Source organism: Manihot esculenta, chromosome 14, assembly GCF_001659605.2.
Source record: "Manihot esculenta cultivar AM560-2 chromosome 14, M.esculenta_v8, whole genome shotgun sequence".
NCBI classification, from domain to species: domain Eukaryota; kingdom Viridiplantae; phylum Streptophyta; class Magnoliopsida; order Malpighiales; family Euphorbiaceae; genus Manihot; species Manihot esculenta.
The window spans coordinates 11,708,599-11,779,584 of record NC_035174.2 but is presented as its reverse complement, the minus strand read 5'-3'; the positions used below and the strand labels follow the sequence as shown (position 1 = coordinate 11,779,584).

Genomic DNA, 70,986 nt, shown 5'->3' with positions numbered 1-70,986 from the left:
CAAATTCAGACAGAAGAGCTTGGATATTAATCCCCATGCCTCTATCATCATCATCCCAATCTAAATGAGATCCAATCTGCTCATTTGCAACCCCTGTGATGGCTGAATTGCCAACATCAAAAGAACCAAAATCAGACTTGTACACATCTTGCATAGAAGCATTTTTTATGGTGCCCATTTGACCAAATGACTCTGCCACCCCTGTATGAGGACGCTTAGAACCCTGCAAAAAATTAGAAAAAGTTTTTTCCTTCAAGTTAGATTCACATTGACCAACCGTATAATAACATAAACAAGTCTAACATGCTTTATAATTTAAAATAATTTCCAACTACATAAAAATTGTCCTAAAATACTTCCACCTGAAAAATAGTCCCAATGAAAATAAAAATGCATGCATTAACATTAATCAGACAATAAAACATATTTACTCCCAAACCAAACCGGTTAACTGAATTCGTTCATTCAGTTTGGTTTGGTTTAAACAGAAGCTGCTCAGCCCTACATAACATAAACATTCCTTGCAACAGTCGGCATGTTGAACACCTGTCCATGTGACATTACAAATTCCAACTGCAAATACTTTGGCAGGAACTACATAAGGCATCTTTTTGCAAAAGAAACAGCTAAAATAAGACTGAAACACATGATTTTGTTGCTGATTTCCAAACAATAATGATGTTCTTCTCTGACCTAGAAAGGGTGTGGGACACACCCACATTCCCAGATCAATACATTTTTTTAGGACATTAACTTATTTAAGAAGAACGCCATATTAGCCAAATGGCCAAATTTAAAATCAGTGTCCCGCCATTAGTCAACTATTAAAGTACCTACTTTAGTGCCCAAGACATCAGAAGAAACAACCTCACAATCAGAGCACATTAGTTCGAACATAACAATCGCTAAAACTTTAGTGCCCAAGACATCAGAAGAAACAACTTCACAATCAGAGCACATTAGTTCGAACATAACAATCGCTAAAAAAAGGTGAAAAATGAAGGGCAGGATGCTCCGTAAGATCCTTATAATGCTTCATCTGGAACATGTTCAAGATTATGGTTCTAGATTATATATCAAGTCACATGTTCAAGGCAATTTTCATGCAACCTAGCAGATCTTATTTTGTTTATATATATAGTTTGGATCCAAATACGTCTGAACTTGCACTTGTTAGACCTGCATACTTTAAAATTAGCTGTCATTTTCTAAATGTGTTCACTCAGTGATACATCAGTGTGTTATTTGATAAAGACTAACACTTCCTGTGATGGGTTCCAATTCACAACCTGTTCTAGCCCATTTGTAACAAGCGGCGGATCCAGAAATTTAAGTAATTTAAGTGAGGGAGCCCAATTTTATTTTATACTATGGTCTTTAATTTCACTAGAAAATTTTATATTTGAAAAAAAAAACATAAATTATATCAATAAATCCAAAGCAAGATCTGTAAGAAATGCAGGAGAATAATCACTCCAAGCATTCAACCTTAACATAGAAACAATTGCTCTAGCTAACAAATGAGCACATTGATCGCTTAACATCATAAAACATGATAGAAAAATTTATATCTATATAAATATTAAAGATAAAATTCTCAATTTGAGTTTCAAAGCAATTATAATAAATTCACATGCATATAATTTTACAAGTTGAATTAATTTGCCTATGTTAGAATTTTTTTTAAAAAAATGGAATAATTCAACTTATTACCCGTATAAACACTATTTGATTTTATATATATTTAAATTTTTTTAAAAAAATCTGTCTTGTAACCTATTAAACTCATTTTAACATTTCTTTTTCAAAGTTTAAAATTTATTTCTATAAATGTAAATAGTCTAACATATAATTTCCGTAGTATAAATAGAGCTACACAAAGCTACCACTTTTTAACAATAAAAAGTAATTATATAAAAATAATTAAGAGTGAGTTACTTTTGAAAATAAAAAAAAATGACTAAGATACTCGAAATTGAAATCATGAAAATTAGAAGCAAATTTTCTGCATTCAAAAATAATAAAGTAGAGTGGATGTTGTAAAAAAAATAATTTTTGGGGTTAATGGTTTTATATATTAGAGAATTATTATTAAGTTCCTACATTTTTAGAAAATTTACTTATTGATTTTTATATTAGAATCACTTGAGTAAAACATCATTATATTTTATAAACTTAAATTGTTTAGTAATTTATCAAAAAACTGTTAGTTAATTTGTTTCAATTTTAGTAAGAGACACTAATTGATATTTAAATTTATATATATTGAATAATACGTATAGTTAAATTTATATAGACTAAATAATGTAAATATTCAAGATAGGTTAATGGATTTTTTTATTAAAAGATTAAAAGATTTTGATTTTATAAAATACAAAAAGCTACTTTAATTGTATAATTTTCAAATAGTGAAATAATGAATTAATGAATTTTATACAAATTTAGAGACTTAATAATAATTTTTCTTTTATTTTTTTTAAAATTAAAGTAAAATTACTTAAGTGGTACTCAAAAATTTTAAAAAGTCCAGGGCCCCCCTTGGACCCAATGTGGCTCCGCCACTGTCTGTAATGCCAGACTCAAAATTCAAAACGATTTGGACGCTAGACAATACAAGCAATTAGGCTGTTCCTTACCAAGTCATACAACTTGCTCAAGACTTGGCATATTTCATTAAAGTATCAACATGTATTTGAGAATAGCATATATAGGATGTCCTTGCGTCTAGATTTTGTAAATATTTTGGCAGTCACACCATCTTCATCTTGATAAATGGGATACAAGCTTTGCTCCTAATGTATAAGAACTTGATATGTGAATAAATTTTCAAATATAAAATACACCTAAATAAGGTTATAAATAAGTTCTGTGACTAACCTTTACCTGCTCAAATTTTCTCATTGTCCAAGAACAAGAAACCAAAAATAGGGTGATATACAGGATCATTAAAATCATAATTGGGATAACAATTTAAAAGAAGTCAGTACTTTACAACTGATTTTGATTTGAGACCATTTTATTAACATAACAAATCATTTGAGCCTGGATAGCAAACTTATGCAATTTCATTGTATTATGTTTCTGACAACATTGGTGACACCAGAATCCAAAACGAAATGCATGAATATATTAGATAATGGAATTAGTAATATGAAATGCAATACCAATTTGGGGCCATCATTTTCCAGATGATCATTAGACGATAAACCCGATTGTCTACATGATAATGAATCAGCATCTGCCTCAAGATCACCACCTTCCATGGTCATTCTGCGATCACTATCACTAGAACTGCTGCTTATGGAGCCAATACTGCTACTATTACTATTGCTACTACTGTTATAGCCATGCTGCATGCCATTAGATTCTATCCAAGATCCTTCTATATTATCTATATCACCGCCACTGAAGAAACAAGTACAAAAAGCAGAATATGAAGATTCATGATCAAGAATGAGCTCTCAGCATTATCGTAATTACTTAAAGAAAGAAAAAGATAATAAAAATAAACAAAAAGAAAAGAGAATAAAAGAAAAAAATTGATAATAATGGCTGAATTAATTCAGTATCTAATTTATGCATTAAACAACCATATTAGATATCTATTTGGAAGCAAAACAACAACATTAATCAATTAAATAGTAATTTATATTAAAAAACTAAGAGCCAAAATAAACAGAAGAACCTGAGGTGTGACAAAAGGAAAATTGGAAGACTAAATAGTCTATTTTCAAAATTACAAGCACAAAAATATTAATACTAGAAAAACACATACGCTAAATAGTAAATTACTAATTATCAATTTTCATGTGCCAATTCAACTCTTGCTGAAACAAACTCAGAGCACCGAAAAATTGTTTTACTTATATTCTAGCAACTGAGGGGTGCACCCCTCCCACATCCTGCAGAAGCACAATTGTACCAGCAAATAGACCCGAACTAGCCATTGCGACTTTGATGCGTTTGACAAGTATGCCACTCAACCAAAATTACTATGTTGCACTTGAGTTACAGGGCAAATGGAACATGAAAGTTCAGGCACCATGGAATCAAGTTACCGAGGAATCTCAATTCCCAGCTCTCAAAATATTCATTGATTAAATCTACTTCAACCTAATAACTAACCACATGTAAGCCACCTATTTCTTACCCGACAATTTTCACATTACATGAATAGTTCAGAAGAATGAACAACTTGGATTTAAATTCAGTAGCCTCAAATGGGAATACCTGTATCTAAGCAATTGATGAATTGAAATAACGTAAAAGTTATGATAGAACAAATGAAGTTATTCAAACAATGCAAGCATACCATGTGACAGATTAACTGAACCAAACAAAATGCTGAAAATTTTTTAAGAAAAAGATCTTCTAAACACAATACTTCAACAATGACATCTTTCTTTCAGTAAGTGCCAAAACTTAAAACTATCCAAAAAAGTAGAAGAAGAAGAAGAAAAAGGAAAGCACTAACCAATGCATGAAGAAAGATGAACCAGGCAATGATGGCCCTATCCAATTTTGGAGCCAAAATCTGCAAAGTATAACAAGCATTAGTCCAAGTTACATATATAAATACACTAAAACTAATCAGAAATAACTGTCATCATCAGGTCAACCATGACAAATTCCTAAGACTATTACCCAGAAACAAAACAAAGAACAAGCAAAAAGATGGTTTTTGTTGAACAATCCAGGTTAATGCATGTGCATGTACACAGAAGTAGGGTATGTGAGAACAAATTGAGATGAGGAGAATGTCACTTCCATAGTAGATACTATTCCAGCACTACAACTAGAGAACTTATACTGCACTTGGATTCAAAATAAATTATACTTAGCAAAAAATTTAAATACACCTTTTCAGAGATGATCTAGCAAAAGATGTTTGCAAGACTGGAACAACTACTGCCTCTGCTGGATAGATAAATGCTTTCTCATGTAACGATGTTTGAACTGAAGATCCCTTATGATCACCTCTTCCAACAGCAGGAGATTCCACAACATGATTCTTAGGTAAGTTTCTGATTGAATGTGAGTTGGATTGCAATCCCTTCTCATTTTCTGATCTAGGACAACCAAGTGTCACTTCAACATAGCAATTCTTCCCCCTCAGCAAGCAGCCATGCCCTTGAGAAAAATGGTTTGGTATACCTATAAATCCATTTGATGTCCTAAACTTGCCAGAACTGCTGAAGAGAACAATAAGATGGTGGCTCATATACGCATCCAGAAAAGGAGGGAAGTGAAGAAAATGCAGATTAACAAATCAAATACAGTCAACCTGAAATATACTTGCTTGACAAGATCATTGGGACAACATCCTGTGAGCCAACCGCGCATCCCATGAGGAGCAACGATGACTGCAAGACATAAAATAAGACAATTTAAACATAGCTTTGACAATCATGGTTGCAAGGCAACCACCCGCTAATAAAGAATGAAAAAACGCAAGGGAAGAAAAGGGAGTATTAATCAAATTGGTCACATCCCAATATGTAGCAATAACAAATACAATAATATTAATAACTAAACTTTGATTCTGAACTAGTTGGGTTGACTATATGGAACCTTTTACACCATTTGGCTATATTTGAAACCAATTCCATATCAATATCAAAAAAAAAATGTAAAACTTTTCATACTACTTTCTTTCACATCATTTTAGGTCTTCTATTTCCATTCTCCCCATTCCATCACTAACTTATGATACTTCTATACAGAGGCATGGGATGCTCTATGTTTGACATTAACAAACCACCTTCATCAACCCTTTCATTCTATATCAATGTGGTGGTATGTAATCTCCAACAAATATGGTCATTAATTAATTTTATCCACCATCTTAATGTTGGAGTCTAGATACTCATCTTAACATCAGCACATGGTTCTAAATCACAGTCACGGCCATGTTCGTTGTCCCGGTCACGAGAAACAAAAACACGCCTATAACAGTTGTAAAATAATGGTCACAACTTGGCATTATACAAATTTTTTTGAAAAATTTGCAAAATTCGTGAAATGAATGGAAATTAATAGATATAAGTAAGACTAAGATACACAACGATATAATTGGCATAAATATATCAAATATAGATTATTGAAAAATTTGCTAAGTTCATGAAATGAATAGAAATTAATAGATATAAGACTAAGATACACAATGATATAATTGGCATAAATATATCAAATAAAGATTATAAATCTATCATCTTAAATATCATTACGCTTTCTTTAATTTATATCAAATAATTATGTAAATATCAAAAAGCTAAAAACTAAAAACAAGTAATGAAAACAAATGTTTAAAGTGCAACTTTTAACAAAAAATCAACAAGAGTTATATTCAACAAATAAGGGGAAAAAAACTAAAAACAATAATAATGAAAAGAAAAGCTAAAAACAAAATAATAAACTCACCTATTAGAAGAACTAGCTATGGAGTGGAGATATTGCTTGATGATTCTTAGCTTAAAGGGAGAAAATTATAGAAAGGATAAGAAATTTGTTTGAAAAATAGAGATTATGAAGGAAAAAAGCCACGTTCTTGTCTGAAGCTCGTTAGAAAGAATGAAATGGCATATGGTTGTGTTGCATGACTTTTTTGAACCAGTCAATTATCGGCAACAGTTGTTGCCATTAAGTAACTGCCGATAACAGTCATTACTATTACACCACGGCCGTGCAAGTTACAAAGAGCCTATAATACCAATGAAATGAGTAATGGCCCCTCAAAATCCCATTACATGATAGTCATTATTTGAGTCCACGCATCAGCAATTTTTCCCCTATTCATCTTGTAAAATATGTTGTATCTTAGATGTCTAAGATTTCCATAAAACATAATTGGCTTGATTACAGTTCTATAGAATTTATTATTCACTTTATCAAGGATCCTACAATCTCACAGCACATTGGTTCCACTCTTTCATTTCATCAATCATATTTTGATCCTATGAGTTACATCCTCATCTATCATTCATTCTTTTGGATGACAGAATCTCAATACTCGAATTGGTTGTAGTTTGGCACTCAAAACTCCATCGAATTAGGCATCCCTTCTGCTCCTACACAAGCTAAACTTGCAATGCATATATTTCATCTTACTTCTACTTAGTCTAATTTCTTATCATCAAGACTCTTTCTCCACAATTCCAACTTTTGGTTAACTTATGCACTAGTTTCATTCAACATATTTGAAAGTAAAATGCACCATCAAATGTCATCTTGAATATGACTACCATAAAATAGGTAAAGACTCAAAACCAATCTCTAATGTGAACATATTAATATGGGGAACTCATCCACATTCCCTCTTTTTCACATTTGTAACCACCACTCATATAACGTTTATATATTTGATGGCAACTCGCTTCTTCTCTAACACCACCAAAGAACTTCCAGTGATACTTTATCATATGCATTTTCTAGATCAATTAATACCAATTTGGAGATCCTTATTTCTGTTGCTACAAACTTTTATTGATCTTCTCAACAGAAAGATAGGATTGTTGTAGATCTACCAGGCATAAAGCTAAGTTGATTCTTTGATGCGTTAATAGCGTCCCCCATCATGAACAGGATGTGGAGCACATTGCAGGTTAACTGCTAGAAGCTTCACGTTCGCAACAGCCCAAGTCTTTTGCAATTGCTAGCTCATCTACAGCTACACTTGTCAAGCTCTTACGGAACCATCCCTCAACTGATCATGTTAACCAAGAATATTCAAGTATGCTTCCCCATAATGACGATAAGCAAACTTATAGAGGACGTATTGTGAATGGAATTAGGTTATTCAAAAGTCTAAGACAATTTGGAATATTCTCAAGTTGTTCATTTGAACTTACATTGAATGGAGAAATTACGCACTCCCAAGAGAATAAGAGTGATCCCAGCCACTAGCCCAAGTCACAATGAGGCTATACTTATTAATCTACCAACTTCCATTTTTAATAAGCTTTTGCTACTTCTCTATTCTGCTCCAAAAGCACATCTAATACCATTCACTGTCCCAACAATGTCCAATTTCTTTTCTTTTAACACACTTACAATTTCTGCTTCAATTTCCTAATCCCAAACCCCCTTCCTTGAAATCAGAACCCTACTAGTTAGTTGCTTAAGATTTTCCCACCATAAAAGCATTTGTAGATTAATTCCTTCACATGTTCTACATCAAGGACCCTCATTGAAAATCTATTGGAAAAAAAACTAAATTCAATAAATAATACTTATATGCAACAATCCCCAGGTCAAAGAGAAGCATTGAATTGAACATCCTAGGTGTGGTTTCTAGGAAGATTGTATAGTATATCATTTCTAACAAGTATGAGCATACCACAAGCGTATAAAAAACAAAGTCATGCAGCATATGCGCCAACCTGGAAGTCTGTAACCAGAATTATTAGCAGAATACTTTGAGACTCTTTCTATGTCACCAGTTGCAAGTGGACGGATATGCCTAGCAACAAATAAGACAAATCAATAAAAATCTAACAAGCTTTATACCTTACAAAACATCAGGACCACAAAACAAACTAAGGTATGAAATTCCACCAACTTTGCAGATATTCTGACATGCACAAATATTGCCTCCTCAGTAGCAGCAAAGATGAACTCAACTGTAGGTTGTCTCCTGCATGAATACCAAAGGAAAATATGCTAAACCAAAACACCCAATATGATACCAAAAAACTCAAATAACAAAACTATAATCATTGATAAGCATAACTAGTTAAGCAATAAAATTAGATAGATACACAGAATATGTATGGAGAGAGAGAAAGAGAGAGAGAAAGAGATTATAAGCAATGAAAAATATCTGTCGTTGAAACATTGATCTCACTGGAAAAACAAATGGAAAAGAATAAAAGAACAATAGAAAACAATAACCACCATTGAAAAAATCAGAGGTTAGCAACAAAATTTAAGTATAATAAATCCTCAATTATTACATGATGCAAAAGTTAGGTGCCTTTTAGAAACTTAGCATGTCAAACAAGGGTCACCAGAAATGCAAACACAACAAAGAATTCCCTCTTTAGTTTACTCAGGTTAACCTTAAACTAAGACAAAATCACAAGCTCGCTTCTTCTTTGTCAATTCACCTTTGATCACCTAACAATATTCCATCATAAAAGTGGATGAGAACTCCACCATAAATGAAGTAAATGCATGTGCATCCGAAAGGAAACGCCCTAGAATGTAAGACTACTTAGTTCTGACTAGGAGATATGAGGTTTGAATCCCATTAAGACGGGTGATGGGACCAGTGAAGGTAGTAACTACTTTATAGCAAAAAGCGCAATGGACCTCAAACTCCTATCATAGAAGTACACCCAAATAGGTGCCATGTGTCAATTACTACCATGAGAAAAACACAAAAATACCAACATATGCCATGGGTTTAACTGTGGACTGGCTTGAGAACACATATCAAGAAGAAAGCAAAAACAGCAACAACAGCAAAAGAAATGCCACAATCACAAAAATATTAGGTAACTAAAATAATAGTCATCAATAGAATTACAAAATAACTGATCAATCAAAGCATTAACTTCAATATTTATACTATAACTCGTTAACAACTAATTATATCTAACCTGAAGAGGCCTTCACTTTGAGACGGGTGATGCTTTGAAAACACATCTCCAAATCTCATGTAAGAAAGTCCAACAAGAGCTCTGCCAATTTCATCACAGAAATTTTCAAATGAAACCATGGTGGATGACATTTAGCTCCAAAAGTATAGGAAATAACAGAAGTTTACTTTTCTATACAATTCCTTAACGATTGTGAAAGGGCCACAGCAACTTCTTCATTGTCCCCAGGTGCCACCCAAATTCCAGAGGCAACAACTTGTAACAGATGCATAAAATATTAAAATATTAGAAATATGCCACATATGCAAATAATATAAGAAAAATTGCTGTAAGAGAGAGAGAGAGAGAGAGAGAGAGAGTAAAAAGAATTAAAAGGGGTAATAACTGGTTAAGGAACATAATAAACATTTCATTAGCTCCCAGACCAATGAAAATTAAGAATATAGCAAGCAAGAGAGAGAGAGAGAGAGAGAGAGACTAGGGAACAAATTTTACCTCTTAATCTAGACACAGCAGCTTGAGCCTTCTCAACAACAGTAGAATGACGCCCAGGAAGAAAAAGCCATAGTTTTATTTTCTCATCTGTCAGGCAGTAATACAACTAGACATCATCAGATACACCATAATCTATGAAACTTCATTCTCTTTCCGTTCCCCTTGTAAATGGACTTAAGGATCACCATAGATGGTAGTTGACCAGTGTTTGTTGTCCTTACCAGGATTGTGCAAACCCTGAGATGGATCCCAAGGTCCAACAAAGGAATTCGTCCATGTACTGAGAAATCCGTCTTTCTGCAACTGCAAATGAGACCAAAGCACAAGCCATGTAGCAGCATCTTTCTGCTCTAACTTTACACTGTCCAAACCCAAAGAGATCCATACTGTATCAGTGATTTTAAGCATGCAATGGCAAGCAACTTGATTTAGATTGGCTTCAGCTGTAATAGAAAGACATAGATACTGGTGTTTTACCTCTTATCCAGTAGAGAGTTCAAATCAGATTCATTAGGGAGAAACTGGAACCATGATACCTGATGAAGGCCTCCCTATAGAAATAGGCAATAGTATTTAATAAAATAGTTAAGTGAAAAGAAAAGCGGCCAGTTAATAACAATTTACTCAAGGATGATATACATAAAAAATTCAGACCACATAAGCACAATAATTCAGTCTACGTAACAAGCTAAACCAATTTTCTGCCTGAAACATTGATGAAACCAACACGAGTAGAGTTCCAACAAGCACATCCCTTGATTTCTGCAAAAATGCCTGTTACAAAAACCCTAATTCTAACAACAGCAAAAATATGCAAACAACCTAGAAATACATAAAAGACCAATCCATAAACAATAGATTAGTGCAAACAACCTAGAATCTTCATATATTTCAGTTCACAAATAAATTAGGAATTAGTATGCATTTCAGACAATGGATCCATAAAAATTTGAAGATGTAGGAAGTTGGGGGAAAAAGGAGGAGAGGAAAAGGGGGAAACTGAAACCGTCATACCCCAAAGGACACGACACTGTTGCACCTCACTAAAGACATTAGCTAAGTTTAGAAAAACTCTAGCGGTTGGAACCAACAGGCATAACATCCTTAAAATCGAAATGGCAAACCTCCAAGGCCTCCATCCCACCTTTTAAGCAGTCATAAAATAGAAACTCCAAACTCTAGCTCTCATTACATGGTGCAAAGTGCCCTTATCTTTAAGGATGAGAGTCAAGGTCTTGCAACTACTCAAAGCAAACATTACACATGATGCAGATGACAGTTTCCAATTGAGTTTCTTCCACAATCATGAGAAATCAGCCCCTAACCTATCAGGGTAAGGTTAAGCAATGGCCCATAGTAAACCCTTAGAATAAAAATTTCAGAATCAATTAAATTGACCAAAAACATTGCAAGAAAGAACGCTAGTCAAGAATCAAAATAAAAGATTCAAAATTAAATCATGTTGCAAGAAACAATCTGTGGCCAATTTTTACAAACTCACACTTGAAATTAAATAACAACGACTTATCATGTGTGACTGTGAGAGCTCAGGCAGTCATATAACAATACTTTTAGCTTACACTACAGTAAGCACATTTAAACACCAAAAATCATCAAACAAAAAGGGCAACACCTCAGTCGACCAAAAAGTGGTAACCGAGTAAATAATAATTAAAAGAGAAAAGAATTCAGAAACTCAAGGGCAAAAATAAAAACTAGGCCAGAAACATACAATTCTGAAAACATTTGTCCACATCACTTTAATCTGTTAATGCTCCCTCCCCGACAGCTTCTCGGTAACTCCAGAACCCTCCACTACAAAACTCTCTCAAAGCATATCTCCACCTGCAAATAAATCGTTGAGGCATATAAACTATAATAACCCAGAAAGGAAGGGAAAATTATTTAACTAAGTCGACACTTGCAAAATTGAACCGGTGGTGTTTACAAATTATACCTTGTAAGCTCATTCTCCATCAAAAATAATAAAATAATTTAAAATAGAAAAGCAGGCAACGTAAAGTTTATAAATTTTAATGAACCATCGAAGCCAAAATAGGGGGAAAAAAAAAAGAACTCAGAGGATGAAGAATTGAAATTTCAAACACAGAAATAAGATATCTTATTAGAAAAAAAACCCTAATTAACCATTTTCATGCTAACTTCGGAAGTGAATAGCTTAGAATTTACAGAAAAGTATTAGAATTTGATATTGAATTAGGAACTTGATAGTAAGACAATATCTCAGCTTTTCTTTCTTAGATTCCGATAATTTTCTCAAGAACAAACCAAAAGATGAAAGAATAAAAAGAGAATATCATTACCTTTAAACGCAACCAGAATTGAAAGGCTTTGTTGGTAGTTGAAGCTACTACAGTTGTTTCCTTCGTCACTCTCTGCAAGTCTTAAGGTTTTAGCGAGTTCGATCGGTATTATTACAAATTCATTGGCACTGTTAATTGATCGGTGTAATGTTAGATCCAGGCCAACCCAAGTTGGATCCGATGTTTTTATGGGCCTGAGCCAGGGATGTAAACGGGTAGATACCTGCAAAAATTTAACTATTCAAATTTAAATTTCATTTATATTACCATTATTTAAATATGTCTCAAATTAATTAAAAATTAATTTAAAATATCTAAACTCATTTTAAATCTGATTATTATTATTACTCGTTTAAAAAAAATATTTTTTATTAATAATTTTTATTTAAAAAATTTAATATTTTTAAAAATATTTAAATTTTAATTTTTTAATAAAAAAAATATAAAAATTTATAAATATTATTATAAAATATATTTTTTATATTAAATTAATTATTTAAATAAACAAATTAAAATAGTGAGTAATCTATACATAAAATTTAAATTTAATCTGAACTTATAATAAATATTATTTTTTAAATTCGAATTCACTTAAAATTTAATTATAATTAACTAAATTCATTCTATCAAAATTCGAAGAGGTTGAATATCTCAATCCGTTGGTATCCCCAGTCTGAGCTGAATAAAAGTGACCGGCTTAAACAGCTAACCACTTCATAGACAAATAGAGGTAATTTTTATTTGGAAAAAAATTATTATTTAATTGATGTAATACTCTTTAATTAATTTATTATTTTTAAAAATATATAATTTTAAAAATTTTTTATTAGTTCCTTTCATAGTTTTACTTATTAGAAATTTATTATTTAATATTTATAATATAAAATTCATAAGTAGTTTGATCCTTTAGTTTTGAGATAGATGTAAAATTTGAGATTAAAAAAAATTATATATTATTAATAATAATTAATTTAATTAAAATTTACATTAATTAATATATCACTATAATGAGTATATATTTATTGTATTATTTGCTTTATAATTGATATTATATTATATGAGTTAAATTTTCATTTTTTATCTTTTATTTTATTATATTAAATTTGAGAAAAGTTAATGAATTAATAATTATTCTTATTATTAAATCAAATATCATGAAAAGAAAAAAAAAAGTTAATTATTATTCCATAAAAGAATTTCACCATTAATTATTAATCTTATTTTCTTAACCCATAAAATAAAATTTTCTCTAAATTAAAAAAAATTAGTTGGTAGATTTTTAAGATATTAGAGATGTCTTAGAGTTTTTTTTATAAATAATTATTTTAAATTTCCCTCAATATTTAACGGTTAAATTAGTAAAATAAATTTAAAATTTTATAAATATTTTAATATATTTTTTAAAATAATGAATTAAATAATAATTTTTTTATATTATAAATATTAAATAATAATTTTTTAAAAAGAGTACGTTTTTTTTTTTTATGTATGATTTACTATGCATTGCATTGGTATTTTTATTATTAACCGAGTCTATTTTTATATTTTAAGCAACTTTTTATAATTATTTTATAATGAAAAATTAGTAGCATAGTGTAATTCGATCATTCATTCACGGCTAATCTGATCATTAAGCAGTAAACTTCGATTCAAAAAGCCCTCAAACATCTAGATAGACAATTCAACATGTAAGACTTACTCCACATGTTCTGTTTGGCCTCTTTAACTTTTTTATCTCTTACTATTATAGTCTCTTTATATATTTTATCTTTCCTTTGTCATTACATTCTTAAAAAAATAACTGAATAATTCGATTAGGTTGTAAAAAGATTGAATAATTTGATAGCTTAATTATTTTTTTCCTTGTTTTTCATAAAATACTGAATAATATAATTATAAATTAATTAATAAGGCAAAAAATCATAAATTTTATTATCTTGTAAAATAATATTTTTTATTTTTTACATTGTTACCTTAGATCACTTAAATAACCATAAGAATTTTAAAATTTCACGAAATTAGTTATAGAAAACTTAATAAAATTAAATAAGTGTAATTCCCATGTTAATACTAAAAAATATATATTTTATTCTGAAAAGACTTATAAGTATTTTTATAATAATTATTCATAGGCCTGAAAAAACTTATAAGAATCTCTTTTAAGCAGGTGAAATTATTTTGGTTAATAAAAAATTAAATTACTCATGGAGTCATTATATTAAAAATTATTCTAAATTATTTTTTATATATTGCATAAATTTTTTTATTAAAAAATTATTTTTAAAAATATAATTTTTAATGTCATATAATAATCGTCTAAAATAAAATATAAACTGAAACGATAAAATAAATCAAAAAAGAGTTTGATAATCACGATAGAAAAAATTCGAAGACCATTATATCCATTTTTTTATCAATATTTGTTCTTTGTTGAAAAAGTCCAGACTTCACATAAAAGTCACCGTTAACTACCTCATATTTAATTTTAATTTTAAATTGGAAAAATTATTTTTTAGTACCTGAGGTTTAATGTAATTAACACTTTTATCCTTTTATTTTGGCGATCCAACACTTAAGTCCCTCGCTTTCTCTTCCTTCCAAATTCGTAGTCTTTCCGTCCATTTAAACCGTTTGGTCAAAGAGTCAAATGTGAGATGTGATAATTTTTTTCAAAAATACCCTTTTTTTAATGTGAAATTCCAGAAGAAGAAGAAGAAGAAGAAGAAGAAGAAGAAGAAGAAGAAGAAGAAGAATAAGAAGTTGCAGAAAGGGAAGAAAGAAGAATAAGTTGCAGAAAGGGTAGGAAGAAGAAGATGGTTAATTTTGTCAATTCACGTGTCCCAAACGGCTATTTTGGACGGATGGACTACGAATTTGGACAGAAAATAAAGTGAGTGACTTAAGTGTTGGGTCGCCAAAATAGAGAGATAAAAGTGTTAATTACGTTAAATCTCAGGGACTACAAAATAAATTTTCCTTTTAAATTTTATACACAATTCTTATATAACTATATTTAAATTTTAAGAAATTCATTATACTCCTCAATTATCCATTTATGAATTTAAGTGTTAAAATCAATATTATAGGCGTCAATTATTTTACTTTCTCTTTCTTATAGATTTAATCAATTACATTATAACTCTATTTTTTAACCGCATCAATTTTATAATTATAATTTTTTATCAAAAACTCTATTTGATCATATTAATTTAAGTGGATCCTCAATTTCTCAGTCATCTAAATTCAAATTATTTTAAATTATGTATTTTAATAAAATCAAGTCAAAGTTTCTGAATTACAATCTCATAAAGAAAGAAAATTTATTAATTTATTTTATAGTCTTCCTGATAATTATACATTCAAAGGGAAATTAGCAAACTTTCTTCTATCAATTGAATCGAGACATAGAGTATCCTCCCAAGAGTGTGCAGAAATAAATATTTCTAAAACAAAATAATGAAGAAGTGAAAAGATTAAAAAAAATAAGGAAGGAGAGATCAGAGTTCAATTTGTAGAGTCTTAAAAAAATGAATTATTCTTGACCCACATGTCAAAATTTTATAAAGGATATGTTATATTTATCTCAGATTAATGCGAGAATTTAATATATTACTTTACATTTAGATTGTGTTAGGCAATAATATTTAATATTTAGGTTAAATTAAAATATTAATTTTATTATTTTTTATTGGTAACTATTTTTTTATACTAGTATTTAATAATAAAAAAATCGATATTAAAAAATTAATTTCCCTAACGTTTAGTGTTTGGCAACACTAGTTGCGTTTTTTTATATTTATATCCTTTAATTTTTTTTTTACAAATTTACAAGTCCAAACATCCCTATTAGTAATCAACACTAGTTATATGATCTTATTTGGTATATTAGCTATTTCAATAATTGTAACTGTTTTAATAGCCATTAGCTAATAGATATTAGCTTATAGATATTAGTTATTTATATAGTGATTCAAAAAAAGTATTTAATACCAAATAAATATTAAATTAATGGTTACATTGAAAATAATAATAAAGAATATGAATAAATATTTAATTTTATAAAAAATAAAAGGATATAACTGCAAAAAATATAACAAGTGGTTACCTAATACTAAACCTTAAGGAGATTAGTTTTTCAATGTTGCTAGTTTGACCATCAAACACTTAATAAAAAATAGTAATTATCAAATAATAAGTAATAAAAATAAATATTTTGATTTAATCCAAATACTTAATATTATCATTAAACATTGTCATTCAACACTATATGTATATTGTGTCGATATATATTGTGTCGATAGCCTATTATATTCGTAATAGTATTGTTGATTGCTTATGACTTGTTAAAATGTGCAACTAATTTATTAGTTTAAGAATAATTTATATTTTTTATTATTAATTTATTGAGAAATATTAATTTAGGTTAGTTTGCTATTTATGTCAATACTTAAGTAATATTCTTTATCATTTATTGTTATTTTGTATTTAAGAGTTAATTTAATGTTTATTTTATATCAAATACTTATATTTTATATTTCTGTATAAATAATTAACAATCAATTATTAATATTTAACCGTTAACGATCAATGAAAAAACTAACCGCTACTAAAATTACTAACATTTGATAATATATCAAATAAAGTCTTAAACTCAAATATTTAAAGTCTACGTCTTATTAAAAGTCTAGTATAATATTGAATAGAAAAATTCTGATATAATCTTAAGAAAATGGTAAGATCTAACTTATACTTAAAAGTTAAGTCAAGCAATAAGTATTCAAGATTTTATAAATGGCATATTAACATTATAAGCCCAATTCATGTCATAACAAAATAAGAGTTGCAGTTGTTTGCAGATCACATGCTAATCATTAGCACATGCACAACTTTAACAAGCCAAGCTAGCAACTAATCAGATGTAGCATAATTAGAGTGGGTCTCGAATTCGAGTTTTTCAATTTATTAGATATTTATTTTTATTATAAAATTGGTTATTTTTTGTCATATAATTCATCAATCTACTTTTTAAATATAAAAATTACAAAAAAAAAGCCGAATAAGCTAGCAGTGGTCCATGTATTGCAAGGCTATTTGAATAAGTAATCCCTCAATTTGGAAACACAACCAAACCAATAGCTAACCTTCTTATCAAAGATAGATAGATATATAAATAGAATAGATAGATACAAAGAGAAACACAAAGAGATGGGAAGAGCGTATACCTCTTCAAAGGGAGGTTTCAACAGAGTAGCATGGACTCCTCACGAAGACAAAAGGCTTACGAATTACATCTCCATACATGGTCCAGGTAAATGGGAGAGGCTTGCCAAAGAATTAGGTAACAACACCCCCTTCTCATTATGGAAAATTCTCTCTTTTACTATACTATTCTATACATGTTCTAAATGGATAATACCTTAGTGGTTTATTTTCAACTCAATGTATATTTATACTGTCATTTTGAGAAGTATGTCAGGTTATAGTTTTTTTAGTAATTCACATATGTATATAATAGTATTTTTATTTGTTCTTAAATTAATATTATTGTCATAGAGTTTAAAATGTGTATATTGCTCTAAAATTATCATTATTTTATTCCATCATATTTGAGCTATTAGCATTAGTTATTATAAACATGTTACGAGTGTATGCGGATTTTTATTATATTTATAATTTTGAATTAATTATTTCAGTAATGATATTTTAGAAGAATTTCTATTTCAATTTAATTATAAATGTATAAATTGAGGAATACCTCGCACAATTGCCATTGATTCATAATTGCAAGAAACATTTCAACATAAATTCATATGACATGCAGGTCTAAATAGATGTGGAAAAAGCTGCAGGCTTCGATGGTTGAATTACCTGAGACCTGGCATAAAGAGAGGGAACTTTTCAAAAGATGAAGAAGACCTAATTACCAGGCTCCACAAGCTCTTAGGCAACAAATGGTCTCAAATAGCAGGGAGACTTCCTGGGCGAACAGACAACAAAATAAAGAATCACTGGAATACTTATTTAGCTAAGAAGGCGAAAGAGTTGCATTTCATGACCTTACCTAGACTTCACATGGAGAAAGAATGTCCAGCTTCAAGCACAGGAGAGAAAACTGGAGAACAAGATACTCAACTAGTTAATGAGGCAATGTAAGCTGTATCAACAAATGTTACAAACTGAAAAATCATCTCCATTTAGCTGTGTCACTTTCTAATGGGGAAATTATTATACTTAATAAAGGAAATTGATATGAACAATAATAATATAAAGAAGAAATTATTACTTAATCCTACGATATACTAAAATTCACTTATTGATTCATCTGTTTTAAAAAATATATTAAAACGTATTTAATATTTTAAAATATCTATTAATTAGTCAATCTATTAATTTTAATTATTAAATATTTTATTATTTAGTCTATATAATTTTTTAAAAAATTCATTTGTTAGTCACTCAAATTTTTTAAAAAAATTTATTAATTAGTCTTTTTGTATTAGAGATTTTTTAATATTTTTTTACTGTACTTAGCGGATAAAATTAATGAATAGGCTAATTATTAAATTTTTTAAAATGTTACAAATATTTTAATATATTTTTTAAAATAAAAAAATTAACTAGTAAGTTTTATAATATTATATGGACTAAATAGCTAATTTTCTTACATAAATATCAGATGAGAAAAATGGATTGTGTTAATCTATTGAAATAACAAACAATTTCTATTTATGAAAAATTGTAGTAATTTATCATTGTACATACTGTATTTTTGACAGTGTTATTGTAATGTTATAATTTTTTAAAAATATTATCTATTGAAATAAATATTATTTTCAACATGTATAAAATTATTAATATAATATAAATTTTTAACGCAACCTATTATGAAATGTAAAAAAAAAACATTGAGACTCATTTTTGACTGAAAATCAGTTTAAGGCCGTTCACCTGTACCATAGACAATTAGAATATAGATAAATACAGCGGAGAAAGTTATATTTCCTGCGACAGTCTAATATGGCCATGGCCATAACAGTAAGATGTGCTCCCGTCTCACTATAATTTTTTGCTAATTTAATAAGATGATTTTAATTTCTTCGAATCCCAAGTTAGAGCTGTTGAATAATTTATTTAAATTAAAATTATTTTCATCCATTTTAATACATAATTTAATTAATTTTGTAACTAAACTCAATTTAATTTATATATTACCATTCAAACTCTTTAATAGTCCATATAGCTCATCAAACATTAAAATAAATTTTATTATTTAATATTATATTAATTATAAAATAAAATAAAAAATTATTCAAATTTTATCTACAAATTTACTAATGTGATATATTAAAAATATAAATTAAAAAGTATAAATATTTATTTTGTAATTATTGATATTTTTAATAATTTTTTAATTTTCAGATATTTATTTAATTAACTAATAAAATAAAAAATAATTGGGGAAAAACTTGATTAGGGGCATTTTAATTTTTAAAACATGTTGAATTCATTTTAAATTTCATCAAAATTTAAAGGAATTAGTGTTAGTTATAACCAATCCCATACAAGTAGAATTGAATTCTAATTGAATTACACAAAATTTTGGGAATTGAAATTGAATCAAACACGCTGGTGGTGGCTAAGAGTTCATCTGAATCATCTCCCTCCTCTTCAATTTCATAAGCCTTTCCGAACATCCTCTCCATTTCTTCCTCTCTCTCTCTCTCTCAAAACTGGGGATCTTATGTGCAAGCCTCTGTTTTCGGTGGATTTAAGGCTCTATCCTTTTACAAATCTCTCTACTTGTGGGAAGTGTGCTCTGTCCTTCAAATTTTCAGCTATTTTGCTTAGGACTCTCATCAACAAAACCAATATCTACCATGGCTGTTGATTATTTTCCCAAGCATTTGGTGTTCAACATCTTGTTCAAATTACCCGTTAGAAGTGTTGTTAGATTCAGGTGCGTTTGCAAATCTTGGTGTGCTCTCTTTTCTGATCTTAATTTTATATATAAAACCTACTCTCTTGTTCTGATTCTACAACCAATTCCCAAATCCTTGTCAAATATGATGATTATAGGTTTGAATATATGGCTTTTTGTTTTCTTTGCAATGATACATTTGACTTGTCTCCCCCACAAGAAATTCCATATCCTCATGATATAATGGAAAAATGCTCTTTCGTTGACATCGTGGGTTCTTGCTGTAATGGTGTAATTTGCCTCCGTGATGGATATTCCTTTGAGGATTTGCTTGGGTTATGGGATGATGTTTACGAGTACGAGAGTAATATTGTTCTATGGAACCCAACTACTTCTGATACTAAGATACTACCTCAATCCAATCTTTCACATCCTCCTCCTTCTGAGTCTTTTTCATTGGAAATTGTAGAATTTGGATTTGACTCCACAACATGTGATTACAAAGTACTCAGGATTTTTGAGTATTTGACTCATGATAACCAATGTGATTACCTGGCGGAGATCTATAGTCTGAGGGATGATACTTGGAGAAAACTTGATATCTTTCTGAATTCTTGGGAGTTGCCTCGTTATAAGTTCGAAAATGACATCTCTGATTATAGTTATGATCATAGAGCTCATACGGGTGCAAATGGTACATTTCATTGGTGCGCAAAAGAGAGAGACCATAGTCGAAACTTAATTGTTTCTTTCGACTTGAGCAATGAGGTTATCAAAACAGCAGCTCTACCAGATGCTTTCAGTTCTCGCTATTTTTGGCGGACAATTCTTTGCTTGAATGAGCATGTTGCTTTGTCTCTGTCTACTAATCATCATGTGGAGTTGTGGGTATTGCTTGAATATGGAGTTGAAGAGTCTTGGACTAAATTATTTACTGTAGCATACCCAGAATATTTGGAGATGTACCTGCCATTAGGATTTTCAAGGAAGGGCGAGCTATTTTTCTCATCGTGGAATGAACACTTGCTCGTATGGAACCCTCCTGAAGAAACAATTAGCCCTGTTCCTTTAGAAGGAGCAGTACATCCAAGAAATTACTTGCAAGCTGTCCCTTACATGGAGTCCCATACTTTATTGAAGGGTTGCAACAAATTAGAAGATGAGCAAAATTCTGGAGATGCAGCTCAATGTTGAAGCTCCTTAATTTCATCAGAGCTCTTGTGCTTCTTGTCATCAATTACAACTTATATAAAGTTATAATACTTTTATTAATATGTTGCTTATGTATTCAGTTCATGTTGTGTTTAACACAATTGGTAGAACTGAAATCAGTTAATAAAGGACATTTTTGTTATGTTTTCTTCTTTGTTTACTTTATAATAATAATAGTTCACCTCTAATTTTCTTTAATTAATATCTAGAAGTATGATCATCATTACTGGCCAAACCCAACAAATCAAAGCTTCATCTCCTCCTTCATTTGATTGGCATTTCTTTGCATTTGCCACATTTTCTTCAGTATCATCATCTTTTTTCCTTGTGTTTCAACAATAACAACCATATCAAGAACTGATAAAATTAATTTTTTTAGTCTAATAAAATTTTTTCTTTCAGGAACTGAAATTGATTTATCCTAATTTAATCTCAAGTCATTGTGATTGATATCTTTATTCTATCAAAAGATTACATGCAATTGATTTCATCGGACCGATAAAAGATTGTGAATTTGCTATTGAGATCTGTACCATCACCATTTTAATCTCCCTTTGGTAGTCATCAATCCAACATCTTTGATCTATTTCCCTTAATATTTGGGACCCCTTCGACAGATTCCCTTCCTGCTACTTTACTCATTCTCGGTGAAAAAAACATCATTCTACTTTGTTCTCTTCTTATTACATTAATAGTTTAATAAATTTCATATTTATAGAAAAAAAAAAATCTATATTCCTGGACTATAGAAAGAGGAACTCAAAGTGCAAATCAAAATGCTAACAAAAATGGGAGATTTAGATAGAGAGCAATAATAACAAATTGTATAAAGATATTATTGTCATTAAAAAATAATTAACAATGAATTGGTCATATTTTTAATAGAATGACCAATTTGTTTAATGGATTTAAAGCTTAAGAACTTTATTATTATATAAATTTTAAAAAAAATCAATTTGTAAATTTTGTTAAAATTCGAGGACTTAATTGTAAATTATCCTTAAATATTTATATATATTTTTAATGTATAAAAATAAGAAAAAAAAAATTATTTGCTATTATATTGCTTCAAGCTTTAATATTAAGTTCCACCCCAAATATAATAGTAAATGTTCTCGAAAAAAAAAGGATTTGATTTAATTATAATAAATACAAGAGCTAGTACACCTTTATCCCGTAAATACAACGGCAATTAAGAAAATCACTCTACGTAAACTCTTGAAGTCATAACCATTTAATTCTATTAAGTGAGGAATCGTCCAATTAGAATCTTTAATATTTTTTTTTAATTTTTCTTACTTGAAGTACTTATTTCACTTCTGATTTGATAGAACTAAGCTCATCGCACTCACCGATCCTTTAAATAAAGTCAGCCAAATTTTTTTACATCGGACATGTGAATGAGAGTATCAATAATTTTTTTTAATATAAATTTAAAATATTATGTTATCAGCTTTAATCCATTTTGTAAATTATAGTGACTCTTTTTCAAGAATATGCTCTTCATTAATAAACCTTAACTTATTAAAACAATTAAAATAAATCTTAAACACTTGTATGATTTAATTTTAGTCATACTTTAAACTAAAAATTTATTTTGATTTAAATATTAAATATAACCAATAATTATTATTTATAGTTGATAGCATGGATTATAATTAAATAACACGGATAACTAATTTTAACTATAATTAATAATTTATTTTAATTTATATATATTAAGAGTTTAATAAATAATGTAAATAATATCTATTTGTTATTGTTCACATATAAAATTATTAATAAAATTATTTATCGATTTATTATATTAATAAAATAAATATAAAATTATAAATTCTTATACAATATCTAATAAGTAAAAATAAAATTTTAAAACTTAATTCTTTCTCATACACATGTGTTAATATAATAATGAATATTATAACTAATTTAATATTATTAGTTAACGGACTTAATTTCATAAATACATGTGAGTGAGTTTGAGATATTTTAAATTTTAATATTTTTAATATTTAATTTTTAATTTTTATTAAAAAAATTATAAAATATTTTTTAAAAGTATTTGAAAAATTATTTTTTGAGTAAAAAATATTAAAGTAATCTAAAAGCAAACCCTAAGTGCCCCCACCCAACATCATATTCTCTGCTCCAAAGAAACTGCCGCCCCAAATGGGAAGACTGATTCTTCCCTAAACTTCTCCTGCCCACTGCTTCTGCTTCTTCAACTTCTTTTTCCCTAAACAACTTGCAGCAAACCAGCACCCAAGGACAGCCGCACGCCGCACCCAACCGCAACCGCTTGCTTCTGCTCTGTCGTTCGCGTATGTGTTGATATTTGTTATATTTGCCTGCAATCTCATTCAAGATCCATTGATATCTATGTATAATCACTTTTATTTCAAGATTTGTTGCTAGCATCTTTTGTGTATGGGTTGATATTTGTGAAATTTCTCCACAATTTCTTTCAAGATCTGTTGATATTTACGCGATCTGGGTTGCATTATATTGATATTCATGAGCATATCTAAATGTATTTGTGATATTTGGATTGGTTGAAATTGAGTGATTAAATGTATTTGTGTTGGTCTCGTGGATACAAGAAGTATAATTGCGGTACTTAAAAAAAAATTAGAGAGAGGAAATCCCTGTCTTTATTTTCAATCCTCTGTCTTTATTTTCTTTCCTTTGAGCAGCGTCTCCCTCTTCCTGCTCACGGCCGTTCGGTCTATATTAATTTCTGGTTTTAGCTGTGTTGCTTTGTCTGTCGCTTGAATCAGTTTCCGCATGATCTATTGTTCTATTTTTTTCAGTAATTTGTTGAAATTCTCAGACATACAATTGTAGATCATGCCCCATAAGTTTTCATTTTCCTCTGTTATTATATTCTGGCCCTGATAATCTTGATGCTTGGATATTGAATTACTTGTTTTGACGTGCAGCAAATTGACTTTTGGTTCTAAAAAGCAATTTATAGGAATTTTCATTTTATTCTTCTAGTTGTTGTTTTTTTTAAATAATAAAGATAGTTATGGGTTAATTAGTTTACTTGACTGACTGTTTTAATTAAGCAAATACCAAATGGATTTTATTTTCCTGTGAGACCTGCGTAGTTGAATGATTGCTATATGGATAATATTGCACCTTCATTAACGTTGCTTTGCCTAGGGTCTTGTCCAGTTTTAACTATGATTAACGGTTGCTCTTCTTTTTGGAAAGGGCGTAAATGGTTATTTGAGTCCTTAATAGAGTTTTAGTTCATAATGTTCTTGCATTGATACATTGGATGTTTCTTTATGATTAGAAATTGTTGAAGAAACCAAGGCAGCTGCTATAATATTTAATCTGTGCTAAAGAAAAGGAAGAGAAGTGAGGAATGGTCATTGTTGAAGAACCAAGAGCTGAAGGTAAAGAAGGATGAAAATGCTTAAAATAGAAAGATAATCTTTAAGAAGGCTGAGCAAAATAGCAAAGAATACATAGTAAAGGTAAGCAACGAAACTGAATCAGAAGCTAAAGTGGTTTTCCTGTTCCCTGTTCTCTTATTAAAATGTCATTATTTTTGTTCAATGTCATATAATATTAAATGTCATATAAAACTTTTATAATTTTTAGGGCAGTAGTAGTAAAGTGAATTTAACAAATCATAATGGGTTAACTTCATTTCTTTCCATTGATAAGCAACATTCTTTTGGTTCCATTTTTCTTTTGAACTCAAATACGATTTACTAGCTAGTCTGAGTATCTGCCAACTATGTATGACTTTCTAAACTTTGTAAACTTACTCTGTGTCAGTATTATGTTAATGCCAACCACGTGATGCCTTTGATCCGATTTACTTTGCATGGAGCAGTACTCTTCTAGGGGAATTGTTGGAAACCCACACGTTTCTTGCCACCAGACAATCTTGATAAACATGGTAAGTTATCGATGTGGTATGTGGGTCCACTATTCTTACTTAGTGGCTAAGAGTTCATCTCCCTCTTTAATTTCATAAGCCTTTTCTAACGTCCTCTCCATTCCTTCCTCCCTCTCTCTCTCTCTCTCAGAACCAACCCTGGATCTTATGTGCAAGCCTCTGTTTTTAGTGGATTTAAGGCTCTCCTTTTACAAATCTCTCCACTTGTGGGAAGGGTCCTCTGTCCTTTGATTTTTTAGTTGCCTTGCTTGGGATCCTCATCAACGAAGCCAATATCTACAATGGCGGTTGATTATTTGCCTAAAGATTTTGTACTCAACATCTTGTTCAAATTACCCCTTATATCATGTGTTGTTAGATTCAACTTTTTTTATCCTAATTTTATATATATAAACCTACTCTCTCAAATGTGATGATTATAGGTTTAAATATTTGGCCTTTTCTTTTCGTTGCTCTGATACATTTGACATGTCTCCTCCACAAAAGAGACATTGGTTAACATTTGTCCACAAAAGAATCTCTCATGGTAGTGATTTTTAACAAAGATACCTACTAATTAACATTCGTAAAATCTTTTATAATGTAGTCTTAATGGCTTACAATAGATATAACTGATAGTTATTGCTTGTAAGTATTGGCTCTGATCGTTAATAATACCTAGTAGGTAGTAATTGATTATTGTATGTATCATATTTTTGATATTTTTGGTGTAATGGTATAATCTTTTTAAAATTTGATCTATTGGAACAGATATTATTTCCAACAATAGCTTGTACAAGATTGTTGATATAATTCAAAGTTTGAATGGCTTGTCAAGACCTATCATCGAATATGCTTTGAGCAGCCTGTCAAGATCCATCATCGAATGCAAAAAAAAAAAATCATCAGAAGCTCATCCTCTTATCCTCTTATATCAGGTATACTTTTTCCTTACCCAGAATGAAGAACAATTTCAAGACTGTCCACCCATGCCACCACATGGACAATTGGGATATGGATATGGTACAATAGAGGAAGTTATATTTTCTTCAACACAGCAAGTTGTATTTCCTTCAACGGCAATGTCGTTAATAATACCTAGTAGGTAGTAATTAATTATTGTATGTATCATATTTTTGATATTTTTGGTGTAATGTTATAATCTTTTTAAAATTTGATCTATTGGAACAGATATTATTTCCAACAATAGCTTGTACAAGATTGTTGATATAATTCAAAGTTTGAATGGCCTGTCAAGACCCATCATCGAATATGCAAGCTTTGAGCAGCCTGTCAAGACCCATCATCGAATGCAAAAAAAAAAAATCATCAGAAGCTCATCCCCTCATCTTCTTATACCAGATATACTTTTTCCTTACCAAAAATGAAGAACAGTTTCAAGACTGTCCACCCATGCCATCACATGGACAATTGGGATATGGATATGGTACAGTAGAGGAAGTTATATTTTCTTCGACACAGCAAGTTGTATTTCCTTCAACGGCAATGTCGTTAATAATACCTAGTAGGTAGTAATTGATTATTGTATGTATCATATTTTTGATATTTTTGGTGTAATGTTATAATCTTTTTAAAATTTGATCTATTGGAACAGATATTATTTTCAACAATAGCTTGTACAAGATTGTTGATATAATTTAAAGTTTGAATGGCCTGTCTAGACCCATCATCGAATATGTAAGCTTTGAGCAGCCTGTCAAGACCCATCATCGAATGCAAAAAAAAAAAATCATCAGAAGCTCATCCTCTTATACTAGGTATACTTTTTCTTTACCCAGAATGAAGAACAGTTTCAAGACATGCCACCACATGGACAATTGGGGTGGACAATTGGGATATGGATATGGTACAGTAGAAGAAGTTACAGCAAGTTGTATTTCCTTCAACGGCAATGTCATTTAAATCTTCATGCAAGATATATTTGATCACATATATAATCTTCAATGTTATTGTAAAGTTGTATTTGCTTCAATGGTAATGTCATTTAAATCTTCATGTAAGTTATATTTGATCACATATATAATCTTCAATTTCATTGTAAATCTTTTATAATTTTATAGCATTAGTAGTAAAGGAAGTTATACTTCTGTAGGGATAGTTTAGAATGAAATGTTTTTTGTCCTATAATCTGAATTATTGTGATGTAGTTTGTATTTCCGCTGTTATTGGAGTTTAAAAAAATTATGTTTAATATTATTATATATAAAATAATGATCTTAGTTTTTTAATTTTAGCAACTAAATTTAACTGGAAGCTATGACTAAAGTTAGATTTTTTAGAAAAATGCTAAATTTAGCTTTTATGCAAGCAATAAGTTTGTATTCAAAGATTATATTAGCTTGTGCGAAGAAGCTAAACAATCTCACCATCAAGATTAACTTCAACCTTCCTATAGCCCATAATCCATGCAATTTCCAAACCAACAAACCACCACCTCCTCCTCCCGTCCATGTTCAATCTTACCTATCCTGCATCAGTCTAATGGTCATAATACCAGTTAGATATGCTTCCAACTCACTATAATTTTCCAATAGTTTGATAAGATCATTCAAATTTTATCTGTAAATTTACTAATATAATTGATAACCACTAGGCTTCGCACCCACTTGAGTTGAGTTGGGGCTCATAAAAGCAGATTCGGCCTCGAGATCGGAACACTTTTAGGTGGGCCTATCCAGCGGTTTCAGCTCGGACCCTAGTCTAAATGATAGGCTGGATCGTTTGCAAGCCCGAGCCCGGTATGAAGGAAGCCAGTCCGATGATAGGACATAGGGAGAAACGAGCATGCCCCGTCCCTTCGCAGCCCTGTCCACACGCCTACCGGGCGAAATTAAATGGCCGCCTGGCATGAGGCAGACGTCTGACGCTTTCGTATATACGAATCTGTATGACAAATATAGGTGGTACTATAGCTGTGAGACAGACAAAGGGAAAAGGATAAAGGAAGGAGGGCACCTTCCCCAGACTCAAGTTTACACACACGTACTAAAAACCCTATTCTCTGGATCTCAGAACATTAATTGGCGTTTGTGGGAACGAAGGAGATCTTTTCGTCACCGAAGTTCCACTCTCACTACACCTACTGAGATCTAAAATGGCTAACCGCAACGAAAACCACGCTGTTAACACCCTAAATGACTTGAGTTCTGTCCAAGAAGGGCAACATTTCTCTTTTTCCAGCCCCACAACCCCTACCAGCCAACCATCAATGCTGCCCGTTCCCTCACCGGGTTCGGCAGAAAACACACCCCAAAACACCCTCTCCAACCAAGAACTCCAAACTATAGCTTTCCAACTACAAAACACCTCCCACTAGCTAGGGCAAATGATGCAGCAGAGGGGTCTCAATACCCCATTGAATGTGTCTCCCGTAGTGGAGACAACCCCTACCGTAGAGCCTCAACCCACCTTCAACCACCCAGCCCCTCAACAAAGTAGTCGCGGAGCCGGAGTAAGAAGCGGAAGAGTTGGCGGAGGAGAAGAACCGATAGCGAGGGTGCATGGAAGAAGGGTAAGGGAGCTTATTGACAATGATGAAGCGGAAAGCCATTCCGCAGAAACAGTCGGAACGACAAGGAGTGAGGAATGGAGAGAAGGATGTCGCCTGGAAAAAAGGCCGAGACAAGAGGAGAAAGACGTGGACCACAAGTTGCGGAAGTTGAAACAGCAGCTTCTGGCCGAACTAGGGGCGAAAGAGAACAGCCAGACTTTCTTGCCTACCTCCTCGCCTTTCTCGAGGTGGATCCAACAGGAGACCATCACTAAGAAATTCATGATGCCACCCATGGCAACGTACGATGGGGCAGGGAACCCGAGGAAGCATATCCTCAACTACAAAACCTTTATGGAGCTGCAGACACTGTCGGATGCCTTGATATGCAAGGTATTCCCTACAACACTCACAGGACCAACGAGGGCTTGGTTTAATAGTTTGGAGGCAGGGAGTGTCAGGAGTTTTAGCGACCTCGCCAACGTCTTTATCAGCCGATTCATAGCAGGAGTACCGGCTAACAGAAAAACTAGCTATTTGGAGACAGTCAGACAGAAGAGGAATGAATCCTTGAGGGAGTACGTAGCCCGTTTCAACATAGAAGCCCTACAGATCCCCGAACAGGATGAAAGCCGAGCTGTGGAAGCCATGCAGAAGGGGACCACCTCCCTTGATTTCTTTGGTTCACTATGCCGAAAACCACCCACATCCTTAGCAGAGTTGATGAAAAGAGCGGAGAAGTATATAAGGCAAGACGACACCTTAACAACCAGCAAATTTGCCAAAGAGGCAATAGAAAAGGGCAAAGGTCCGGAAGAAAGGAGGTCGGACAGGCCCGAAAGATGGCATAACAAAAGGTCCGAGGGATACAAACAGCCCTGGGACATAAGAGAACAGAGACCATTCCCGCCTCGGGTCCCTGAAACGATAACACCCCTCAATGCCTCCAGAGCTGAAGTACACATGGCCGTTCAAGATAAGGAGTTCCTTCAATGGCCCAAGCCCATGAGGGCGGAAGCGGATCGGAGAGATCTTGACAAGTACTGTCAGTATCACCGCATCCATGGTCACAACACTAACAACTGCTACCAGCTGATCAGTGAGATCGAAAGGCTAATAAATAGAGGACATCTCCGAAACTTTGTGAAAAAACCTGAAGGGGAGAGACCTCAACAGAATTCCATAGCGGAAAGACCTCGGAGACTAGGAGCAGGACCAGTGAATGATGGTTCTAGCGGGACCATTAATATGATTGTCGGGGGGACCGGAGGTCGGATGAGAAGGAGAGGAAAGAAGAGGGGCCAAGACGAGGAGGGGAGCAGCAGCGAAGTTCTGCAGGTGGTGGAGCACTCTCCAGCCACCATCTCTTTCTCCCCATAAGATGCCCACGGCATTCAGATGCCTCACGATGACTCCCTTGTCATTGAGGCCATCATCCACAACTTCTGAGTTCAGAAAATCCTGGTTGATGATGGAAGCAAGGTGAATTTGCTCCTGTACAGAGTTTTCCAGCAGATGGAGATACCAGAGGAACAGTTAGTAAGGGATCAAGCCCCTGTGAAAGGAATCGGAGGAACCCCGGTAGCAGTGGAAGGGAAAGTAAAGGTAGCTCTAACCTTGGGAGAGCCTCCCCTGTCTCGGACTCACCACGCAGTATTCTTAGCGGTAAAGCTTCCTTTGAGTTATAACGCAATACTGGGAAGGCCAATGTTGTACGACTTTGAGGCAGTGACCAGCATTAGGTACCTAACCATGAAATTTCCCACTGAAGCAGGGGTGGGAATAGTTCGGGGGCGCCAAGAGGAGGCAAGGGCAGTGTACTTGGCCACGGTGATAGAACCAGGCTTGACAAGTGAGGGAGGCAACTCAAAAATTATGGAGGTCAGGGGTGAGAAGAAGGAAGCAAGAACGGAACCTGTGGGAGAGCTGGAAACCTTCCCTTTATCAGATGAAGAGACAGACAAAGTTTTCAACCTTAACGCCGGCCTGACCGAAGAACAGAAAATGACAGCGATGGCTTTAATCCGAGGCCATGCCTCCAGCTTCGCCTGGAAGCCATCAGACATGCCGGGAATAGACCCTAAAGTAATGACTCATAAAGTAAATGTCCTCCCCGAAGCCAAACCAATCAAATAGAAGAAGAGGGTAGTGGGAAAAGAAAAGCAATAGGCCACCAAGGAGGAGGTACAAAAGTTAGAAGAAGTAGGGTTCATTAGGGAGGTCATGTACCCACAATGGTTAGCAAATCCTGTACTAGTGAAAAAAGCCAATGGCAAGTATAGGATGTATATAGACTTCACCGACCTGAATCAGGCTTGTCCCAAAGATTGTTACTCCCTCCCTGACATTAATAAAATGGTCAATTCCACGGTCAATTTTGATTACATGTCGTCTTTAGATGCTATGTCTGGTTATCACCAAATACCCATGGACAGGTTAGATGAGGAAAAGACCTTGTTCATAACTGAGGACGGGATTTATTGTTACAGGGCTATGCTCTTTGGGCTAAAAAATGCTGGAGCAACGTATCAAAGGCTGATGAATAAAATTTTCAAGAGGCAGATAGGAAGAAATGTGGAGGTGTATGTAGATGATATGGTGGTAAAAAGCCAAACCTTTCAGCAGCATATGGCAGACCTAAAAGAAGTATTCGGAGTGCTAGAGCAGTACAAAATGAGGCTAAATCCAGTTAAGTGCGTTTTCTTCATCAGAGGGGGAAAATTTTTGGGATACATGGTCAGCGGAAAGGGAATTGAGCCAAATCCGGAGATGGTAGAAGCCATATTGAGAATGCCTGAGCCGACCTGCGTGAGAGATGTACAGAGACTCACAGGAAGAGTGGTAGCACTTAACCGATTTATGTCAAAATCTGCAGAAAGGTGCCTACCATTCTTCAAGAAGCTGAGGAAGGTCCCAAACTTCGAGTGGATTGAAGACTGCCAGCAAGCTTTCAAGGAGCTCAAACAATATCTGAGTTCGCCACACCTACTCAGCAGCCCACTAGCTGGAGAAGAACTCTTGGTCTATTTGTCAGCCTCATAACAAGCCATCAGTGTCGTATTAGTAAGAGAAGAAGGGGGAGAGCAAAAGCCAGTATTTTATGTTAGCAAAGTGCTCAAAGATGCGGAGGTTAGGTACTTAAACATAGAAAAGTTAGCATACACCTTGTTATTAGTAGTGAGGAAATTCAGAGTGTATCTCAAAAGTCATCAAGGAGTAGTGATGACGGACCAACCTTTAAAGAAGATCCTCCACAGGCCCGAAATGTTAGGACGGATGTTGGCTTGGTCTGTTGAGATCGGCCCGTATTGTCTCGAATACCGACCTCGAACAACCATCAAGGCATAAGCCCATGCTCCTTCAACAAAGAGTAGGCAGAGCTCAATAAGAAACCTTCAGAAGCAATGGAGGAAGAAAGCGAACGGCAGCCCTCACAAAAATTCAGCTGGAAACTATATATAGATGGAGCATCGAGCGCTGGAGGAAGCGGTGCAGGAGTAATGTTGAAGGGACCAAAAGGGTTCAAAGTTTGTTATGCCCTACGATTAGAATTTAGTGCCTCCAATAACACAGCAGAGTACGAAGCCCTGATAAACGGAATGCTGATAGCAATGGAAATAGGAGCGATCGACCTCGAAATAAACAATGACTCCCAGCTGGTGGTCAACCAAATAAGTACATTTTTGCCCTTATCCATGGTAGATAACAGTTTCAAAACTATCCACCGATGACCCACTCGAATGTTTTATTAGTGTTATTAGGTTGTTTTATTAGTGTTTTTGAAACTTTTATCCACTCTGGGTAAAGATATATTTGGTATAACACATAATAAAGATTTGATTTTTTTTTTTTTTCCATTCGATGATGGGTTTTATCTGGCATTTTAAAGCTTGCATTTTATCAGCAATATTGTTCAAGGTATTATTTAGAATAATATATTTTTCAATAAATATTTTTTTAAAAAGATTATGACTCAAAAGCAAAATGATAGGTAAAATAGTCAATTACTAACTTTTATCCATTTAATGGATGTTTTGCCATGATAGTCCCCATTCATGTTTTCAAAATTGAATATTAGTTTATGAGATATGTAGTGAATGATATCTTAGTCCATTAGTTGCCACAAAATAAAGTGAAATAAAATAAATGAAAATAAAGTTTTAATTTTAAGAATTGAAAGGCTAAATCATATCTAAGCATATATACATACCTGATTAGCATGAAATGGAACTATAAGGGGCTTCTATCATTGACACTGACGGGCCAAAATCCATGCAAAGTGAACTTATCATTGAAAGGATTAAAAGCAAAAAGACAAGACAAGAAACTTCATGTTAATAATTTTGATAACTATTCTGACTTGGCATAGTTTTGTAGTTGGTTTGCAGGAAGTTATACCAGAAAGAAGGGTGTAAAAAAAAATATATGTACAGTGCGCATTTACATATATTTTAAAAAATATTTTAAACTTTTCATAAAAGATTAAATAAGTATATTTTAATTGCTTTTTTTAATAAATCCATGGTTTTAACTTTACCTATGAATAATTGGTAAACTAATAAAATATTATTTTTATAATTTTAAATATTAAAAATTTAGTAATATTAATTGAAATAAAAAATCAATAATAATAATAATAATAAATAATTTTTGATATTTAAAAAATACAAGTATTTTTATTATTAAAAATAAGATTGTTATTTGTTTATACAAAGTGGATTCAAAATTTAAGTTTTTATTTGATAAAAGAAGTCAATAAATTTATTTAAGAGTTAATGGCCAAAGAAAGTGTATTTTTTAGTTCGTTGTATTTTTTTTTTGCCAATTAAAATATGACATTTTAAAGTTACTATAATTGTACTTGTCGTTATTTGTGTGGTCAACGTCAATATCATGTCATCACACTATGTCACCAAAGTTTAGAATTAATCACAAAAAAATTTTGTATTTTATTTTTGTTGTAATTTGACCCTATATTTTTATTTTTTGCTTGCTTTCTAATGTCTGACCAAATACACCTTACTGTTACTTGTATAGTTGAAAACTTACGAAATTACAAGTTACTCTTTTTCATTGTTACATATATTTAAAAACTACTATTATTATTATTATTGAATTTTTTTTTAATTTTATTAATAATTTTATAATAATATTAATTTATCTTAATATTATTTTGATTAAAATCATTATCAATTGATTTTTCTTGAATTTGTTTAATATACTTACTATTTAGTACTACTTTTACAACTATCGTTAAGAAAATAACCTTAGTAAATACATTAGTTATGAAGTATTAAAAAATAATTTATAATAATATTTAACTTTGAAAATATTAAAAGTAATAAAATAATTTTTTAGTTATCCTTTAATATTAGTCTATCATTTTTTTTTAAATTATACTAATATTTAGAGTGGATATAAAAAAAATTAATAATATATGGATTAAGAATTAATTTTGGTTAAGTAGCTAAAAAAAATGTAGTTTATCTGAAATTATAGATCTTCACCTTATCACACTAGTACAGGTTCTTCTTCTCTATAAAATGGTTCAATGAACTTTCAATTTTATAAATGTTAAATGTTGTCAAGCATTCGTGTGTATAAATAGGAAGTATAATGATTATAAATGATGTTAAATTTATATTAAGTATATTTTTTAGTTGTAAATTATTTAAATTATAAAGAAAATTTCTAAATAAAAATAAAAAATTATTTTGTTTGCGATAATGAATATTATTAAAAATATAAATAATTTTGTGATGGATTTGCGGTCATTTTTAAAGTAGTCTTAATATTTTGGATGAATTTTTTGGATGAATTTTTGTTGGCTATTTTTTATCGCTAATTATTTTTAATAGATTAGCAATTTAATGATCTTTTGACAGATTAGCATTGGTCATTAGATGGATTTAGTTTGTCACTAATGGATTTTAGATTTGTAAACAAAATTTAGTGACGTGACTTTAAGCGATGGATGTGGAAAAATTCCATTGATAGTGTTTCTTTTTTTGTTTTTGTGATGTGTTTAGAAAGTAATGGATTGTTGGCAGATATTCACATTAGGGACTTATTTTGGCATTTCTCTTCGTGATGTCATTTACCTATGTTATTCAAATAATCTCTGTTAGATGTGGACAATTTTTTTTTAACATCTGTTTAAAATCACTATCATGACAGATTCTATATTATAATCTTTTTGCTTTCTCACAAGCAATAAGAGATCATATCATTAATAAACCAGAGGAAGAAAAATGCAGTATTAACTGCCTAATCTCTCAAGTATACATATGAATAGTCCTTACCTCCTTGGATAAATCAGTTGCATAATTAACAGAACCACACCATTTATTATAGATTGTCTTTATTTTATTGGGAGATATAACATTATGCTATGATCTCAATAAATAATATCAGCGTCAGTTTTCTAGCTTAAAAGAAAATAATACATTTAAATTTATATACATAGAGAGCGAGAGTGAGAGAGAGCTGAGTTTTATATATTTATAATAAATGATACATTTAAATTTATATATTTATATTATGTAATACACTTAATACGTTTTATTTTTATTTTTAATTTATATTTTTATATTTAATAATATTATTAATTAATATGTTCATAATAAATACAATTTATTATTCTATTATTACAATTCACATATAACTTTTAAATTTTAAATTATTAATATTATTATGTAACTTATTAATTTTCTGTAACTTTTTAATGTAATATATTAATTATAATTTAATATATATATTTTATTTCTATTTGTAATAATAAATAAACTGTAAATTACCAACACTATTAATTTATTGATATTATATATTTTTATCCTCATATGAATAATAAAAATAAAAATATAAAAACTTAATATTATTGTATTATTAATATAAATTTTTAAAATTATATCTTAATAAATACTATATATTTTTTTATTAATATAAATAATTATATAGAATAAATATATATAATCGATTAAAATTATTATAAAAAATATTAACAGTGATAAAACTAACATAAAATAATTAAAGAATTTCTAAGATTAATTGCATAAAATATTGTTAAACTAAAATTTGTCTAATTCAAATAACTATAAAAAATAAATATGCATAAAAATTAAAGTATAATAAAAAGTAAATTAATATTTCTAATATTTTAAATTAACTGTTATAAATATTGAATAATTAAATTATTAAATCTAAATCACTATAATTTATTATATTAATTATTGTGATAATTTTAATTTTTTTTATTTTTTATAAAAAATTAATTTTCGTACATCTATTTATATAAAACTAGAGACTCTTTTATACTGCTCTTTCTCCTTTATTTTTAAATACTTCGTGTTTTCAATTTTTTTTTATTGTTCTCTTTAACATTGGTATAGAATACATGGCTTTTACAATTTTCGCAAGTCAACTCGATTTTATGCTATTTGAATTAATAAATAATTATCGTGAGCATTCACTATCATTTTGTATTATTTTTTTTACTGGTCTAATCAATCGCAATTCGATTTTATTTTGGCTATATCATTAATTTAAGTTTAAGCTAAATCAATAATAATAATAATACATCAATAATAATAATAATAATAATAATAATAATAATAATAATAATAATAATAATAATAATAATAATAATAAAAGTCGAAAAGAAATTGAATTTTAAGTTTCTATTTATGAAAAATTGTTTAAAATGGACAAGATAATCGGGGCGGCAACGAAATATTTTGAAACTGATTTTATTTCACGGGCTGATTTCCTTTCTTGATTTAGATATAGAAAATCGAGGCTCACGTCGTTGCCATATAGAAATGAAAAAAAGAAAAAAGAAAAAGGATTATTTTGCTATAATTTATGTGATTTAATTGTCATACACAAACTTTAAACAATTGCTTAAAAACAGAGAGTAATTGCAAAGCAATTAAAATATATAAACTAATGCATTCATATTACATATTAGATATCAAATATAAATTTTTTTATTCTAACTTACTGCAATTAAAAAATAAAAAATTCTCTCATATTATTTATGAGAGATTTTACCATGATTTTAAATAAAATTAAAAATAATTTATATTTTTATTCTTAAATTTTAAAATAATTAATAAATAATGTTTATATTTTTAAAATTAAATACTTCAATTTTTAAGTTTTGTAATCATTCAAATTAAAGATGCTTTTATTTTTAAATATGTTAAGGCAATGTATAAAAATATAGTGAACGGTAAGAAATAACTTTTTATTTTCAAAATATTCTCTTGTCCAACCTCAATAATCCACCAAGATTTTCGGCTAACAAACCCACAAAAGCAAGCTACAGCCTACAACCACCCTTTCCAAAGCCGAATTTCAATTGCAAATAGTAAAAAAATGCAACACTCAATCACAACTTTCACAATCCACAACCCAATTGGAAATTAATAAGAAAGAAATTATACAAAGAATTACAAATAAGAATAAAAAGGTTAAATTGCAGATTGCAAAATTAATTACCTAAATTTCAAATCTAAAATCAATCATTAATTATTGTTGTATCTTTTAAACCATTAAATTCATAATTAATATATAATAATTATAGACCTAAGGATTCTGAACGAGCATCTTGTGGATGTGACAGATCTAAAACTTAAACTTGGCTGAAGACAATAAGATAAGATCTATTTGCCTATTTGTCTAATTTGGCACTCAAACTTGGTGAAGACTTCAAGATGAGATATTGCTCCCTCAACGGTAGAGGGGAATCGTTAAATCATAAAGAGTGATGGGTCTTTTTTTCATCGTGCTATGGATCTTCTCTATCATAGAAATGCAACGGCAAATGAGAAAGTTCTGGCAATCTCTTAAAATTTATGAAAAAAGAGATAATTGAGAAAAAAAAAAAAATCTTAAGGCACAAAATAGAAATGTAGATTCGATTCTTTAAAGAAATCATCTTGATATTACGATTATTTTTTATAACCGATGGCCTTCTTGTATCTGGAATGATACTGAACTTTAAATAAAAATATAAACTTAAAATTCATTAAAACTCTTTAAAATAGACCGACCCAATATTACATGTTTCAGTCCATGACTAAAGCAGGTCGGACTGACCCATATTCGGATCCACAAAAAAATAGCCTACTCCGACGATGTAACGAGAGATAGAAGCGCAAGCCCAGCTAACGAAAGATAAAATTATAACAATCTCATTAAAATTCATGGAAAAGAGAGAATTGAAAAAAAGAAAATATAATTGCCTAAGGCGCAAATGGAAACGTAGTATCAGCTCCTTACAAAAATCATCTTGATGTTATGATTGCTTTTATCTCCCGATATCCATTCTTTTCCTTTCTATTAACTTAAATTTAGGAAAACTCTGATTGAACAATATAAAAGAAAAAAATGGTCATTTTATCATTTTACATTCAATTAATAAAAAATTAATGAAAATATAAATAAAATTACTTTGAATTTATATATATTTAAGATCTAAAAGTTTAAGTATTGATATTAAAAATATAAAAATTAATTCGTTAATTATACTAAAATTGAGAGATTAAAATATAATTTATCTTAAAATTAAAGTTATCAATTAGTTGAGTGTATACATTTAGATATGGATAATAATTAATATGAAGAGAAATAGTGAATTAAATTATTTTATTAGAAGATTTTCAAGTTATTTCTTTAACAAATAATTAAATAATAAAAATTTTGAAAATCTCCCGTTTCAAATTTATTAAGATTAGGGAAAAAAGTTTTATTGGAGATATTACATAAAATTAGTTTGGGGTATTAAAATAAATATAGATATTTATAAAAATTAACAAAAATTTATAAAATTTAATATGCTAATGGGTTGCTAACGTTGTACATGTTCTATGTTATAAGATTCTTCTTAGGACATGAAGTCTTTATTTTTTGCGCAGCTCTTAATATTAGGTTGTTTTATATTTGTGACTCAATACTAAATGTTCTTTTTTAATTAAAGGAGCAAGTATTTCTCAATGAGTGAAATCTTAGAGAGAGATTTTTATTCTTAAACTAAATAAGATTATTAATTAGATTAACTGAATAATCTAACCCTATAAATAAGAGTATACTAGAAATATTATTTGACATTTACGAGTGTAGAAGAGTGGCAGTTGCTTATTGCGAGAAGGAGTTCAATTTAAAGTCAAATTGAAATAATTGAAAATTAGATTGAAAATATTTTTTAAATCAAATAAAATCGAACAAGAGGAAAAATTGCAAGAGCAAATCTCGTGATAAATTCCAATAGAAAAAATTAAAAAAGAAAAAATTATCTTCTACACTACGCAAGCAGGCACACAGTAGCTGTGGATTTGTCAGAACTAGGTGGCTGACTGATTTGTGGTTTGCAACAGAGGACTAGATGGCCACAGGCGAGAGTAGGCGGTGCTGCAACGACATCGGTATAAGCTAAACTAATAAAGAAATGAGATGGCAGATCTTCTTCAACAGCGATCGATAGAGGAGCACGACAGCCGAGCCGATAACGAACTAACAATGTGATGCAGTCCTCTTAGTCTCGGAGACTGGACGACAATGGAGACAAAAAGTAGAGGAAGGAGAGAAAAAAGCACGGCGTGAAAGAGGTTATTGAGATGAAAGAGAGGAAGGAGAGAGGAGAGGAGTCGCGCCTACTTTACGTCGTCGAGTGAGAAATAAAGAACTAATTCAAATAGAATCAGATGCACGCATGCGGTGTAGGGCTTACTCATTTAGGTTATTAGGTATCATTTAAATCACGTTGTATCCATAATTATTCGATTCAGTTCGTTCTAATGAAAATTTTTTTATTTAAAACTGAATTAAAATTATTAATTTTTATTTTATAAATTTAAAATTAAATTAAATAAAAAAATTAAATTAAATTAAAATTTCAAAATTGATTGATTATTTTAATTTAAATTGAACACCTCTCAAATATAATGAGGATAGCTTTGACCGAAAGACCTTTGTGCAATTGAAAATAAGAGCTTTTGTCCATTGTAGAAAATTACTTTTATCCATTGAAAATGATTTTTGTTTATTTTAGAAAATAACTTTTTGTCGGTGCAGTACAATTCTACGAGGGAAAGAGAATTTGGCCTAGGAGAAAATGAGAGAGGCTAACCAATATATTTATCATGAGTCCTTTGTGGTGAAAGATTAAGTGGGTTAATTAGTAGATAACTTAACTTGTATGGATGATTTTATTGAAAGATGGGAAAGATGGATGGTCATATGTATAGCTCAATATTGAGAGGATTAATTATATTAAAATTTTATGTTTTTATTTTTAGTATTTTTGTGTAACTATTGCAATGAATTTTTTATGTCAATAGTTATTTAATATTTTATTAATTTCATAATTTTTATCATTTTTTTTAATTGTTTTAAAATTTTTATTTATTTTTTATATTATAATAACATATAAATTAACTATTATAATTCTATTTAATTTTATCTAATTTTCAAAGTAAATTCTCATTTATTATTATATTTCTAAGTAATTATTTAAAATATATCTTATTATTTAATAAAATTTAACGTTTTTGAAATAAATATAATTAAAAAGTTAATAAAATAATTTTTTTTAATATACATAAAAAAAATAAAATCTAAGTTTATCATTGACTAGATAAAGTCCTTGTAATTTTGTGCTATTCACTAACATCCAATATGGAAAACTACCCCTCATTTCTACCAGAGATATTTCAACGAATTTGAGGTCATAGTGATGGCAAAGGAATATGGGAAAAGCTCCGCCATAACCATCACCAGAAACAACAAGGAACTCTAATTGAAACTTTGGGTTAAATCTAGACCTCTCTATTTCAGAACAAATTTCATTGTTTCGCAAGTACAAGTACTTGAATTTTGAATGGTTGAAAAATGATACTGTTAAGTGTGGACAGAGATTTGGGAATTATTGTCGGAAAGAAACAATTGATGGAGAGATATGAAATTTCTTGGAGGAGATATTTCCTGTAAAGTGATATGAATAACATAATACTTATAATTAATAATATTAAAATATTTATTATGTTATTATTAAAATATATTAATTAAGTTAATTAACTATCAACCTACTAAATTAACTTTATTCATTCATTATTGACATTTTTATATATTAAATGCTTTTTTAGTGTCTATTTATTTTTAACGAGTTTTATCTGATTTATCCAAGTACGGACACAGGAAAAATTGCTTTGTAAGAAAAAAAAAATCATTTTAAAAGCTATTGAATAAAATCTAGAAAAAATTGCTTACCACTTTATTGTTTTTATGATGATTTCTCTGCAATAGTTGAAATCACAACACTGAAGAGTCCCTACACAATTGAAAAATAAATATTTATAACTAAATAAACGGATAAGAAATGAGTGAAGGAGGATGATTCAACTAGAAAGCTATATATATATCACGTAAACATATTTTTTTCATGAGATAAATGTGGCGGCGGATTCAAAAAATCATAAATTTAAGAGGTATTGAAATGAATTTTATCATTTTTTTTATGAAAAATTCATTTATCTATATTTTGATCCATAATGGATCAGGACAAACAAATATCTCCCCAAAAGTATTTTTCCTATCACGACAAGGTTGATGAAGATTTCTTGCTAGATTTTGGGCGGAGACTAAAGAGACATGAGTTCTTATCCGGTATAATTATTAGCAGACGACACGCTCATTCATAAAAGCACACAGGCCATAGTTCTTTCAACTAGCTAAGCTAGCAGTGGTCCATGTTTTGTAAGAATAGCTATATGAATCAGCCATTACTCACTTTGGAAACACACCCAACCAATAATAGATAGATAGAGAGAGATTGAGAGAGAGAGAGAGAGAGAGAGAGAGAGAGAGAGAGAGAGAGATGGGAAGAGCGTCTACCTCTTCAAAGGAAGCTTTCAACAGAGTAGCATGGACTCCTCCCGAAGACAAAAGGCTTATGGATTACATCTCCATGCATGGTCCAGGTAAATGGGAGAGGCTTGCCAAAGAATTAGGTAACAATACCTCGCACTTGCCATTGATTCATAATTGGAAGAAACATTTCAGCATGAATTTATATGACATGCAGGTCTAAATAGATGTGGAAAGAGCTGTAGGCTTCGTTGGTTGAATTACCTGAGACCTGGCATCAAGAGAGGGAAGTTCTCAGAAGATGAAGAAGACCTAATTATCAGGCTCCACAAGCTGTTAGGCAACAGATGGTCTCTAATAGCAGGGAGAATTCCAGGGCGAACAGATAATGAAATAAAGAATCACTGGAACACTTGTTTAGCTAAGAAGGCGAAAGATTTGAATTTCACCTTGCCTAGACTTCAAAAGGAAAAACAATCTCCATCATCAAGCACATCAGACAACTAGAAAACACAAGATACTCAACTGAGCCAGTTAATGTGGTGACGTAACCATTATCAGAAAATGTTAGAAACTGCGGAACTGAAAGATCACCATTTGGCTGTGTGGCTTTCTGATGGATTTTATCTGGACATTATTGATTCAGAATACTTGACAAAGGCGAGTGATATGAATAATAATAATAGCAGCTTAAGCAAAAATAGAACTTTTTGCATTTATTGCTCTGATGAAGAGTCCATTTAATAACACCTTCGTGAACCAATTTCTCTCTGTTTGATTTTTCTCAGTCAGCACAGGATCACTGTTGGTTCCTCAAGGGTCTGGTTCTGCTTTTCAAGTCTTTATTGTGCTTGTAGATGATGTTTTAGTTGCTAGCAAAGAATGTTTAGATCAAACCTGCATTATCAAGGGATCTCTTCCACTCCCACAAACCTTTGTTTGTTTCTTTCATTCCAGGGTTTTTAGATGGTACCATGTCCTATCTATATGATTATGCATTTATGAATATTCACATTCTTCCACAACTTGCTTGAACTGCATCTCTACTACGAAACTTGCTTCTTTGTATTTTTTTATTATTTATTTTTCTTTTTTGCTTGCGGTTCAATCAAACTGTGGGAAGGTACTGAAAGGGTCAGAGAAGCTGCTCTTTGTCTGATACCATTCCCTGTGTCCTTGATATACTTTTATCTAATCCCCCTTTACTGAGTGATTCTTAGACTTCCTTTTATCTATGTATATATGGTGTTGTCTAAATAATCTCCTTGAACTCTTTGACTGTATCAACCCGTAAAGAAGGAAGAATGAGATGGTTGATATCTCACATCAGTTTGGAATAGAAATAATGTGTCTTGGTTTAATTACTCCCTCCTCCTCTTGAGCTTGTTTTAGGGGAATACCTGTCCCAAATTTAATATATTGAATTCCACATTGATTTTTGGATGTGCCCTATATTTAAACACTACTTCTCCTTATTGAATGTCATATGAATTTGGATGTATCTTACAAGGGGTTGAAGGCTCCTCATCTTGATTTCCCTTATTGAATTCCACATGAATTTACAAGGGATTGAAGGCTGCTCATCTTGAGTTAATTTTTAAATTTTTGAAGTGAATTAAACCTGATTCAAATTTAAGAAAATTTAGTAATTTTAAAACAGTTACCCTTTGACTCTTGATTAAAGTTGAAATGCATACTGCAGCACTTTACGGTAATTGTTTTAGATTCATTTTGTAGTAGTGAATTCTTTTACCATTTCTGCAAGCGGTCTTAACAACTCCCATTAGACTTGCTTGCAATTTAGTCATCATTAGTTCAAGACTTTAACCTTGTTGAGAGGCTCAGTAGCTCTGTCACAAGTGTCCACCATTACCTACCCGTGTTCTAAGAGCTGAAGAAGGAGAGTGAGTGAGTAAGAAGAGAAATAAGGGCTCAACGACCAACAGAGATTCAGAAAGCAATTTCTATATGTTATTAGATTATATATATATATATATTATGCATGCACCAGAATTGCTTGATTTTTGTCAGTTGATGGATTTAAATGAGCAAGGTAAAGTGTGCTTGCAGATTGGTGGGAAATTATTAGAACAGCTAGTTGCAAATTTAATCTGCTATAAATCCCAGATGCAAGTATAAAAGAAGCTCCATTTTTGCAGCTTCTTAATCCTAATAAAGTTACTTTAAAAAATTCATAAGAAAACTTATAGAAATACAAAAAATATATATGTATGTACATATATCAACACAAACAGACTGTACATTTCCAAGTCATTGATAGAGCAGGACTTAGCTACAGCATATGCAAAAAGGTCATGAAATAATATCATCTTGACCCAATCTGCAGAAACTACGAAAATCTGAAACAGTTCCAAAGCTATATATATTATCTACATTTTCTTTCAACTGATCAATGCTAAAATGATCACTTGCTCTCATCCTTTGAGCATAATATAATATAATATATATAAATATATATTTATATAATATAATATCAGAAGCTCCACATTCCAGGGTTACCAAATGCATCAGCTAATAAACTATAGAAAAGGCTTCACAGATTGAGTTTTGGCACACTTGGCACAGCAAGAAATCAAACCCTTGAGACCTGCCTCTCTAGGCAATGATGTCTCCTTTTCTCGTCTTTGCAGAACAGCTATAAACTCATCTGAGCTTAAACTTCCATCACGATCCGCATCAAACACATGGAATATTATGTCAACCAAATTATCTGTAATGGAGATCCCACATACCTGGTAAAAAAATTCATATCCACCAACATTGTAAGATCTTATATTTTATTACCGGAAGTTAAACTAAAATATTTGGATGCATACTCGGGATGCGGCTCTCTGAAAATCATTTTTTGTTAGCATTCCATTTGCCTTTCCATAGCTGAAAAGAGCCAGAGAAAATGGTTGCAACTGTTTTCGTAGCTCTGCAAAATCTCTGAACTCCTTGAATGTAATTCGCTTGTACTGGAGATCAGGCTCTTTGTTTAGTTCTTCAACCCTGTCTAATAACTTGTTTATATCGCTAATGTCAGCAGATGCAACCATGGACAATGCAAAATCCTTAGCTGATATTGTTCCCCGTGATTTGCAGTCATAATGGGCAAATTCTAACCTTAAAATCTGTAAAATTCAATATCTTCAGCATCTGTGAATGCAATCAGCGTCATGTCTAAAAATATAAAGTTGGCTCTGGGGTTTTAATTCAAGACCTTACAGTATCGGAGATGACTCGGGAAGATGCAACAACAAAGTCAAAATAAGATATCTCATGGTAAACTAATAAGAACAGGATCAGGAAATTTGGTGATTTAAATTCTTACAACTTTGATGCCAGATCGATCCAGAACTAAGTGGAGAGATTCATAAAAGAAAGACTTACTTCATTGTGCAAGTCCCTCAAAAATTGGACAAATGTTCCATGTTTCAGACAGTTCTTTCCATCTTTGCCGAAGAAATATTCTAACAGGCCACCATTCTCCGCAGGCTCTACAGTTCTGAGTCCAAGTCGCCGTCCATCCCTGTAGCGTGCTCCTTGCCTGTCTTTAGATCGCATTAAATTCATCACTTTTTTGAATTCCTCTCTGTCAATCTCTCTGTAAATAGACACATAGATCAGTTAACCGAGCAGAAAATATCAGGAAACATTAGAGTATACGAAAAAACCTCGTATTGCTTATGATATAGAAACCTGAACAATGGGAAGAACACAGTCTTTGATGAAAGCACAAGTGTCCTACCCGTTATTGTCGAGATCAAACATTTTGAATGCCACTGAAAAGCTTGATTCAGGAATGCTGAGCAGCGTAACAAAAAAGATGTACCTGATAGGAATTTTAAAAAAATGAAAAGATTAAACAACACATAGAACATTCTGACTGAGGTTAATTCAAAGAGAAGAGATGCTTATTATGATTAGTAGGAATCCCTTATAGTTAAAAATGCTCCATAAATGGACAAATGACACTCACTCTGGAAAAGATATGAGTCCATCATTGTTAGTATCAAAAAGCATGAAAAATTGTGAAGGCTCACAAAGTAACTCGCCAGGGACTCGTTCCCCTCTCAGAAAGCCCTCTCTAACACGATTTGATTCAGATGAAGGAAACACTGGAACCACTGCTCTCATCAAGTCTGCTGGGGTCATAAGAACATCTCCAGCAGGAGTTCGAAGAGATGCAAAATACTCAAAAACCTGAAACGCATGCAAATGAGGAGAAAAAACAAACAAAAATTCTTACAGAATATCCTGAATCTACCTTTTCTGGGGGACTTCGTGTCCTTATGCGCTTCTCATAGTTGAAGAAAATTCTTCTCCTGTATGCATCTGATCAAATATCGGCAAAATTTGATCAATGATTAAGAAACCATGTTAAAAAATAATAAAGCACACACCTCCAAAGAGGAACCTATGCTTCTTCTTGGGTAGAAGGAGATCATCGTTAGAATCCCATACTGCAGTCTCAGTTGCGCCTTCAGCAAAAGACACAAACGAACGATCATCAACGAGAGAAAAGCACCAATAGCTAAATCCCAAGCTAGAACCAACAAGGAGAGCCCCTGAAGAGAATGATCTAAACAACGACTTCAACAAAGCATCCCCATTCTTCTGTTGGCCGCCATAGCTAGACCCACCAAAGGATGGCCTCAGTGAAGACGATGCAGACGAGGCGAACCCTTGTGACTGGTTGAAGAATTGGCGTGTGCAGAGGTGCTGATTGGTGATCAGAACCCGAGTGATGGAAACAAGCGAGGATTTCCTTAGAGATTCCCGAGAAAACATTAGTACAAAGAGATTGTATCGTTTATGTTATTACAAAACAGAAATAAGTGAAAAGGGATTGCAGGACTAGGAAATATATAAATGTAAGAGAGTAGGATATTTTTCTTGAACGAGAAAGAAGGTGTTCGTTTCAGGTTTGAGTCCAAATATAGCAAATTTTATTAACGGTTTTTCAAAATTCAGTCAGACTCGGACAGTTAATCGCGCCCTTATTTCATTCAGCAATGTATATTATGAGTCCACACATTTCAAAGATCTTTTCATGACTATTGATAGAGATGGAAAACGAATGGAGTGGCTGATATTATTTTGAATTTCACCTCAATTCTTCTTGCTTGTACATTTGGATCAAATCATTTTTGGATTATGGATTAATTTGAATTATTTGTTCACTACATATAATAGTTTTTGAATTCAACCGTCATTTCAAATCTATTTTTTTTTTTCAATTGAATTTGATTTAAGTTTTGAATCAAAATTCATATAAACGGTTCCACAAAAATAGATTAGTTCTTGAAGTGGATTTTGATCAATCTTAGGAGTTATATTAAAATATGATTGCCACCTCATTAGATTGTTTAATCCCACTATTATTAAACCCCTAAATTAAAAACTCTAAATAGTTTATTAACAGAGGGTACCTCTTGGGATCTGTGTTCAACCCATCTTGAATGATATGGTAAAAACAATCTGAAACCCAGTATTATCTTTGGAAGACAAATCAGGAAGCTGCCCAGTCTTCTAATAAATCTCCTCAGCCTTAACACCCTCATAGATCAAAAGTGTAGCATCATCACCACCATCCACAATCAGATCTGGGCCACCATCGGGACCCTAACCAAGAGCTTTCTTTGTACACTACCAGTACTCCTACAGAGTCTCACCCTTCCAAGTGAAGACGGAACGGAGTCACGGGCGATGGCAGTGACAGCATGGTCTTAAGTGCTAAAGATGTTACAAGAGCACCAGCAAAACTCAGCGCCCAAAGCAGTGAGGATCTCGATGATGACGGCGGTCTGAACGGTCATGTGGAGGAATCAGTGATCTTAGCTCCCTTCAAAGGCTAAGCATGGTTGAATTCAGCTCCGTAAGCCATAAGACCAGGCATTTCTACTCGACAGATTCAATCTTAAGGTGACCAAACTCAGCCTGAGAAATGTCCTTGACCTTGTACCCACGGTGGTCTTCTCCACCAACAAAGCCATTGTTAGGGTCGTTTGGGCTTTGGATTTGAAATTTTTGAGCGAGTGGACGAAAATAGACACACACTTTTACCTCTGAGGTTTAGGGGGTTTAACTAGGATTAAATATGGGTTAATGGTGAGGTTAAATAATTTGATGAAGTGGCAATTATATTTAATATAATAACGAGAATGCCATTTGTCATGTTACGTGGACAAACTCTTTTTTAATCAAAATTAATTTAGAGACATAATAATTATAATTAACTATAAAAGTTAGGTTATTCTATATAAAATTTAATGAAAAGAATATAATTAAAATTTAAAGTTTTTGTCCAATTAACTTTATAAGAAATGTTAAAATTAACATTAAAAATTTTTTGCTATTAAAAAAATTAAATTTATGTAATAATATAAAATTATTGCATGTTATTATAAAATTGTCAATATAGTTATTTTGTAATAAAATTATAATTCATACTTATTAACAACAATAATTATGGCTGCCAAAAATTTTTTTAGTAATGTTTATAATTTTATTATTGTTAATTTTTATATTTTTTATTGTTAATTTTGATATTTAATCTTATAGTGACAAGTAGATTTATTGTCTTAAAGGATTTTTAACAAGGCCCATCTTAAAAATTCTCGAAAATACTGGCGCATGGATTCTTTTGAAATTTTTTAAATTATTTAGATATTTTCAAGATAATTTTTTTATATTAAATAAATAGAAAAAAATTATTATTAAATTTCTAAAATTTTAAAAAATTTATTATTTTATTATTATTTAAAAATTATACCATTAAATTTATTAAATATTTATAGTTTTAATTTATATAATTTTAAATATACATATTATTTAATATTTATTGACGTAGTCTTCCTAAAAATTTTTAAATTAATTATTTAAATAATTTTTTTAACTCTAAATAAATAAAAAAATTATTATTAAATCTTTAAATATTTAAAAAATTTATTAATTCATTTTATATAAAAATTATATTATTAATTTATATTGAATATTTATATTTTTAATTCATATAATTTTAAATATATATATTATTTAGTATCCATTGACGTGATTTCTAAAATTTTTTAAATTATTTAAGTATGTTTAGATAATTTTCTTTCAATTCTAAATAAATAAGAAAAAAATTATTATTAAATTTATAAATCCTTAACAAATTTATTAGTTAGTTGATTCATATTTAAAAATTATACAATTAACCTGTATTAAATATTTATATTTTTAATTTATATAATTCTAAATATCTATATTATTTGATTTTTTTTATTAAATTCTAAATAAATTCACTAATAATTTTTTAATAAATAACTAAATAACTTAATTTTATAAAATATAGATACGTTTCTGCTCATATTATTTACAAACTAGTAAATTTCTAAAAATTTAGAAGCTTAATAGTTATTTCCTCGTGAATAAAATCACAATACTAAATATTATTTTTATAATAATAAACTACTCCTTTCTATTTCAATCCAAAAAATTTACTTTTAATTTTTGATATTTTAACTTCAATCATACTTGATGATCTGAAATCTAAAAATAATAGGATTTTACAGATGTTTTTGGAATATTGAAAAACTTAGAGCTTAGGGGAGGATCATTCCCCTTTTATCTCTTTTCCTCCTATGCCAATTACGTGCAACGGCCCGGCTATCATTGGACTACTTGTCTCTGCCATATTGATACGATTGTACGAAGATATCTGGTACCTGTCTCATGCGCAACGGCCCCTGATTCCCTTCGTGCATGTGTGGATGGGTCTACAAGGCTGAAGGTGGGGCCTTCTTCCCGATTCCGGGCTGGGCCGGGAGATAGGAATAAGACTGAGTCCAAGGAGGATCAGCCTGAGAAGCAGTGAGGGCTGGGCCGGCCTGAGAGGCAATGAGGACTGGGTCGGCCTGGTTGAGAAATCCATATGGACCCTGTATCAAGGTTCGAACGGGCTGGACCTGTTTGTATTGGGGTCGTGTGGGCCTCCGAGCGATGGGCCGTGATCGAGGGCTTGGCCCCTGACCGGGGTGGAGAAATCCAGCGGTCATCAATTGCCCCTTTACCTTCTCGTCAGTTATTGCCCGACTGATGAGGGGGTAAACTTCGAGTGTAATAATGACCGCGCCGCCCTAGGACAAAACTGTTTAGAGCCACTCTTCGTCTCATCACTGCTTTGCCTTTTGAATTTTCTCTGTCTTCTCGGAACGCTTGCCTTCTCATGTTCTCTGCTCTTCTTCGATTTTCTCTGCTCCTCTGCTCTACTTGCTTTTCAGGTACGCCTCTTCTATCTCCATGGAAATTTCTAAGCTTCCTGAAGTTTTTAACACCAAGTCCAGTATCACTCCCTCTACCATAACTAACTTCTTTTCTCGGAGGTATTTGGACACTCCCCTTTACCGTATCCGAGCTCCTCTCCGGAACGAGAGGATTGTTCTTCCAGATCCTCCTCCTCCCGGTTTGGTAGATCCCCAGAAGGATCGTAGCATAGTCTTTTTTGTTAAACAACGGGACTTTGGTCTAACTTTTCCGTTTACCTCCTTCTTTACCGAGGTTTTCCAATATTTCAGGATAACTCCCCGAATGCTATCCCCAAATTCTATTTTGTTCATGTGTTGCTTTGAATCCATTTGCTTGAGCTGGGGATTTACGCCCACGGTTCATCTATTCGTGACCTTTTTTCGTCTAGTCAGAGCAAGTAACAATTTTTATTACTTTTCCCCTGTGGGGGTTTATCCATCCTCACGGGCTATAAGGATTCCATAAAGGGTTGGGTAGAGGGTTTTGTAGTCGCGGAGCTGAAAAAAGACTCCGGTTCGTCGTGGGGAGTGGAGCTCGACTGGGAGGAGGTCTCTCTGGGTTGCAACAACCTGCCCCAGCTGAGCCTTACCGAACAGGTTGGGTACCTTAGATTGACTTCTGTTGACAAGAAGTACGACGTCGAGAAGTGTATGTTTGCCTGTAATCTTAGAGATATCCAGGATGCGGGTATTGTACCTTGTCCAGCCGCTTTGCCTTTTCTTTGTGATTTCTACCGAGGTTATGCTAACCTGTTTTGATTTTATATTTTTTGCAGCTTCTGACTCCAAGATGGACCAAATCAAGCCTCCCAAGAACCTCATATTGTCCCGAGAGAGTATGGACGCGGCTTTGGGCGTCCTGCTGGCGGGGCGATCCGTGGGAGAGGCTACTAAAAAAATGGCAGAAATTATTTCCTCCAGGTCGGCTATTCGACCTCCACCTCCTCCTCCGGTCTCTTCTCGGACTTCTAAGCCCAACTCTCGACGCAGCAGGTCATCCCGGCCTTCTAGCCACGGGAGGTCGGCTCATCAGTCTGTACAAGCTTCTCGGCCTCAAGGTATTTCTAACGAGGGGACGGAAGAGGGTCCCATGATTATCTCTGAAGTGGCTGAGGGTGTTGGATCGGTGAGGTCGGACCTTGTCCTTCCTATTGTGGGCGCTTCTGGGGTCTCCGCTGCTGTTGAAGAGGAGGTCCCCGGGGGGAGGCTCGAGGTCCCCATTACGGAAGAGGGAGCTCCAGGGAAAAGAGAGGAGGTTATTCTCGTGGACGAGGATGTCTCGGAGGCTCCCACCAATGATGCTTTTGCCCCTGAAGAGGTGGGTTCTGACCCTGCCAAGGACGGAGGTGTCATAGAGAAGGTAGGGGACAAACGTCCTGCCTCCCTTGAAATGCCTGCCCCAGCTCTAGCTCGGAAGAAGTCCAGGGCTTCCAAGGGATCAGCTCCAGCTCTCCCTCCTATTGGAAAGAAGAAAGAAGGTTCCAAAGCATCAACTCCGGCTCTCCCTCCTCCTGAAAAGAAGAAAGATGTCCCTGTGATACCACTGCTGTCTGCTCCTGACAACGACATTCTGAATGCAGAGGATATCACTCATCAGTCTCCGGAGAGCGTGGTTGCTGAGATTGTCAAGGAGCGGATGTTTGGTGGCGTCATGGAGGCTTCGGATCCACGCTTGCTTGCTCTCACTGGTCTCTTAGCTAGCTCTACTAGGGAGCAAGCAGCGTTCCGTTCTCGACCTCGTGGGGAGCTTGGAGACACAATCAGGGAGATGCTTCTGATGGTAAGCTAAGCTACCTCCTTTGTTTTCCTTCTGGTTTTCTTTGTTTTAACAGTTTTTCCTTTGTATTAGGTGACGGGCCTCTTTATGGAGGTGGATGCTCGCGACCACTCTCTCCGGGAATCTGTGGACCGCCGGATTGAGGAGGCGCGTCTGGAGGAGAATTTATCCGCAACTAGTGATGCCAGGGGCAACCTCGCAGCAGCTCGAGTTCATACCCAGTCCCTCCAGGTGGAGCTGCATTCTGCATTGGAGGCCCTTAAAAGAGCTGACGGGAGGGTGGCTGAGGCACTGGAGCACACCAAGTCCCTGGAAGCAGAGTTGTCTCATACTCGCAGGGTTCTCAAGGAGTCTGATGAGAGGGCAGCTGCAGCGGAGGTCCGATGTGAAGAAGTTTTGAAGCAGCTGTCCTCCATGGTGGAGAACCTTCGTGAAAAGGACCAGGCTGTGAGTCAGATGGATGAGGTTCAGCGTCAATATGAGGCCCTGAAGGCTGATTTTGAAGGAGCTCAAGCCCACCTTGATGAGGTGAAGGTTCAAAAGGAAGGAGCCCTAGCTCGGGTGGAGGTTCTCGAGCAGGAGCTGAGTAGGAGTTCTGAGCGTATCAGAGACCTGGCTTCATCGGCGGAGGAGTCTAAACTTCATAATCAAAAGCTTAGTCAAGAAGTCAGGACTTTGGAGCATAAATGCTCAGCCCTGCTCGAGGAGGCCAAACATGTTGAGGATAGGATCCAGCTGGAATGCGAGAGGCGTTTGATGGAGTATAAGGAATCAGCTGAGCTAAAGGAGAAGATTGAACAAGCATGTGAAGCTCATCTTCGAACTTACAAGGATTCTCCCAAACTGAAAGCAAATATAGCTGAGGCCTGCCAGTCACGACTTGCGGAGTATAAAGCCTCTGATGAGATGAAGGTCGCTATTTGGCACAAAGGCTTTCGCATGTACGTGTCCGGTTTCAATAGGGGTTTGAGAGATTCCAGACTTGCTCTTTCTACCCCTCTAGCAAAGCTCCAAGCTGCTGAGGTGGACTCCGATGGTGAGGACGTGTTATATGGTGAGGATGATCTGCTCTTATCCAAAGGAACCTCTTGCACTGTAGCTGGGTCCTCTGAGGCAGAACCCAAGCAAGGGGATGAAGACGCTGGGCCTCGAGGGCAGGAGGTCGTACCTTTTGTTGGTACGAGGGGCTCTGGGCAAGAGGATGACAGTCCTCCCGTAGATAGTAATGTAAATAGTGTGAATGATAATGATGTAAATGTGGATGATAATATGCCTAAACATGTAAGTCCTTTAAGGACAATTTTGCCTTCATCGGAGTAGGTGATTTAGAATAGGCTGTAACATATTTTTTCTTTTAATGAAATTTTACTTTCACTTATTTGGACTGCTTCTTGTTTTTCCTTCATACTTGAACTTATCTCTGTTTATCAAGAATGAATCACTTAAACTATGTGTTTCGAAATTTTCCTAAGAAATCCGCTGTGAACTTTTGACCTATAGATTTATTTGTTTCACTAAGGCATTTTTGTCCGTAAGCTCTTTCCGAGCTGGGCTAGCTGCACTCGTGAGCTCTGTTTTTAACAGTGATCAAGGCTTTCAATTTACAAGTTTTTATCCTCGTTACTTTATTAATGTGAGCTCTGGCGCACGGCCTTTGCTGAGTAATAGTAAGTCAAATCATGTACCTGTCGCGATGATGAGCAGGGCTCGTCTTTCTGCCTTTAGTTCTGTCTTGAAAGGGACTGGAGCTGAGGTTTTATCTGCTTCGTGCCATTAGATTTTCCTCGGATTGCCCCTTTACTTCCTCAGTATTTGTTACATGAATAGTGAGGGAGTAAATCCCTATGCTTCATTTGTACTTGCACGGCTTCTGTTTAGGCGATTTTACTTCGCTTTCTGGTTATGAGCTCGGATGTCTGGTCCTCCTCGAGGTGATCCTTTGTCAGTCAGTGCAACTTAATCTGCGTGCTCCACTGGGATGGGGAGTTCGACCTTTGTCGTTTTCCTTCTTCTTGGGTTATTCTTGCTAGATGTTTGTTCATGGCAAACTGACTCGAGCTGTGAGCACAGTCCTTTGCCTTTGTTTATCCTCTGATGTGTTCCTGCATTTATGGGCCTTTTCATAGAGGGAGCTCGGCTCTCTGTTATTTTCTCTATACTTAGCTTCATTCTACCTGAGTGTTTCATGTCAGGAGTTTATCCGAGTTGGGAGCTCGGTTCCTTGCCCCTTGTTTAGGCTTTTATGCCTACAGTCTGTGACGCTTCTTGTATCGCGAGCTCGGGAGTTCGGAATTTTGCTTTTTTCACTTTTTTCGCTTTAGTGCCCCGAGTTCGTTTGTGAGGTCGGACTTAATTTGGGAGCTCGGTTCCTTTGCCCTTGCTTAGGCTTTTATGCCTATAGCCTGTGATGCTTCTTGTACCCCTGAGTGTTTTCCGGGCTCTTTGCTGTTTAGACCTCTTTCTAGGCTAGTTGAGCTAGTTTAGTGCCAGCGGTCACTTCTCGAGGTCGGTGCCTCTTATGATTGTCCCTGTTTCTCTGTATTTTGGTACGCATTTTGCTTAGGATTCACTTTGCCTTTAATTCGGTCTTCCTATTGGAGTTTCCAGTACTGAGCTCATTTTTGAGATCGGCATGGGGCTGTGGCGCTCTTGGCTATTGTAACCCGAGCTCCTTCGGGAGGTCGGAGTCTGGTTTTTCATTGGTAGTTTGGGACTCATCTTTCGCGTGAGATCAGAGCTGTATTTTTATGAGTTGTCCCTGCACATGATATTGGGAATTTTTGCTCCGGGAGGCCCTTAAGACCTTCACCGACCGTTTTTGTTTTGTTTTCCCGGGAGTTCTAGGGGATCTCGATCTTCTTTGTTTTTTCGGGAGTTCTAGGGGATCCTGGTCTTCTTTGTTTTCCCGGAAGTTCTAGGGGATCCCGGTCTTCGTGCTCAGGGAGGTCTTTAAGATCCTCACCGGCCGTTTTTTGTTTTGTTTTCCCGGGAGTTCTAAGGGATCCCGGTCTTCTTTATTTTTCCGGGAGTTCTAGGGGATCCCGGTCTTCGTGCTCCGGGAGGTCTTTAAGATCCTCACCAGCCGTTTTTTGTTTTGTTTTTCCGGGAGTTCTAGGGGATCCCGGTCTTCTACCTTTGAGGTCTCTATGTCTCAGGGTCTTCATTGCTAGGAGATCTTGGGGATCTTGGACTTGTATCCGGGAGATCTTGGGGATCCCGGTCTTCTACCTCTGAGGTCTCTATGTCTCAGGGTCTTCATTGCTAGGAGATCTTGGGGATTCTGGACTTGTATTTCCTGGAGATCTTGGGGATCCCGATCTTCTGCCTCCAGGAGGTCTCTATGCCTCAAGGAGGTCTTTCTGAGCTCTGTTCTTTCTTTCCTATGGAGAATTATCATTCATAATAATAATAGAGATAATCTTGTTGTGTAAACAATGGTGTTGTTTTATTCATTCATGTTTTTCAGAGTACAATGCTTTTCTTTACAAATATATAAGGGAAAGTACCTCTTTAGGTGCTGGATATTCCAGGCGTGGGGCTCAGGGTTTCCTTGCATATCTTCAATTCGGTATACTCCTGGCCTGACCACTTTTGATATCCTGAATGGGCCCTCCCAGGTCAGTGCCAGCTTGCCCATGTTTGCGTAAATGCTCTGAAGGCGTTGCAGTCGAATTGCCTGCCGTTATCTGAGATGAGCACCCTTGGTATGTCAAATCTGCAAATGATGTTCCCCCAACAATCATATTGATAGTCCCACTGGATCCATCATTCACTGGTCCAGCTCCCGTTCTCCTCTGTATTGGGACTGCCGGATTAGGCTGAGGTCTCTGTCCCTCCGATCTTTTCACGAAGTTTTTCAGGTGCCCTCTCTTTATCAGCCTTTTTATTTCTGTTATCAATTGGAAGCAGTTGTTGGTGTCATGGCCGTGTGCGCGATGGTACTGACAATACTTGTCAGGATCTCTCTGGTTTGCTTCTGCTTTCATGGGCCGAGGCCATTGGAGGAACTTCTTGTCCTGGACGGCCATGAGCACTTCGGCTCTAGAAACGTTGAGGGGAGTCGGTGTTTCCGGGACCCACGGGGGCAGTGGCCTTTGTTCTGAGGCCCGAGGGGAAGGTCTTTGGTCCCTGCGCTCCCAGGGTTGTCTGTACGGTTCAGGTCTCTTGCCATGCTTTTTCTCGCGCCTTTTCGGCGTTCCGTCCTCCGGTGCTTTCCCCTTATCTGTCGCTCCCCTGGCGAACCTGCTTGTCTCCAAAGCATCGTCCTGTCTTATATACTTTTCGGCTCGTTTCATCAGCTCGGCCAGTGAGGTCGGAGACTTCCTGCTCAACGAGCCAAAGAACTCTGCTGAGGTCGTCCCCTTCTACATGGCTTCTACAGCCCTTCCTTCATCGAGCTCAGAGATCTGCAGGGCCTCTGTATTGAAACGAGCGACGTACTCCCTGAGTGATTCGTCTTTCCTCTGCCTGATTGTCTCCAGGTAGCTTGTCTTCCTATCTGCAGGCACCCCGGCGATAAACCGGCTGATGAAGCGAGTGGCCAGATCTCCAAAACTGCTGATACTTCCAGCCTCGAGGTTATTGAACCACGCTCTTGCTGGCCCCGAGAGCGTCATTGGGAATGCCTTGCACATCAGGGCATCTGACAGAGTCTGCAGCTCCATGAAAGTCTTGTAGTTGAGGACATACTCTCGGGGGTTTCCAGCTCCGTCATAAGCCGCCATCGATGGCATCATAAACTTCTTAGGAACAGTCTCCTGCTGCACCCACTTCGAGAAAGGTGAAGAAGTGGGCAAGAGGGTTTGGCTCTGATCCTTCTTTCCCAGCTCGGCCAAGAGCTGCTCTCTCAACTTCTGCAGCTTTTGGTCCACATTCTCATCTTCCTGCCTGGGTTTCTTCTCCAGGCGGTATTCCTCCTCCTCTGCTTCACTTCTCGTCCACTTGGTTGTCCTGGCGGAATAGTTGTCAGCCTCATCATTCTCTATCATCTCCCTCGCCCTCCTTCCGTGGACTCGTGCCTTCGGTTCTTCTTCTCCACCATGTCTCCTGCTTTTCTCTCATGTTTCTCGGCTGATGGTTTGAGGAGGGTTGAGGGTAGGTTGGTGAGGTTCGTTAGTTTGGGGTTCTTCTATCACTGGGAGTGTACTCATCGGGGTGCTGAGGCCCCTTTGTTGCATTATCTGCCCCAACCAGTGGGTGGTGTTCTGTAGCTGGAGGGCCATGGTTTGAAGGTCCTGGTTAGATAAGGTAGCGGTGGGAGCATTCCCTGCCAAGCTTGGCGAGGGATTGAGAGGAATAGGTGTTTGGTTATTTGGTGTTGTAGGACCAGAAAAGGAGAAATGCTGCCCCTCCTGGGCAGAGCTCAGGTCATTTGGGATGTTAAGGTTGCTTTCATTGTGATTAGCCATCGAGGATCTCAGTGGGTTTTGTTAAGAGTGAAACTCCGGTGATGAAAAGATCTCATTCGTTTCCACAGACGGCGCCAATTGATGATCTGAGATCCAGAAATAATAGGGTTTTATAGAGGTTTTTGGAATATTGAAAAATTTAGAGCTTAGGGGAGGATCATTCCCCTTTTATCTCTTTTCCTCCTATGCCAGTGACGTGCAACGGCCCGGCTATCATTGGACCACCTGTCTCTGCCATATTGATACGATTGTACGAAGATATCCGGTACATGTCTCATGCGCAACGACCCCTGATTCCCTTCGTGCGTGTGTGGATGGGTCTACAAAGCTGAAGGTGGGGCCTTCTTCCCGATTCCGGGCTGGGCCGGGAAATAGGAATAAGACTGAGCCCAAGGAGGATCAGCCTGAGAAGCAGTGAGGGCTGGGCCGACCTGAGAGGCAATGAGGACTGGGTCGGCCTGGTTGAGAAATCCATATGGACCCTGTATCAAGGTTCGAACGGGCTGGACCTGTTTGTATTGGGGTCGTGTGGGCCTCCGAGCGATGGGCCGTGATCGAGGGCTTGGTCCCTGACCGGGGTGGAGAAATCCAGCGGTCATCAATACTAATATTTTTTCTTTTTAAAAATATTTATAAGTTAAGTTGTTTATATTTATTTTTTACAATCATTTTTAATAATAATTAATAATTATTATTTTTATTTATGTGATTGAAATTATATATTAAATTATTTAAATTTATAAAAAAAATTTAAATTTTTAAAAAATAATAATACTATGAATAATGATTAGATTATTTAATATTTTTATAAATTATTTAAATATAAAAAAATAAATCTAGAAAAAAATTTTAATAAGTTATGAATTGAATTAATTTCATTTAAAAAATAAATTATAAATATAAATAAAAAGTAAATAATATTTATGTGGATAATAGGTTAAATTATTCAAACTAAAAAAAATAAATAAAAAAATTTATTCAATTTGTAAAATTTTATTTATGTAAATTTTTTCTAGTTATTTTTACTCTTAACTTAAAATTTTTATTTTTACTATCTATATTAAAAAAAAAATTCAAAATAAATAAATTTAAAGATTTTACCCTAAAAATGAAATTGAACCTCTTACTTCAATTTCTGAATCTTGTGCTCCTTGTAGTTCTTATATTGCATGTGATGCCCTTTGAAAAGTGTCAATATGTTACCATCCAAATTTTAAGTATATCATATAATATGAGACAAATACTAATTATTAGTCTTTAATTAATTACTCATATAATATTATCTCTCACCTCATAAAAATTATTATAAATAATATAAGATATATACTTTTTTTTTTACATATTAAAACATCTATTGAACTCAGCAAAATGATATTATTACAAAAATTTGTTATAATTCATTTTGATGGAACACAAATATTTAAAAAATATTTAACCACTATATAACAAAATAATTAGCTATATAAAAAATATACAATTCAATGATTTCAATAATTATTATAGTTTGAGAAAAAAATAATAATATATGATATTTAAAATTTTAAAAATAATATATCATTATAATAATTTTTTAAATTAAAAAAATATTGATATACACAATATATTATATGCCGTAAAAATGTGTTGCATACTCAATAAAATGATGGTTAAAAGTGTGTTAAAATAAAATGATGGTTAAAAGTGTGTTAAAATATTTTAATACATGCAGTTATAACCATACATTAAAGTGAACTGCAATTTCTCGAGACTTATTAACTTAAAAAGATAATAATGTCGGATTTCTTCATCCCGGTTTGATGTCAGACCCATGACGACAGCCCACCCCTTGGAAACCCTTCGGTCTCTTGAATAAATCAAAAACCAGCCCACTCAGCCTTAAGATTAGGGTCCACCCAAACTCCCCAACCAGACCGGCCCGGCCCATTGGGTCCTGAGACCGGATTTCCACTGGACTAGTCCACTTCTCACCTATTCTGTCATAAGAAGAAAAGACAATAGACCCGGTCACTTCGCAACCCTGTCCACTTGCGCGCCGGAGGAAATTAAATGGCTGCCTGACACAAAGAGGGTCACTGCAATATCCGTACGTATGAACCCAGACTACAGAAAAGATGGTCCTATAGCAAAAAGAAGGGGACACGCCGCTGAAAAGAGATAAAAGGGGAGGCAGACTCCTGGCACAAGGGATGATTTAAAACCTTATTTTTCTGAATATCAGATTATCAATAACTTTATAAATATAAATAATTAAAAAAATTTAAATAAAAAACTCTAAATTTTAAATTTATTATAATTATAACAACATTTTAAATATTTAAATTTACTTGATTTCATACATTATCAAATGCAATTAGACATTTTCCACACAGATTGATTTGAGCTTTACCTGCTCACTTACATGATTTCATAAATTTAATTGTCAACGTGCGTTGCCTTTGACTTGGCCAAAATCATCACGTGCTATAGTAATTAGCTTTGGTATGATTTGTTTTTTCACCTCCACTTTTAGTTAAATGATTAGGACGTTAAAAAATTGTCAAATCCAAAATCTTATTCAATAATATATTTTATAGTTTTAATATTAATTCTTTTACAATAACTTTGACTATTATAGTTAATTAATTATATTTAAAATTAACTTATTTATTAAATAAATTAAAAAATTACACTTGAATTTATTCGTTCATAAAATAAATTTAAAATTTTTTCTATATCAACTTTAAAGAACTTTAAAATAAAGTAAACTTTTGATTTTATATCACTGTTGCACATACAACAATTAAATTAATTTTAATAAAATTTATATAAAACTCATATTATAATTAATAATAATAAAATTATTATGCATACAATAATTATATTTTAAATTTCTCAATTAATTTGCTGAACTGTTTACACAAGTATAGTTGGTGCATATTTATGCTGTAATTAATGAAGTTTACCCACTAAAGCCACATATATATTATCATATTCGTTTATTTGCTTCTATTTTATCAACTTAAAACAAATTGTAATTTATTTTAATTTGTTTAAAATATGAAATTGTTTTCTCTTTTTTATTAAAATATTTCATAATGCTTAATAGGATCAGGATTTATAATGACTTTTACATGCGTATTTTCCTTTCTCTTTTTTTTCTTACACCCTATTATAATTAAAAAAAATTATATAATAAACCCAATTTAAAAGGGTGAATTTTAAAATATATTGTGCACAAAACTTGTAAAAAAACAAAATTTATTTGAATTATAGAAAATATAATTTGAATAAAAAAAATTTTAAAAAATATCTTATAATTTCACTCATTTTCATTTTAATATTTATAATTTAATTTATAATAAAGTGATATTTAATGATAATTTTGTAATATATATAATAAATAAAATATAATTATTAATTAAAAAATAAAAATATAAAAAAAAATATATATGCTGTAATTCAATTTATATTAAATTAATATATTTAAAAGTTGTTATTTAAAGTTGTTATTTTTTGCTAAGAGTATGGTGATACATATACTACTTTATACAAATTAAATTATAAATTTTAAAGTGAAAAATTAATCAAATTATAAAATATTCTTTTATATTTTTCTCTTCTATAAATATATGAAATTTCATATGAATTACACTCATATTTTATAATATGAGTTTATATAGATTCGATTTAGACAAAAATTTCAACACACCCAATGTATTGAATAGTTTCTCATAAAAGAAGAACTACTGACCTCAACCTCCATATTTCATGCTTTTACTTTCAATCCCAACTGCCATACAAATTCAATAAAAATATCATACTTTCAGTCCCAAAATGCCCAGCCACATTTACTTGCCCTTCTTTCTTTCCTTGTCTACTTGTTATATATATATATATGACCATTTCCCATGCAAGCCTATCTCTCACATTGCACATGACCACCTTGTATTCTGCTATCTTATGCCACAGTCAAGATTTGCCATGGATTGGTTCTCCTGGCTATCAAGAAGTGGCCTTGAGCCCTCACTGACCTACGAGTATGGCCTTGCTTTCGCCCGAAATGAGCTCCAAGAAGAGGATTTAAGCCACTTCAACCATGAGTTTTTGCAGAGTATGGGCATTTCAGTAGCCAAACACAGGCTGGAAATACTCAAGCTTGCTAAGAAAGAAGTTGGTGCAAACACAACTGGAATTTCCAAGTTCATTTTGGCAATCAACAAAACCAAAAAGAGCCTTAAGAAGTGTATTAGCAAGTTGGTTTTCCATGAGGAGTCTGTGTTTAAGGCATTGCCAGAGCCGCTGTCTCGGTATAGAGACGAGCAGAGCACAGGAGTCTTCACAAGAAAGTTCCAGGTAGAGAAGCCTCCAGTACTCAGGACCAGGATACAAGCAAAATCAGGTCCTTTGGATGGAAGCATGCCGGAAAATTTGATGCTGAACCACAGAAACCTGAAGCTATCAGGGCCTTTAGATGGAAGGCTGCCAGAAAATTTGATGCCTATACCCAACAACAGAAGCGTAAAACTTTCTGGGCCTTTGGATGTGAAAATGCAAGAGAAGTTGGTGTTTGCTCATAGGAGATCAAACCCTGTACAGCAGAGTTTGATGGCTGGAGGAAGAAGCCCAAGAATACCTAGGCCATTGGATGGTCTCAAGCGGGACAGGGTGATCAATGATGATTTTGATGATCAGTCACAGTGGGCTCACCTTTTTGAGGACTTGAAACCCACTTGAAATGGGTACTATTTTTAAGTTTATTCTCTATCCAATTTTCTCCCCTTCTTGTTCCTGTGAGTGTTGATCTTGTTTCTGCTTCATCCTTCAGAGAAACAATCTCTGTATGCTCCTTTTGCTTATATCTAATGTTAATCTGATATGAGTGTTTCAGTGTTAAGAAAATTTCTTGATGCAAGATTCAATACAGCTATAAATTAAAGAAGCTCAATTAAAACTCAAAATTTTTTTTAAAATATTTTCTACAGTACTGCAGTTCAAGCATAATTATGAACACACCAGACACTTAATAGTCTGAATACCTGGCTGCGACTGCCACCTAAATTCGGTTCTGTAATAAAAGATAGCTTTAATGTAGTTATGTCTGAGAAGTATCTCCATACTAAAACACATGATTTCTGTTTCTCTAGCTGTGTCACTTTCTGCAACCCTGCAATCAAGAGTAGTATTCGTTGTAACTAAAGCAACTGCTCACATTCAATGTAATAACTAAATATCAGAATTCAGAAGCATCTATATTTTATAAATTTTTGTTCTTTTTCATTTTTACATTGTAGAATCAAACTAATCATAAATAAAAATTACCCACTTCAATACAAGGCTAAAGCCAAGTGGTATTAGTCAACAACTTTAACTAACATGATGGAAAAAAAGACTCTTGTTTTAAATTAAAGATGCAACACTTTGCCTGATTGGATGAGTTGTTAAGATGATCATTATTGGCTTGGTGAAATTACCTACCATGACCCTCCCGTTGAAGCTCCACCAAAAAAACTCAGGACGATTGGTATTTAGAAACAGTTGAAAACAGTAATTTCCATCAAGACCACAATATCAGTATGGCGATGCAGCAACACTCAGACATTTAATTAAAAATTGTAAAGTTAAAAGATGATTGTTGAGAATACATATGCCTTCCGATATAATTTCCTGCCTAAAAGAGGGTACCACTCCCTAGTTTTATGACCAGTTGATGAGGTTAGTCATTTGACTAATTTCCCAAGGCACCCTATTGAGCTTTGTTTAAGTAACTTCATCATGGATGTTAATAGGTTTGGAGCTCAAGGAAAAGGAGTTTAGTGGCACAATGATCACGAAATTGTGGTATTTGATCACCATTTTTTCATATTACATTTCATAATTTTACTATAATTTTGATATAAATAATTAATTTTTATTTAAATTTTGATTTTGGACAGAATTTAAACCGAAAATGAGAAAATGAAATAAAAGAAACCGTTTTAGAGCTTTTTTTACCAATGAGTACAACCTTGCCCAATGTTGTAGCCCAAGCAAACTTCGGTTTTTGCCAGCTATATAGAGTTCAAATCAATTTCAGATAGATACAAATACAATCAGATCAGAATTAGAATAAGAGTCAATTTAAATGTTGAGTTATGCTGTAAGTTTAATTACAAGCTTTAATCTGCATTTGAGTGTTTATGATACTGATTATGTTAAAACTGCTGAGTATTTAGACTCTTTGAGTGATTATCCAGTTGATTGGGATCCAATTTTGGTATACAAAGAACTAACAGGAATCCTGCGCTTGAATTTAAGGGAGGAAAATCTAAAGTAAATGATATTCAAAAATTTTTCAATTCAGGCTCTTTTTGTTCCTTTTCTTACTTTCTGCTCAAAACCTGTCTAAAATTAAATTCCAAAGTAAAGATCAATTATTTATATAAAACTCATAGCAAAATCATGGAATTTAATAAGGAAAAAGTTATGAGTTTTGTAACTCATCAATATATTTGCACTTAATTCTATAGGCTTACTCTGCCTCAACGAGAGGAAAGAAATTGTATTTTATCCTCCTGATCCTAAGACCCACTCGTCTAGTTACTTAGTTATTTGGTTACCAACCCGATGACTCAAGTAGTGCGGTACTTGATGACTTTTTAAGGTGATTCTGTATAGAAAAATCGGTGTTTGGGAGAATATCACCTCTTTTTGGCCGTTTAAAAACTCACCCTATGCCTTTAGTTAGGTGACTACAAGTAGAGCTAGTAGCCACCTGAGCTAAATAACTTGGACAAGTGGCTCAGTAACCATTTAGCCATTTATTTCAGTTCACTTCATCGGTTTCAGGCAATATATAGTAGGAAGTATAATAAAACTCTCCAAAATCTTTAAATTTTGTCGGTCTAGTCAAGAGTTTTTAAGAACATATTCTTTTAAAAGGGTAGTTTAATATTAATGGCATTCTAAATATTTTGTGTGCTTGAAATTTAATTGAGTGCCAAATTTATGTCTTGAAAAACACGTTTTAAAGATGAGATTTGTTGAATCGAATTTTGGTAAAATTAAACTATTTATGTTATTATCTTATTATATGACAACCTGGTTTTTTGCTTTGGTCAAATTACATTTCTATGGTTGAGGATAAGTTGTATTTTTATTGTTTTTAATAATTTAAATTTTTATACTTGAGGACAAACAAAAGTGCAAGTATGGGAAATCTGATAAGTTGCAAAATTTACCATTTTTTCATATTAAATAATTTTGATTTTAGACCAATTTTGAGCCGAAAATGAGAAAAAGAACCAAAAGAGACTATTTTAGAACTTTTTCTGATTAGAGGGTATAGTCTTGTCCAAGGCTGTAGCCAAAGACAACGGACAGATTTCAAGTCTTCGGTTTTTACCCGCTGTACAAAGTTCAAATTAGTTTCAAATAGATACAAATGCAATCAAATCAGGATTATAATAAGGCCATCATAGGAGTAGTAGATTTATTTTACTTTTTCTTTTAAATCGTGAATAATTATTTTGTTGGGAAAAAGAACTCATATAAAGGCTGCTCTAGAAGTAGAAAATTATCTCATGTCATCTCTTCTCGTTACCTCCTCTCCCTCTTTTTCGGTCTCTCTTGGCTCAATTTTTCTTCCCCTAATTCCTTCTTTATTTTTCTGCAATTTTATTATGACTCCTAGAAAGTAAATTCTTTTATACAGTTGAAAATTAATCAAATTGAGATTTATTTTATTCTTAATTTCTGTTATTTCTATTTTCAATTAATTTCTCTTTTTGAGAAACGCCACCTTCATTATTGTCCTCTTATGATTTAAGAGACCTGTTGAATAGTTCTCTTAGAATTTAAGAAGCCTATTGAATCTCGTAAGAAAATAACATATTGCTAATTAACTTAAATAAATATGTAATTATTTAATTAGATTAATATAAATAACAATTAACATATTCATTTAATATAATTAATTAATTTGATTTAAATAATTCATTTATTATTATTCATTAAGTTTATATTGATTTTAATTTAAATAATTCGTTTATTATTATTAATTAAGTTTGATTCTTTTCTCTTAAAGTAGTTAATTAATTAAATCTACACGTTTGATGAGATTATTAATTAACTAGGAGTTAATTTAATCGCTATACAGATTAATTTAATTATAAAAAAAATTAATGAAATTTATTTATTTAAACACTATAACCAAATAATAGATAATTAAATAAACTATCTTTTTAATCAATGCCTCTAAATTTTGACTACTAATTTTACTTTTAGCTGAATTTTCTTTATTAATTATTTATCCAATATTTTATTCCTTCTTTAATTCCTTTTAAAATTAATTTCTCCAAATAACAATATTCTTTTTCTCTGTTTTCATTTTAAACTGTTTTTTTATTCTACTTTTTCATTTAATTTAAATAACTTTAAAATCTCTGTAGAATCCGAGATTATTTATACTACTTGCAAATTTTTTTTAAAAAAAAAATTAATTTTAATTGATGGATTCGAGAACCATCAATATTCTCTATATTTTTTTCTCGTTTCGATAAATCAATAACTTCATCCATTTTTAATCAATCTAGGAAAAACATAACATAGCAAGCTAAACTAAAACCCTCATCAAATAGACCATCCTAAAAACCCAAGTAATGGCTTGCTACAACTGTAATAAGTATACTAACGCATCGTAATTTACATAGTTATGCATTAGATGCAAGTTGAATTGATGGACAGCCATTGTACTATAAATCTCATATAATTATTAAACTTACAATTGTTGATGAGCTATATACTGCATGTGCTTCAGTAGAATGGCCTTTTCTTTTATGTCCTCAAGATCTCCATGTTTTACTTCAATAATCTTAATGAGCTGAGGTTTGAGGAAGGCTGAAGGAACCCCCAGCATAAAGCATCTCATAAACTGGCCATATTCTCATAGTTAGAATAAGGCTCAAGATGGAACCCACACCACAGGCACCAGCCAGAACCAGGAATGTGAGTCTGAAGCAATGTGGACCAGTGCAGGAGATGCTTGAGCCAAGCAACATATCCAGTCCATGTTGCTTTGCTGCCTCAGTATCATATACATTTCCTGCAAGCAGACCTGAGAAGAGGAATGCACCAAGAGGATTCCCTAGGGACATGAAATTATAAAATATGCCGAAATGCTTCAAGCCGAAAAGCTCAGAGACTGTTGGAATCATGATAGAGAATTGAACCCCGTAGCAAATCCCAAGTAAAGAAGTTGCAGCATAAAGGGTACCGTCAATGGCGGAAGCGAACAGCAGATATATTATGATCATTATTATTTGAGTGCATGTCATCCACATTGTTCGTGGGACAGTTTTTGACCTTGAAAAAAAATTAAATTTCCCACTTGTAATTAAAATTAAGGCCAAAGATATACAACAGGGAAATGAAGCAACAAATACACACAAATTCAGACACCCACTATGATGTACAGATTTTGAAATTGTAGTACAAAGCAGATGATCATTAATACCCATATTTGATGACAGATTTCAGAAATAAGCAGCATTTGCGATCAAGTATTTTCTTCCCATCTTGTATCAATGTTTGAACATCAATCCCAAAATCAATCAGCTGCAAAGGCTAATGCTTAGATACACGTTCACGTAATGAAATAAAAAAGCAGCAATTCATTTCTCAAAGTAAGTCCAAAATGTTCAATTGCATGTATGGAAGGACATTTCATAAGACAAGCTTGTAACTGTTAGATCAATTTGACATCTATTGTGAGGTTAAAAAGTGTATGATAACAAAAGATCATTTCTCCAATATCAGAAACTATTTAGAATAATGAACATACAAAACCAATCGGGAATGGGAACATTTCAATTTGATAACCTTAATGAGTAAAATGGACAGAATGCACTAACCTGACAAAATGTTCAGAAATGGTACCACCACCAAGACGTCCCACAAAATTGCAAAAGCTGAAGAGAGACAACAAGACTGTGGTATCTTGCACACCTTGTGCAATGCCTATCTGAGCCAGATTATTGAGCACAGTTACCCCAGAACCGACCCCAACAAAGTAAACAAAGAAGAGCAGCCAGAAATCAGCTTTGATTATGGCTTCACTAAATCTGAAATCCTCCCCCCTTTTAGGCTTCCTCTTCTTTTTCACTGCACCCTCACCCTCAGCTAGAAGCATATTAGCTGCCTCAGATGTCTCATCACTTTCCTGAAAGCTTCCAAGGATCTGTGCTGATGAGGATGTCTTGAGAAATGGTTCAGTTTTGTCAGCACTAGCTTCTACCTGTATCAGATTGTCCGAAGATACAATTGATCGGTCAAGCATCCCTGATTTTCTGGTCATAGTGCGACATAATGTCATCTTTATGGGTATTGCAAATGGAGCCATGAGAAGGACAAACATTATGACAGGAAGAGTATAAGAAATTGGGGCACTCAAGTGAAGCGTGTGGTCCAATATCGTCGTTATTAGGATATATAAGCTAAGTGTTATAAGGACTGCTTGGATAAAAAGAAAATGTCCATTTTCTGAAGAGTCTTCACCAGAAGCTGGAGCACAAGCCTTTACAAAATACATCACTAGGAAACAAAGAACAGGAACTCCAAGTGCAAGGAACATCAGAAGCTTAGATGAGGAACTATGAAGCAGCATACTGTAAATTGCAGTAAACACTGCAGCACTGATTCCTCCATAACCTTTGAGAATACCAGCAACTGTGCCTCGGCTAAGAGGGAAGTTTCTCATGTTGGTCACAAGTACAGCAGTGCTCAACCAAGCACTACTATTAGTGGCAACACATAGTGCAAGCCATAGCTGCAACACCATAAAGTGGAAAAGAAGAATGAGTTCATTTTGGTAAAAATATCCTAAGCAAGCAACATAGAGATCATTGCCACTCAACCAAGGAAAGGTGTAGCAGTATTCGCCTTAAATTAGCACCAAGCATCTGAAGCACATAATATATCGAATAGATTAACCATATGAACCAGAAATCAAATCTACATTTCAGCAATTAAAAGCACATAACATGATTACCTAAAGTTTCCAAACTATTTTGGTTAAGTGTTCTATAATTTTTATTGCCCCCACGCTCGTATGAATGCATTCAGATTTTTCTACAAGCATCATGAACATTTCCTTGTTCTTCTAAGAATATCGATTAGAACTTTACCTACTTTATACAATGAATTCATCGAGAAATTAATTACAAGTTGCAAGGTTAAAAATATAAATGAGCTTTACTGTTCATAGACTACAAGACAAACTTTCTCCACATTCATAGATCAGTTCCTCTAAATCATCTTCTGACAATTACTCCAATCCATGAGAAAATTCAGTGAGTATTTTACCCCAAAATCAAAATAATGCCAGTGAAATTAAAAACCCATTAACCTCAAATATCATTCTACTTTCTTCCAAAACCATTATCTCAGGGGGCTACCTAACCATTTACTAAAACCAGGATTCAATATTTCCATAAAAAGTTGGAAAAGAAAAAGAGAAAAAGGAAGGTAAATTAACCATTGGCAACATAAACTCACCAACCAATAAGGCATAGACTGGATAGTGCGGCTAAGAGCAAGCCAAAGAACACCATAACCAAAGAAACAAGCAAAAGAACCAATCAGGAGAATGGACCAAGGCGGGAACTTGTTGCAGGCAATACCAGGGAGGAGTCCAGTATTCTCGCCAACGTCATTAGCAACCCCAAGCATGGTAAGCTGGTGCTGATTAAAACCAAGAACAGATTTCAAGGAATGGGAATAGAGAGGGAAGTTGTACGCATTCCCAGATGCTATTTGCACCCAGACAGCAGCTCCAAGTCCTACCCATGGCGGTCTGGTCCCTGCTTTCAGGGTCACCATTGACAACAAGTGGCGAGGGTGGTTAACTGTTAATTCTCTCCTTCCTTTGATGATAGATGAGGTTTAACGAGGAAGACAAAGAAGGAGCGGTAGACAGAACAAAGAAAGAGGAAGGTGTGGCACTTGTCCGAGAGTGAATACGTTAGATGACTTGGCAGTTGGACATGCTCCCGCTCTTCTCCACCTCAACTGGATCCTCCCTTTCTCCCTCTAGAATTTTTGCTATTGCATTTTTATTACTCACTCTATATCATAATTTTTCTTCATTTTGTTTCTATATAAATAAAAATAATACATGACATATTTCTATTATTAATTTTTAATTATATCTTCTTAAATATAAAATTAAATTAAATCATTAAATTTAAATAAAATCATTATAAATAATATAGAGATATTTTAAATTTTATATTGAAAATAAAATAAAATTATAATCTCTCTCTTTTTGGCTCCATAACTCAGAACAAAAATCTAACACAACATATCGTTCTTTGTTGGGCATAATTTCGGGATGAAAAAGTATTTCTCTTACCACAATCATACAAAAGGAAAAAGAAATGAAGGAAAAACAAAATCATGAATACGCATGAAACAGCTCCATATTTGCTGCATCTTCCATGGGAGGAGGTGGAATCAACAAGGCTGAGTGCGGCGAAATCAATTTGTGGATGCTTGAATTGTGCGTCTCGGTGGACAAAAGCTTATCAATTAAATGGGGCAACGCTTTGGTGCTAGGCTGTAATCCAACTGAAGACTCAGTTAAAAAATAAATTTAAAATCTATCTCGATTCAAATTTTATTTATAAACTTAAATTCGATTTATAAAATAAATATTAAATTCAAATATTAACTAAATTCTATTCAAAAAATTTAAATATTAAATTCAAATATTAACTAAATTCTATTCAAAAAATTTAAATTTAAATTCATTTAAATTCGAATTTGAATTCGATTATATTATAAACAAATTCAATATAATTTAAATTTATTTAAATTATAAATATATTTAAATTAAAAATAAAATTTAAATTATAAAATCATTAAAAAACTTTTAAATTAAATTTTTTTATTTAATTAAAATCTCTCAAACCAAAAACTAATTGAAAAAATATAAATTTTTAGTGAGAAATCATAATCCTCCATATTCCTTCAACTTTCGATGTGGAATTGGTGTTGGCGAATGAATCTGTTCACGAGTCAGTTTGCGAACCTATTTACGAGTCAGTTTGCGAGTTTGTTCATAAATTTAAAAACGAACCAAACTCGCGAGATTAAACGAACCGAATACTATTAAGTTCAAACTCGTCTCGTTTATTAAATGAGTCTAAAAAATGAACTCAAATTTTTATCGAGTCGAATTTCAAATAATTCATAAATATTTTGATTTGTTTACACCCCTATTTAGTATTATCATTTCTAATTCTCTTTTGCTCCGGTTTTGCTATTCATTTTCTGTTGAATGAATTTGTCTGAAATGACAGATAAGTTTATACCAAAATATCATTATTTAAACTTTGCTGATTAATTCTAATAAAGAAAAAATTAAAAACATTCATTTGTTTCCCATATTTAGAATGGCCTCATAAGCTATTGCAGCAAAAAAGCAGGACAGGATCTTTGAAGTAGGACCTGAGAAAGAAAGCACATGTTTGGAAAGTAGGAAATTGAGTATCTCTTCAAATATTGAAGAATGTTTCCTCTTGGTTGGAAATTGATGTACCCACCACTTCCCTTATTGCTACTAATTATTCTAGGGCCTCTGAGCGAGAAAGAATGGGCTGGAATGCAACTCAAGTGTGACTAGCCCAGCCCAAGAGTTCAAGCCACACTGAACAGCAAATGACTCAAAACCCACAT

General features: G+C 33.0%; 8 protein-coding genes and 1 pseudogene across 22 annotated transcripts in view; 5 read left to right on the top strand and 4 right to left on the bottom strand.

The window, feature by feature from the left end:
* LOC110599947 (mediator of RNA polymerase II transcription subunit 13) overlaps positions 1-12,579 on the bottom strand; it is a 23,597-nt gene extending 11,018 nt beyond the window's left edge. For 3 of the 4 annotated variants that reach the window (XM_021736587.2, XM_021736589.2, XM_021736590.2), the window contains exons 1-14: positions 12,419-12,579; positions 11,827-11,939; positions 10,572-10,645; positions 10,316-10,455; positions 10,095-10,181; positions 9,767-9,854; positions 9,600-9,680; positions 8,558-8,632; positions 8,379-8,458; positions 5,285-5,363; positions 4,860-5,192; positions 4,475-4,534; positions 3,165-3,405; positions 1-223 (exon numbers count right to left, since the gene is read on the bottom strand). The exon at positions 1-223 is cut by the window's left edge and continues 47 nt beyond it. In XM_021736587.2, coding sequence (XP_021592279.1) covers positions 1-223; positions 3,165-3,405; positions 4,475-4,534; positions 4,860-5,192; positions 5,285-5,363; positions 8,379-8,458; positions 8,558-8,632; positions 9,600-9,680; positions 9,767-9,854; positions 10,095-10,181; positions 10,316-10,455; positions 10,572-10,645; positions 11,827-11,850 — 1,585 coding nt within the window. In that variant the 5' untranslated portion in view covers positions 11,851-11,939; positions 12,419-12,579. The remainder of the gene's footprint in view (positions 224-3,164; positions 3,406-4,474; positions 4,535-4,859; positions 5,193-5,284; positions 5,364-8,378; positions 8,459-8,557; positions 8,633-9,599; positions 9,681-9,766; positions 9,855-10,094; positions 10,182-10,315; positions 10,456-10,571; positions 10,646-11,826; positions 11,940-12,418) is intronic. The other variant, XM_021736588.2, reaches the window with a different exon arrangement.
* Positions 12,580-17,623: 5,044 nt separating this feature from the next.
* Positions 17,624-18,571, top strand: LOC110600497 (transcription factor MYB1). The gene is made up of 2 exons (XM_021737362.1): positions 17,624-17,756; positions 18,240-18,571. Exons 1-2 carry the CDS (start codon positions 17,624-17,626, stop codon positions 18,569-18,571), a joined length of 465 nt encoding a protein of 154 aa, XP_021593054.1.
* A 1,724-nt stretch (positions 18,572-20,295) lies between these two features.
* Positions 20,296-21,530, top strand: LOC110600496 (F-box/kelch-repeat protein At3g06240). The gene is made up of 2 exons (XM_021737361.1): positions 20,296-20,375; positions 20,495-21,530. Exons 1-2 carry the CDS (start codon positions 20,296-20,298, stop codon positions 21,528-21,530), a joined length of 1,116 nt encoding a protein of 371 aa, XP_021593053.1.
* A 2,118-nt stretch (positions 21,531-23,648) lies between these two features.
* Positions 23,649-27,559, top strand: LOC122721677. 12 transcript variants are annotated; one of them, XR_006348390.1, is made up of 5 exons: positions 23,650-23,869; positions 24,850-24,952; positions 25,399-25,464; positions 26,215-26,548; positions 26,635-27,505. XR_006348390.1 is itself a non-coding variant. In XM_043950039.1 (4 exons), the coding sequence occupies exons 2-4, from the start codon at positions 24,922-24,924 to the stop codon at positions 26,829-26,831; spliced, it is 558 nt and encodes a 185-aa protein (XP_043805974.1). In that variant the 5' UTR covers positions 23,650-23,869; positions 24,850-24,921; the 3' UTR covers positions 26,832-27,559. The 12 variants fall into 12 exon arrangements, 2 of the variants coding, with proteins under 2 accessions (XP_043805974.1, XP_043805975.1); XR_006348388.1 differs by having other exon boundaries at positions 25,341-25,464; XR_006348384.1 differs by having other exon boundaries at positions 24,850-25,033; positions 26,215-26,544.
* A 14,178-nt stretch (positions 27,560-41,737) lies between these two features.
* LOC110630767 (transcription factor MYB1) lies at positions 41,738-42,843 on the top strand. Its single transcript, XM_021778337.2, has 3 exons — positions 41,738-41,772; positions 41,809-41,961; positions 42,036-42,843. Exons 2-3 carry the CDS (start codon positions 41,829-41,831, stop codon positions 42,323-42,325), a joined length of 423 nt encoding a protein of 140 aa, XP_021634029.1. The 5' UTR covers positions 41,738-41,772; positions 41,809-41,828; the 3' UTR covers positions 42,326-42,843.
* Positions 42,844-44,031: 1,188 nt separating this feature from the next.
* On the bottom strand, positions 44,032-47,867 carry LOC110630766 (calcium uptake protein, mitochondrial). Its single transcript, XM_021778335.2, has 7 exons — positions 46,225-47,867; positions 46,089-46,156; positions 45,801-46,024; positions 45,570-45,653; positions 45,212-45,425; positions 44,656-44,952; positions 44,032-44,571 (listed from the first exon to the last, which is right to left on the bottom strand). Exons 1-7 carry the CDS (start codon positions 46,610-46,612, stop codon positions 44,359-44,361), a joined length of 1,488 nt encoding a protein of 495 aa, XP_021634027.1. The 5' UTR covers positions 46,613-47,867; the 3' UTR covers positions 44,032-44,358.
* On the bottom strand, positions 46,718-47,817 carry LOC110600495 (annotated as a pseudogene).
* A 13,193-nt stretch (positions 47,868-61,060) lies between the features above and the next one.
* Positions 61,061-62,207, top strand: LOC110600412. Its single transcript, XM_021737261.2, has one exon. The coding sequence runs from the start codon at positions 61,111-61,113 to the stop codon at positions 62,008-62,010; it is 900 nt and encodes a 299-aa protein (XP_021592953.1). The 5' UTR covers positions 61,061-61,110; the 3' UTR covers positions 62,011-62,207.
* A 3,633-nt stretch (positions 62,208-65,840) lies between these two features.
* Positions 65,841-69,383, bottom strand: LOC110631324 (protein NUCLEAR FUSION DEFECTIVE 4). The gene is made up of 3 exons (XM_021779098.2): positions 68,806-69,383; positions 67,164-68,077; positions 65,841-66,615 (listed from the first exon to the last, which is right to left on the bottom strand). The coding sequence occupies exons 1-3, from the start codon at positions 69,127-69,129 to the stop codon at positions 66,126-66,128; spliced, it is 1,728 nt and encodes a 575-aa protein (XP_021634790.1). The 5' UTR covers positions 69,130-69,383; the 3' UTR covers positions 65,841-66,125.
* Positions 69,384-70,986: the final 1,603 nt, after the last annotated feature.

Coding starts and splice junctions, on each gene's coding strand:
- LOC110600497 (XM_021737362.1), top strand. CDS start 17,624: ATGGGAAGAGCGTATACCTCTTCAAAGGGAGGTTTCAACAGAGTAGCA. Junction 17,757..18,239: donor GAGGCTTGCCAAAGAATTAG/GTAACAACACCC, acceptor TATGACATGCAG/GTCTAAATAGATGTGGAAAA.
- LOC110600496 (XM_021737361.1), top strand. CDS start 20,296: ATGGCTGTTGATTATTTTCCCAAGCATTTGGTGTTCAACATCTTGTTC. Junction 20,376..20,494: donor AGAAGTGTTGTTAGATTCAG/GTGCGTTTGCAA, acceptor TGATGATTATAG/GTTTGAATATATGGCTTTTT.
- LOC122721677 (XM_043950039.1), top strand. CDS start 24,922: ATGGTCATTGTTGAAGAACCAAGAGCTGAAG. Junction 24,953..26,214: donor TGAAGAACCAAGAGCTGAAG/GTAAAGAAGGAT, acceptor CTATTGGAACAG/ATATTATTTCCAACAATAGC. Junction 26,545..26,634: donor AATGTCGTTAATAATACCTA/GTAGGTAGTAAT, acceptor CTATTGGAACAG/ATATTATTTCCAACAATAGC.
- LOC110630767 (XM_021778337.2), top strand. CDS start 41,829: ATGGGAAGAGCGTCTACCTCTTCAAAGGAAGCTTTCAACAGAGTAGCA. Junction 41,962..42,035: donor GAGGCTTGCCAAAGAATTAG/GTAACAATACCT, acceptor TATGACATGCAG/GTCTAAATAGATGTGGAAAG.
- LOC110630766 (XM_021778335.2), bottom strand. CDS start 46,612: ATGTTTTCTCGGGAATCTCTAAGGAAATCCTCGCTTGTTTCCATCACT. Junction 46,157..46,224: donor GCATAGGTTCCTCTTTGGAG/GTGTGTGCTTTA, acceptor ATATTTGATCAG/ATGCATACAGGAGAAGAATT. Junction 46,025..46,088: donor CACGAAGTCCCCCAGAAAAG/GTAGATTCAGGA, acceptor CATGCGTTTCAG/GTTTTTGAGTATTTTGCATC.
- LOC110600412 (XM_021737261.2), top strand. CDS start 61,111: ATGCCCAGCCACATTTACTTGCCCTTCTTTCTTTCCTTGTCTACTTGT.
- LOC110631324 (XM_021779098.2), bottom strand. CDS start 69,129: ATGGTGACCCTGAAAGCAGGGACCAGACCGCCATGGGTAGGACTTGGA. Junction 68,078..68,805: donor AGTCTATGCCTTATTGGTTG/GTGAGTTTATGT, acceptor ATGGTGTTGCAG/CTATGGCTTGCACTATGTGT. Junction 66,616..67,163: donor ATTTCTGAACATTTTGTCAG/GTTAGTGCATTC, acceptor TTTTTTTTCAAG/GTCAAAAACTGTCCCACGAA.